The following is a 61,255-nucleotide window of genomic DNA, read 5'->3' as shown; positions in this document are numbered from 1 at the left end:
TGATCCGGGCACTGCCGAAGGGGGGGACGCGATTCCCTCCGGAACCCCGACCCGGAGCTCGGGAATTTTGTGGCGAGCAAAACCCTCTGGCACCAGTTGGAAAGGTCGGAGGTCAAGGGACCGGTTCCCGCTGGGAATTGGGAGAGGGGGCGGCATTCCCACCCCTCCTTTTCCCGGGAATTGCGGGGCAGCTCCCGAAAAGCCGCCGGAGGATCCCGCCGGGTTTTCCCGCCCGGAGGTACCGCCGCTGTTTCCCGATTCCGCCATGGAATTGTCTCCTCCTCCACGGGCATCTCCACCCCACCTCTGGCTCCTCCTCCTCCTTTTCCTCTTGTTTTCCTCCCCCCATTCCATTCTCCACATCCCTGTTTTCCTCCCCCCATTCCATTCTCCACATCCCTGTTTTTCCCTCCTCCTGCTCCTGTTTTCCGGGAGCCGGCGACTTTACAGCGGGAAAACGGGATTTCATCCCAGAGTTCTCCCACAGGGATGAGGTTTTTTTTGGGAAGTTCTTACAAAAAAAACCCCCCAAAACCCGCCCCCGTCTTTGGGAAGTCACGGAGCTTTCCTTGAAAAAGATTGGGGGTGATTCCAAGAAAAAAAAAACCTTTGGAGCCACAACTCACCCCCCCCAATCCCTGACCATTCCAAAGGGGGGGATCCTCCTCCCTGTTCCCAAAATTTGGAGGGCAAATTAAAAGGGGGGGAGAGATCCCGAATCCGGGGGTGGGAACGGGGGGGGGGAGGGACGCCAAGAGACGGGATGGGAGGAGAAGATTCCAGAGGGATTCCCGACTACAGCCACACACGACGCACATTCCCACCCCTCCCTGCCCACCCCCTCCGGCCCCCCGGGATTTTCCCTCCTCCTCCTCCTCCTCTTCCGGACCTGGATGCCGGGAAAACCCTCCCGAGGCAGGTGGAGAGATCCCAAATCCGGCCCCCACCATTCCCACCCCCAAAAAAAAAACCCCCTCCCCCTCTCTTTCCTTCACTTCCCAACCCTCCCCTCCATCACCCCGGAATGTCTTGGGATCGCCCGGCGGCTCCGTCCCGATTCCACACGGAAAAGCAGAGGGAACGTTCCCGCCCTTCCGCTCCGGCCGAGCCCGCGGGAGCCTCCGGAAAAATCCGCCCCCCGGAGCTGAGAGTCCGAGCAGAGCCTCTTTACCTGGAGGCCTCTTCCTTCAGCTCCTTGTTTTTCCGGACCTCCTCCGCGTGCTTGTCCTGCGGGAACGGAGCGGGAACGCTCGTCAGGGGGATCCCGGATAATCCCGAAGGGCGGGAAGCAACGGGGAGGTCCAGAGGGTCATCCCGCGGGTGGGTGACCTTGGGGATCATCCAGGGAATGCTGGAGTGCTCTGACCCCTTGGGATCACCTAAGGAATGCTGGAGTGCTTCCCTTGGGATCACCTAAGGAATGCTGGAGTCCTTTCCTAGGATAGCGGGAGGTGTCCCTGAACATGGAATGGGATGGATTTAAGGTCCCCTCCCACCCAAACCATTCCAGGATTCCGGGATAAAGGACACTCAGAATCCGTTTAGAGGGGTTTTTCTGGAATGTGGGGATGGAAAAGGCAGGAAAGGGGAAGGGAGACCCTGCCCTGAGTGCCGAGATTCCCAGGGAACCCCCTTGTTCCCGGAACTCCTTCCCAGGGAGGAGCTGGGCTGGGGCTGGATCCAATGGCAGGCTCTGGCTCCAGGCTGGGAGAGCTGGGAATGGCCAGGCTGGATTTGGGAAGGATCCCGGGAGAGCTTGGAGCACATTCCAGAGCCTGAAGGGGCTCCAGGAGAGCTGGAGAGGGGACTGGGGATCAGGGCCTGGAATGCCAGGCCCCAGGAATGGATCCCAGTGGGAAAGGGGAGATTTGGGGGGGAGATTGGGAAGGGATTCCTGGCTGGGAGGGTGGGGAGGGGCTGGGCTGGAATTCCCAGAGAAGCTGTGGCTGCCCCTGGATCCCTGGGAGCGTCCAAGGCCGGGTTGGATCCCCTGGGACAGCGGGAGGTGCCGGGGTCAGAACCGGATTCCCACCCAACCCATCCCGGCATTCCACGATTCCGAGCCACCCTCCCCCCCCCCTCCCTTCCCACGTCCCCGCTCCGTGTTTTCCCGCCTCCCACCTTCTCCTGGAGCCTCTCCAGCATGGCCGCCAGGTGGGCCTCGCGGTTCTCCTTGTTGGATTCCATCTTCTGCGCCAGCCGCTCCTTGGCCGTCTTGATGAAGTTGTTGTTCTCCTCGATGGCCTTCTGGATCACCTCCCGCTCGTGCTCCCGCTTCTCCGCCAGGTGCTTCCGCAGCTCCGCCTCCTGGTACTGCGCCGGGAAAAACGGGAGACGTCGGGGGAACGGCCGGGATCGCACCGGAATCGGGGATGTGGGGGAATCAACGGGGGTTGGAGGGGTTGGGGAGGTTGGGAATGTTGGGGAAGGTTGGAGGGGATGGGAATGTTGGGAAGGGTGGGGTGGTTGGGGAGGTTGGGGAGGTTGGGAATTTGGGGAACGTTGGGAAGGTTGGGAAGGTTGGAGGGGATGGGAATGTTGGGAAGGTTGGGGTGGTTGGGGAGGTTGGGAAGGTTGGGAATTTGAGGAGGTTGGGAAGGGTTGGGAAGGTTGGGAAGGGTTGGGAAGGCTGGGAAGGGTTGGGAAGGGTTGGGAAGGTTGGGAAGGTTGGGAATTTGAGGAGGTTGGGAAGGGTTGGGAAGGTTGGGAAGGGTTGGGAAGGCTGGGAAGGGTTGGGAAGGGTTGGGAAGGGTTGGGAAGGGTTGGGAATTTGAGGAGGTTGGGAATTTGGGGAGGTTGGGAAGGTTGGGAAGGTTGGGGTGGTTGGGATGGTTGAGGTGGTTGGGAAGGTTGGGGAGGTTGGGAATTTGGGAAGGTTGGGAAGGTTGGCAATTTGGGGAAGGTTGGGGATCATTGGGATTGTTGGGAAGTTTAGGAAGTTTGAGGTGGTTGGGAATGTTGGGGTGGTTGGGAAGGTGGGGATGGTTGGGAAGGCTGGGGTGGTTGGGATGGTTGGGATGGTTGGGAAGGTTGGGAAGGTTGGGAAGGTTGAAAAGGTTGGGAAGGTTGGGAAGGTTGGGAAGGTTGGGAAGGTTGGGAAGGTTGAAAAGGTTGGGAAGGTTGAAAAGGTTGGGAAGGTTGGGAAGGTTGGGAAGGTTGGGAAGGTTGGGAAGGTTGGGAAGGTTAGGAAGGTTGGGAAGGTTGGGAAGGTTGGGAAGGTTGGGAAGGTTGGGAAGGTTGAGGTGGTTGGGAAGGTCAGGAAGGTCGGGGAGGTCGGGGAGGTTGGGGAGGTTGGGGTGGTTGAGAATTTGGGGGAGGTTGGGAATGTGGGGGAAGTTTCAGTGGTTGGGGTAGTTGGGGTGGTTGGAAGGGTTGGGGTGGTTGGGAAGGTTGGGAAGGTTGGGAATTTGGGAAGGTTGTGAAGGTTGGAGGGGTTGGGAAGGTTGGGGAGGTTGGGAAGGTTGGGGTGGTTGAGGTCATTGGGAATTTGGGGACGTTTGGGACGATTGGGAAGGTTGGGAAGGTTGGGCAGGTTGGGGTGGTTGAGGTCATTGGGAATTTGGGGACGTTTGGGAAGGTTGGCGTGGTTGGGAAGGTTGAGCAGGTTGGGGCGATCGGGAAGTCGTGGAAGTTCGGGAAGCTGGGAGCGCTCATGCCGGTGGGGAATTCAGGCAACTTTGCCAAGGCCGGGCGTCGGAGCCTCCCGGTGCCCCCCCCCACCTTCCGGCGCTCCTCGGCCGCCTCCAGCTTCTTCTGGATCTCCTCCAGGGAGGGGTCCCGGCGGCGCGGCAGCGACGCGTTGAACTCGGGGACGCCGTCGAAGGAGGGCGGCTTCAGGATCACCTCGAAGGACTGGCCCGACGTGCGCTTGCTCAGCTCGATCACCTCCATGTCCGACAGCACCGACCACGCCAGCTCCACCGTGTCTGCCGGCAACGCGGGAATGTCGGCCGGGAACCGCCCGGAATGCCCGGGGAATGGGAGCTGAGCTCCTTTCCGGCTCCACGTCCCGCCCGGGTTATCGGGAGGAGCCTCCCAAGGATGGATGTTCCCAGCTCGGCCCCCTGGAGGGGTGTCCTGGAGTTCCCGCCCCAACCCACGATACTGGGGATGAACCACTGGGAAAATTTGGGAATATTGGGGTGAAACCCCTGGATATCAGGGAAGGGGGTGATCCATTGGGGTGGGAACTCCAGGATATCCATCCAGGGGATATTTGGGAAAACTGAGGGCTGGGCATCTCCCCAAGGATGGGGAGAGCTCAGCATTCCCAAATATTCCCAGCTCACCCCCCTGGATGGGTGTCCTGGAGTTCCCGCCCCAACCCACGACATGGGGGATGAACCACAGGGAAAATCTGGGAGAATTGGGGTGAAACTCCTGGATATCAGGGAAGGTGGTGATCCATTGGAGCCCTTCCCAAAAACCATCCCAGGGTCCCACACCCACCGGGCCACCACATTCCCTGATATCCATGGGTTTCATCCCAATTTTCCCAGTGGTTCATCCCCCATGTCGTGGGTTGGGGCGGGAACTCCAGGACACCCATCCAGGGGGGTGAGCTGGGAATATTTGGGAATGCTGAGGGCCCAGCCCCACTTTGGGAGCTGGGAATGGGAGCTGAGCCCCCTTCCGGCTCCACATCCCGCCCGGGTTATCAGGAGGAGCCTCCCAAGGCTGGACATTCCCATCCCAATGGATCACCACATTCCCTGATATCCATGACTTTCACCCAAGGCAGGGAATCCCCGGGGTCCCAAACCAGCAATGGGGCTGAGCTGGGAATATTTGGGAATGCTGAGCTCTCTCCACCCTTGGGGAGATGCCCAGCCCTCAGTTTTCCCAAACATTCCCATCCCAGCCCCCTGGACCCCTGGATAGGTGTCCTGGAGTTCCCACCCCAATGGATCACCACATTCCTTGATTTCCAGGAGTTTCACCCCAATTTTCCCAAATTTTCCCTGTGGTTCATCCCCGATGTCGTGGGTTGGGGCGGGAACTCCAGGGCACCCATCCAGGGGGGTGAGCTGGGAATATTTGGGAATGCTGAGCTCTCTCCATCCACGCCCAGCCCTCAGTTTTCCCAAATATCCCCTGGATGGGTGTCCTGGAGTTCCCACCCCAATGGATCACCCCCTTCCCTGATATCCAGGGGTTTCATCCCAATTTTCCCAGTGGTTCATCCCCCATGTCGTGGGTTGGGGCGGGAACTCCAGGACACCCATCCAGGGGGGTGAGCTGGGAATATTTGGGAATGCTGAGGGCCCAGCCCCACTTTGGGAGCTGGGAATGGGAGCTGAGCCCCCTTCCGGCTCCACATCCCGCCCGGGTTATCAGGAGGAGCCTCCCAAGGCTGGACATTCCCATCCCAATGGATCACCACATTCCCTGATATCCATGACTTTCACCCAAGGCAGGGAATCCCCGGGGTCCCAAACCAGCAATGGGGCTGAGCTGGGAATATTTGGGAATGCTGAGCTCTCTCCACCCTTGGGGAGATGCCCAGCCCTCAGTTTTCCCAAACATTCCCATCTCAGCCCCCTGGACCCCTGGATGGGTGTCCTGGAGTTCCCACCCCAATGGATCACCCCCTTCCCTGATATCCAGAAGTTTCATCCCAATTTTCCCAGATTTTCCCTGTGGTTCATCCCCGATGTCGTGGGTTGGGGCGGGAACTCCAGGACACCCATCCAGGAGGGTGAGCTGGGAATATTTGGGAATGCTGAGCTCTCCCCATCCACGGGGAGATGCCCAGCCCTCAGTTTTCCCAAATATCCCCATGGACCCTCACAGGACCCCAATGGATCACCACATTCCCTGATATCCAGGAGTTTCACCCCAATTTTCCCAAATTTTCCCAGTGGCTCATCCCCGATGTCGTGGGTTGGGGTGGAAACTCCAGGACACCCATCCAGGAGGGTGAGCTGGGAATATCTGGGAATGCTGAGCTCTCCCCATCCTTGGGGAGATGCCCAGCCCTCAGTTTTCCCAAATATCCCCATGGACCCTCACAGGGTGATCCCCAATGGATCACCACATTCCCTGATATCCAGGAGTTTCATCCCAATTTTCCCAGTGTTCAGCCCTATGTCGTGGGTTGGGGCGGGAACTCTGGGACACCCATCCAGGGGGGTGAGCCGGGAATATTTGGGAATGCTGAGCTCTCTCCATCCACGCCCAGCCCTCAGTTTTCCCAAATATCCCCTGGATGGGTATCCTGGAGTTCCCACCCCAATGGATCACCACATTCCTTGATTTCCAGGAGTTTCACCCCAACTTTCCCAAATTTTCCCAGTGGCTCATCCCTGATGTCGTGGGTTGGGGCGGGAACTCCAGGACACCCATCCAAGGATGTGAGCTGGGAATATTTGGGAATGCTGAGCTCTCCCCATCCACGGGGAGATGCCCAGCCCTCAGTTTTCCCAAATATCCCCATGGACCCTCAAAGGACCCCAATGGATCACCACATTCCCTCATATCCAGGAGTTTCATCCCAATTTTCCCAGATTTTCCCTGTGGTTCATCCCCGATGTCGTGGGTTGGGGCGGGAACTCCAGGACACCCATCCAAGGGGGTGAGCTGGGAATATTTGGGAATGCTGAGCTCTCCCCATCCTTGGGGAGATGCCCAGCCCTCAGTTTTCCCAAATATCCCCTGGATGGGTGTCCTGGAGTTCCCACCCCAATGGATCACCACATTCCCTGATATCCAGGACTTTCACCAAGGCAGGGAACCCCCTGGATCCCAAACCACCAGTGGGGCTGAGCTGGGAATATTTGGGAATGCTGAGGGCTCGGAATCTCCCCGCGGGTCTCCCGCTCTTCCCAAGGCCCCCCCAGATCCCAACCCACCCTCCTGCTTCCCGCCATTCCCAGGAAACCACGGAGCCGCCGGGTGGGGTTGGAGGGCGATCCCGATTATTCCACAGTTCCTGGAGCCCTTCCCGAATTCCTGGCTCCCCTTGGGAAGGGGTTTGGGAAGGGGGTCCCACCTTCGTACGTGTATCCCGGCTTGTTGAGCGGATCCGACAGGAAACAGGAGCAGAACAGGGAGACCAGGGGGAGCTCCTTCATCTTCTCCTTGTAGGCTGGGAAGAGACGGGATCGGGATCAGGGGGGCGGGATCGGGATCAGAGGGGCGGGATCGGGATCAGATGGACAGGATCGGGATCAGAGGGGCGGGATTGGGACCAGAGGGGCGGGATTGGGATCAGGGGGAAGGGATTGGGATCAGGGGGAAGGGATTGGGATCAGAGGGGGGGATCAGGATCAGGGGGGCGGGATTGGGATCAGAGGGATGGGAGACATTCCATGTGCCAAGGAAGGGGTGGGATCCGGATCAGAGGGATGGGGGACATTCCATGTGCCAGGGAAGGGGTGGGATCGGGATCAGAGGGGTGGGACTTGGATCAGAGGGGTGGGACTTGGATCAGAGGGACGGGATCGGGATCAGGGGGAAGGGATCGGGATCAGGGGGGCGGGATCGGGATCAGGGGGGCGGGATCGGGATCAGATGGACAGGATTGGGATCAGAGGGGCGGGATCAGCATCAGAGGGGCGGGATTGGGATCAGAGGGGCGGGATCGGGATCACAGGGGCGGGATTGGGATCAGAGGGGGGCGGGATTGGGGGAAGGGATTGGGATCAGAGGGGCGGGATCGGGATCAGGGAGAAGGGATCGGGATTAGAGGGTGGGATCGGGATCAGAGGGGCAGGAGTGGGATCAGAGAGGTGGGATCGGGATCAGAAGGGCGGGATCGAGATCAGAGGGGCGGCATCGAGATCAGAGGGGCGGGATCGGGATCAGAGGGGCGGGATCGGGATCAGAGGGGTGGGATCGGGATCAGAGGGGCGGGATCGGGATCAGGGGGAAGGGATCTGGATCAGAGGGGTGGGATCGGGATCAGAGGGGCGGGATCGGGATCAGGGGGAAGGGATCTGGATCAGAGGGGTGGGATCGGGATCAGAGGGGTGGGATCGGGATCAGAGGGGCGGGATTGGGATCAGAGGGGTGGGATCGGGATCAGAGGGGTGGGATCGGGATCAGAGGGGAAGGATTGGGATCAGAGGGGAAGGATTGGGATCAGAGGGGGGGATCAGGATCAAGGGGCGGGATTGGGATCAGAGGGATGGGAGACATTCCATGTGCCAAGGAAGGGGTGGGATCCGGATCAGAGGGATGGGGGACATTCCATGTGCCAGGGAAGGGGTGGGATTGGGATCAGAGGGGTGGGACTTGGATCAGAGGGATGGGACTTGGATCAGAGGGGCGGGATCGGGATCAGAGGGGTGGGATCGGGATCAGAGGGGTGGGACTTGGATCAGAGGGGCGGGATCGGGATCAGATGGACAGGATTGGGATCAGAGGGGCGGGATCGGGATCAGAGGGGCAGGATCGGGATCAGAGGGGCGGGATCGGGATCAGAGGGGCAGGATCGGGATCAGAGGGGCGGGATCGGGATCAGAGGGGCGGGATCGGGATCAGGGGGAAGGGATCTGGATCAGAGGGGCGGGATCGGGATGAGAGGGGTGGGATTGGGATCAGGGGGAAGGGATTGGGATCAGAGGGGTGGGATCGGGATCAGAGGGGAAGGGATTGGGATCAGAGGGGTGGGATCGGGATCAGGGGGGAGGGATTGGGATCAGAGGGGTGGGATCGGGATCAGAGGGGAAGGATTGGGATCAGAGGGGGGGATCAGGATCAGGGGGGCGGGATTGGGATCAGAGGGATGGGAGACATTCCATGTGCCAAGGAAGGGGTGGGATCCGGATCAGAGGGATGGGGGACATTCCATGTGCCAGGGAAGGGGTGGGATCGGGATCAGAGGGGTGGGATCGGGATCAGAGGGGCGGGATCGGGATCAGAGGGGCGGGATCGGGATCAGAGGGGCGGGATCGGGATCAGAGGGGAAGGATTGGGATCAGAGGGGGGGATCAGGATCAGGGGGGCGGGATTGGGATCAGGGGGGCGGGATTGGGATCAGAGGGGTGGGATTGTGCCAGGGAAGGATTGGGATGGGTGTCAGAGGGATGGGGGACATTCCAGGTGCCAGGGAAGGGGTGGGATCGGGATCGGGATCGGGGCTGGGAGCAATTCCAGGTGCCAGGGAATGCTCCGGTACCTGCCAGAGTCATGGCGGGACGATCCTTGGAATTCTGCAGGAAGAGGGATCCGGGAGCCTGCGGAGCAAAGGGGTTGGGGGGGGGTCAGTGGGGGTGTCCTGGGAATGGGGGCACTGGAATCCTGCCTGGAACCCTCGGGAAACGGCTCTGGGGGGGATGGGATGGGATGGGATGGGATGGGATGGGATGGGATGGGATGGGATGGGATGGGATGGATGGGATGGGATGGGATGGGATGGGATGGGATGGATGGGATGGGATGGGATGGGATGGGATGGGATGGGATGGGCACACACTGATGGGATGGGATGGGGTGGGATGGGCACACACTGATGGGATGGGATGGGATGGGATGGATGGGATGGGATTGGGATGGGATTGGGATGGGATGGGATTGGGATGGGCACACACTGATGGGATGGGATGGGATGGGATGGGATGGATGGGATGGGATTGGGATGGGATTGGGATGGGATGGGATTGGGATGGGCACACACTGATGGGATGGGATGGGATGGATGGGATTGATGGGATGGGATTGGGATGGGATTGGGATGGGATTGGGATGGGATTGGGATGGGCACACACTGATGGGATGGGATTGGGATGGGCACACACTGATGGGATGGGATGGATGGGATGGGATGGGATTGGGATGGGATTGGGATGGGATTGGGATGGGATTGGGATGGGCACACACTGATGGGATGGGATGGGATGGATGGGATGGATGGGATGGATGGGATGGATGGGATGGGATGGACACCCCATTGCTGCCCCCCCCACATCCCGAGTTTCCCAATCCTCCCCCCTCCCCTTTCCAAACCCCTCCGGAAGCACCGACACACCGGGATCCCCCAAATCCCACCGGGCCCTTCCCGGGGGTCTCCATGGCCGTGGATCCAAGGGGATCATCCCCAGGCCCTGCCCCCCACCCCCCCTGGGAACGAGGGATCAGGAAAACCGGGATAATCCGGGCTCTTCCCCGTTCCCGGGGTTTTCTGGGAGCGCCGGTGGCATCCAAAGGGTTTCCTGCCGGGAACGCCCTTCCCGGCTGCGCCAGAGCCGGAGCTGAGCCGGGTTTTTTTGGGGGATTATCCCCAGCTTTGCATTCCAAGGGGGAAAAAAAAAATCCCCTTCTTTCCAACAGGGACCCTCCGATCCCAGGGAAGGCACATTCCAGGCCCCAGGAATTCCAGCCTCTCCCTCTTTTCCTGCCGGGATTTGCCGGAGGGAATCACACAAACACCCCGCCCTGGAGCTGCCAGGGGAGCGGGAACGGGGATAAAAATGTGGGAATGCCGGCCCTGGAGATGATCCCTGGCTCCTGGTGTTCCCCCCCCTCCCCAAATCCTCCTTTTCCCGGGGATCTGGAGGCATTCCAGGCTTTCCCAGCCCCTCTCCCGTGGGATAAAAGCCTGGAAGCATCTGCCAGCCGCGGGATCCATCCCCATGGATACGGTTGGAGAGGGAGGAGATGGGGGTGGGAAGCCGGATCCTCGCTGGATCCAGAGGCTTTTCCAGGTGTTTGGAAGCTCTTCCAAGTGGGAATTGCCCTCCCTATCCCGCTGGGGGGAGGGGGGGGGGAGCAGGGTGGGGACCCCCAAAATGAAACCGCGCTCAAATCCTGGCATGGAGGGAACAATCCTGATCCCAGGGAGGTGATCCTGATCCCAGGGAGGGGATCCCGATCCCAGCGAGACCATCCTGATCCCAGAGAGACCATCCTGATCCCAGGGAGACCATCCTGATCCCAGGGAGGGGATCCTGATCCTGGTGAGCCCATCGTGATCCCAGTGAGACCATCCTGATCCCAGGGAGAGGATCCCGATCCTGGTGAGCCCATCGTGATCCCAGCCAGACAATCCTGATCCCAGAGAGACCATCCCGATCCCGGTGAGACCATCCCAATCCCAGCCAGACCATCCCTATCCCAGCGAGCCCATCCTAATCCTGGCGAGTCCATCCTGATCCCAGCCAGACAATCCCGATCCCAGTCAGACCATCCTGATCCCAGCCAGACAATCCCGATCCCAGCGAGGTGATCCCGATCCCAGAGAGACCATCCCGATCCCAGCCAGACAATCCCGATCCCAGAGAGACCATCCCGATCCCAGCCAGACAATCCCGATCCCAGCCAGACAATCCCGATCCCAGAGAGACCATCCCGATCCCAGCCAGACAATCTTGATCCCAGGGAGCCCATCCCGATCCCAACTAGACAATCCCGATCCCAGCCAGACAATCCCGATCCCAGCCACACAATCCCGATCCCAGCCACACAATCCCGATCCCAGCGAGACCATCCCGATCCTGGCCAGACCATCCCAATCCCGGCGAGGTGATCCCGATCCCAGCAAGTTGATCCCAATCCTGGTGAGCCCATCCTGATCCCAGCCAGACAATCCCGATCCCAGCCACACAATCCCGATCCCAGCCACACAATCCTGATCCCAGGGACCTGATCCTGATCCCAGTGAGACCATCCCAATCCCAGTGAGACCATCCCAATCCCAGTGAGACCATCCCAATCCCAGTGAGGCCATCCCAATCCCAGTGAGGCCATCCCAATCCCAGTGAGGCCATCCCAATCCCAGCCACACAATCCCGATCCCAGAGAAACCATCCTGATCCCGGTGAGACCATCCCGATCTCAGCCAGACCATCCCAATCTCAGCCAGACCATCCTGATCCCAGCGAGCCCATCCCAGTCCCGGTGAGCCCATCCCGATCCCGGTGAGCCCATCCCGATCCCGGTGAGCCCATCCCGATCCCGGTGAGCCCATCCCGATCCCGGTGAGCCCATCCCAATCCTAGCCAGACCATCCTGATCCCAGCCAGACAATCCAAATCCCAGAGAAGTTATCCTGATCCCAGCCAGACCATCCCGATCCCAGTGAGCTGATCCTGATCCTGGCGAGCCCATCCCGATCCCAGCCAGACCATCCTGATCCCAGCGAGCCCATTCCAATCCCGGTGAGCCCATCCCGATCCCGGTGAGCCCATCCCGATCCTAGCCAGACCATCCCGATCCCAGAGAAGTTATCCTGATCCCAGCCAGACCATCCCGATCCCAGGGAGGTGATCCCGATCCCAGCGAGACCATCCTGATCCCAGCCAGACCATCCTGATCCCAGCCAGACAACCCCAATCCTGGCCAGACCATCCCAATCCCAGCGAGGTGATCCCGATCCCAGTGAGCTGATCCTGATCCTGGCGAGCCCATCCCGATCCCAGCCAGACAATCCCGATCCCAGCCAGACAATCCCGATCCCAGCCAGACAATCCCGATCCCAGGGACCTGATCCTGATCCCAGGGAGCCCATCCTGACCCCAGCCAGACAATCCTGATCCCGGTGAGCCCATCCCGATCCCAGTGAGCCCATCCCGATCCCAGCCAGACAATCCCGATCCCAGCCAGACAATCCCAATCCCAGGGACCTGATCCTGATCCCAGGGAGCCCATCCCGATCCCAGCCAGACAATCCCGATCCCGGTGAGGCCATCCTGATCCCGGTGAGCCCATCCCGATCCCAGCCAGACCATCCTGATCCCAGACACACAATCCTGATCCCAGCGAGCCCATCCCGATCCCGGCGATCCCATCCCGCCCACGGCAGTGGGAATGGGGGGCCCGATCCACCCCCCAAAGGGCTGTGACCCCTTTTCCCACCCCGAGTCCCAGCGGGACACAGAGGAGATCCCACCCCCTACCCCCCACCCTCCATATTCCCTCTTTTTTCCCTGGAAAAAGCGAGGGAGGGATGGGACGGAGGGATGGGGGGCGGGGGGTTCCCAGGGAATGCTGAGGGTGCGGGATCCTGGGAATGCTGAGGGGGAGGGTCTCACCCCTGGAAAATGTGATCCCCAAAGATCCTGAGGGTGTGGGATCCCAGGAATGCTGAGGGGGAGGATCTTTTCCCTGGAAAATGGGGGTCTCCCGAGGATCCTGGGGGTGCGGGATCCCAGGAATGCTGAGGATCCTTTCCCTGGAAAATGGGGGTTCCCAGAAGATCCTGGGGGTGTGGGATCCCGGGAATGCTGAGGGGGAAAGTCCCTTCCCTGGAAAATGGAGGTCTCCTGAGGATCCCGGGGATGCAGGATCCTGGGAATGCTGAGGGGGAGGGTCTCACCCCTGGAAAATGGGATCCCCAAAGATCCTGGGGATGCGGGATCCCGGGAATGCTGAGGATCCTTTCCCTGGAAAATGGGGGTTCCCAGAAGATCCTGGGGGTGTGGGATCCCGGGAATGCTGAGGGGGAGGATCTTTTCCCTGGAAAATGGGGGTCTCCCGAGGATCCTGGGGATGCGGAATCCCAGGAATGCTGAGGGTCCCTTCCCTGGAAAATGGGAGCCCCAAAGATCCTGGAGGTGTGGGATCCCCGGAATGCTGAGGGGGAGGGTCCTTTCCCTGGAAAATGGGGGTCTCCTGAGGATCCTGCAGATGCAGAATCCCGGGAATGCTGAGGGGGAGGATCTTTTCCCTGGAAAATTAGGGTATCCTGAGGATCCTGGGGATGTGGAATCCCGGGAATGCCGAGGGTCCCTTCCCTGGAAAATGGGAGCCCCCTCAGGATCCTGGGGGTGCGGGATCCCGGGAATGCTGAGGATCCCTTCCTTGGAATATGGGCGTCACCAGAGGATCCTGGACGAGCAGGATCCCGGGAATGCTGAGGGTGTGGGATCCCGGGAATGCTGGGGGTCCCTTCCTTGGAATATGGGCGTCACCAGAGGATCCTGTGGATGCAGAATCCTGGAAATGCTGAGGGTGTGGGATCCCAGAAATGCTGAGGGTCCCTTCCCTGGAAAATGGGGGTTCACAGAGGATGCTGGGGGTGCGGGATCCCGGGAATGCTGAGGGGGAGGGTCCCTTCCCTGGAAAATGGGATCCCCAAAGATCCTGAGGGTGTGGGATCCCAGGAATGCTGAGGGGGAGGATCTTTTCCCTGGAAAATGGGGGTCTCCCGAGGATCCTGGGGGTGCGGGATCCCAGGAATGCTGAGGATCCTTTCCCTGGAAAATGGGGGTTCCCAGAAGATCCTGGGGGTGTGGGATCCCGGGAATGCTGAGGGGGAAAGTCCCTTCCCTGGAAAATGGAGGTCTCCTGAGGATCCCGGGGATGCAGGATCCTGGGAATGCTGAGGGGGAGGGTCTCACCCCTGGAAAATGGGAGTCTCCGGATGCGGAATCCCGGGAATGCTGAGGGGGAGGGTCCCTTCCCTGGAAAATGGGGGTTCCCAGAAGATCCTGGGGGTGTGGGATCCCGGGAATGCTGAGGGGGAGGATCTTTTCCCTGGAAAATGAGGGTATCCTGAGGATCCTGGGGATGCGGAATTCTGGGAATGCTGAGGGTCCCTTCCCTGGAAAATGGGAGCCCCCCGAGGATCCTGGGGGTGCGGGATCCCGGGAATGCTGAGGGGGAGGGTCCCTTCCCTGGAAAATGGGGGTCTCCTGAGGATCCTGGGGGTGTGGGATCCTGGGAATGCTGAGGGGGAGGATCTTTTCCCTGGAAAATGAGGATATCCTGAGGATCCTGGGGATGCGGAATTCTGGGAATGCTGAGGGTCCCTTCCCTGGAAAATGGGAGCCCCCCGAGGATCCTGGGGGTGCGGGATCCTGGGAATGCTGAGGATCCCTTCCCTGGAAAATGGGGGTCTCCTGAGGATCCTGGGGGTGTGGGATCCCGGGAATGCTGAGGGGGAGGATCTTTTCCCTGGAAAATGAGGATATCCTGAGGATCCTGGGGATGTGGAATCCCAGGAATGCTGAGGGTCCCTTCCCTGGAAAATGGGAGCCCCCCGAGGATCCTGGGGGTGTGGGATCCCGGGAATGCTGAGGGGGAGGGTCCCTTCCCGGGATAGAGATTTCCCGGGAATCCTGGGGGTGCTGAGCCCCATCCCCTCCCCCCCCAAAGGTGGGCGTGTCCCGCGACCCCCCAACCAATCAAACCCCGCCCTAATTAATCAAAAACCCCCCAATCAATCAAACATCCCCCCATCAATTAAACACCTCCAATAAATCAAACACAGTCCTAATTAACCAAACACCCCCCGATCAATTAAACACCCCCCAATAAATCAAACACTGCCCTAATTAACCAAACACCCCCTGATCAATTAAATATCCCTCCATCAATTAAACATAGCCCTAATTAATCAAACACCTCCTGATCAAACACCCCCCCGATCAATTAAACAGAGCCCTAATTAACCAAACACCCCCCGATCAATTAAACACCCCCCTGATAAATCAAACACCACCCTAATTAATCAAACACCCCTGATCAATTAAACACAGCCCTAATCAATCAAACACCCCTTTATCAAACACCTCCTAATCAATCAAACACCCCCTAATCAATCAGACACCCCCTAATCAATCAGACACCCCCTAATCAATCAAACACCCCTTTATCAAACACCTCCTAATCAATCAAACACCCCCTAATCAATCAGACACCCCCTAATCAATCAAACACCCCCTAATCAATCAAACACCCCCCAATCAACCAATCACCCCCAATCAATCAAACACTCTCTTATCAATCAAACACCCCCAATCAAACACGCCCTTATCAATCAAACACCCCCCAATCAATTAAACACCCCCCAATCAATTAAACACCCCCTAATGAATCAAACACCGCCCTAATGAGTTAATGCCCCGATCAATCAAACCCCCTGATCAATCAAACACCCCCCTGATCAATCAAACCACTCCTTAACCAACCAAAACCCCCCTGATCAATCAACCCCCCCGATCAATCAAACTCCTCTCTAATCAATCAAACCACTCCTTAATCAATCAAACCCCCCCGATCAATCAAATACCTCCCTAACCAATCCAATCCCTCCCTAATCAATCAAACACCCCCCAATCAATCAGACACCCCCCAATCAATCAGACACCCCCCAATCAATCAGACACCCCCTTATCAATGAAACCCCTCCCTTATCAATGGAACCCCTCCCTAATCACTCAAACACCCCCCTAATCAATCAAACACCCCTCTTATCAATGGAACCCCTCCCTCATTGATCAAACATCCCCTAATCGATCAAACCCCTCCCTAATCAATCAAACACCCCCCTAATCAATCAAATGCCCCCTTATCAATGGAACCCCTCCCTAATCAATCGAACCCCTCCCTAATCAATCGAACCTCTCCCTAATCAATCGAACCCCTCCCTAGTCAATCAAACACCCCCCCAATCAATGGAACCCCTCCCTAATCAATCCAACACCCCCCTAATCAATCCAACACCCCATTATCAGTGAAACCCCTCCCTAATCAATCCAACACCCCCTTCTTGATCAACCCCCCCTTACCGATCAAACCTCCCCCAATGATTCATCCCCCCAATCAATCAAACACCCCCTTATCAATAAAACCCCTCCCTAACCAATCCAACCCCTCCCTAATCAATTAAACACCCCCCTTATCGATCAAACACCCCCCCAATCAATCAAACAGCCCCCGATCAATCGAACCCCTCCCTAATCAATCAAACACCCCCCCAATCGATCGAACCCCTCCCTAATCAATGGAACCCCTCCCTAATCACTCAAACACCCCTCTAATCATTTAAACACCCCCCTTATCAATGGAACCCCTCCCTAATCGATCAAACATCCCCAATCGATCGAAACCCTCCCTAATCAATCAAACACCCCCCTGATAGGTCAAACCCCTCCCTAATCGATCAAACACACCCCTCATCAATGGAACCCCTCCCTAATCAATCAAACACCCCCTTACTGATCAGTCAAACCCTTCCCTAATCGATCAAACACACCCCAAATCAATCGAATCCCTCCCTAATCGATCCAACCCCTCCCTAATCAATCAAACACCCCCTTATTGATCAAACACCCCCAATCAAACCCCCCCTTACCGATCAAACCTCCCCCAATGATTCACCCCCCCAATCAAACACCCTCTTATCAATAAAACCCCTCCCTAATCAATTAAACACCCCCCTTATCGATCAAACACCCCCCCAATCAATGAAACAGCCCCCGATCAATCGACCCCCTCCCTAATCAATCAAACACCCCCGATCAATCAAACACCCCCTGATCAATCAATCAAACACCCCCCGATCAATCCAACCCCTCCCAATCAATCAATCAAACAGCCCCTGATCAATCGAACCCCTCCCTAATCAATCCAACAGCCCCCTTAAGAATCAAACGCCCCCCAATCAATGAAACCCCTCCCTAATCAATCCAACCCCTCCCTAATCGATCAAACACCCCCCTTATCAATGGAACCCCTCCCTATTCAATCAAATACCCCCCAAATCAATCAAACCCACCCTAATAGATCAAACACCCCCCTAATCGATCAAACACCCCCTCAATCGAGCCCCTCCCTAATCACTCAAACACCCCCCTAATCAATCAAACACCCCCCTAATCAATCAAACACACCCCCAATGAATCCAACCCCTCCCTAATCAATCAAACACCCCCCTACTCAATTAAACACCCCCCTTATCAATGGAACCCCTCCCTAATCAATCAAACAACCCCCTAATCAATCAAACACACCCCTTATCAATGGAACCCCTCCCTAATCGATCAAACACCCCCCTACTCAATCGAACACCCCCCTAATCAATGGAACCCCTCCCTAATCGATCCAACCCCTCCCTAATCAATCAAACACCCTCCAATAAATCAAACACCCCCCTACTCAATCAAACACCCCCCTAATCAATGGAACCCCTCCCTAATCAATCCAACCCCTCCCTAATCAATCAAACACCCCCCAATAAATCAAACACCCCCCTAATCAATCAAACACCCCCTAATCAATGAAACCCCTCCCTAATCAATCAAACACCCCCCAATAAATCAAACACCCCCCTAATCAATCAAACACCCCCTAATCAATGAAACACCCCCTAATCAATGAAACCCCTCCCTAATCAATCAAACATCCCCGATCAATCAGTCAAACGCCACACGATCAATCTAACCCCTCCCTAATCAATCAAACATCCCCGATCAATCAGTCAAACGCCACACGATCAATCTAACCCCTCCCTAATCAATCAAACATCCCCCCAATCAATAGAACCCCTCCCTGATCAAACACCCCCTTATCAATGGAACCCCTCCCTAATCAATCCAACACCCCCCTAATCAATCAAACACCCCCTTATCAATCCAACCCCTCCCTAATCAATCAAACGCCCCCCCAATGAATCAAACACCCCCCTAATCACTCAAACACACCCCCCTGATCAATCAAACCCCCCCCGATCGATCGATCGATCGATCCCCCTCACTCACGCTGTCCCCGCAGCTCGCGCTGCTCTCGCGGCTCCGCCCGCGCGCCTTTAACGCGGCCTCGGGGGGTCCGCGCCCCGCCGCCCCCATGACATCACCGCCGCCGCCTCCCATTGGCTGCGCCCCGCCAAGGCCCCGCCCGCCCATTGGCTGCGCCCCGACGAGGCCCCGCCCCTCCCGCCCCATTGGCTGCGCCCCATTGAGGTCCCGCCCCCTCCCGCCCCATTGGCTGCGCCCCGCGCCGCGGGCCCCGCCCGCTGACGTCACACCCCGGCCGCTATTTTTGGGGGTCGGGGGGGGGGGGGAAAAGAAAAATATAAAAAAAAATTAAAAAAAAGGGGAAAAAAAATTCGGAATAAAAAAAAAATAAAAAATCGGCGTTAAAAAAAAAATCGGGATTTAAAAAAAAAAGGGATTAAAAAATAAAAAAAAAAAGAGGAAAAAAATTTGGAATAAAAAAATAAAAAATCGGCGTTAAAAAAAAAAATCGGGATTAAAAAAAAAGGGATTAAAAAATAATAAAAAAAGAGGAAAAAAATTTGGAATTAAAAAAAAATCGGGTTTAAAAAAAAAAGGGATTAAAAAATAAATAAGAAAAAAAAAAAGGAGGATTCCGAGAATAAATCGGTGGGAAATCGTTAAAGGGGGAGGGGCGGGTTTGGGGGGTTTTTTTGGGGGTGTAGGGGGGTTTTGGGGGGTGTGGGGGAAGGGTCGAGCACGTGGTTGGGATGAGAGGTGGGATCTGAGGTGGGATCCGAGCGGGATCCAAAGCTGGGGAGGGACGGGGGGGACAAAGGGAGGGACCCCCCAAAAAAAAAGGGTTTGGGGGGGTTGGGGGGAGTCGGGGGGCCCCAAATCACCTCCTGCCCCCCCCCCCAGGGGATGGGGGGTCCCCGGAAATGGGGGGGGGGCAATGGGGTGTCCTATGGGGCAATGGGGTGTCCTATGGGGGCAATGGGGTGTCCTATGGGGCAATGGGGTGTCCTATGGGGGCAATGGGGTGTCCTATGGGGTAATGGGGTGTCCTATGGGGTAAAGGGGTGTCCTATGGGGCAATGGGGTGTCCTATGGGGTAATGGGGTGTCCTGGGGGGCAATGGGGTTTCCTATGGGGCAATGGGGTGTCCTGGGGGGTAATGGGGTGTCCTATGGGGGGGTAATGGGGTGTCCTATGGGGGCAATGGGGTGTCCTATGGGGGTAATGGGGTGTCCTGGGGGGGCAATGGGGTGTCCTGGGGGGGCAATGGGGTGTCCTGGGGGGGTAATGGGGTGTCCTATGGGGTAATGGGGTGTCCTGGGGGGGTAATGGGGTGTCCTGGGGGGTAATGGGGTGTCCTATGGGGTAATGGGGTGTCCTGGGGGGGTAATGGGGTGTCCTATGGGGTAATGGGGTGTCCTATGGGGCAATGGGGTGTCCTATGGGGTAATGGGGTGTCCTATGGGTCAATGGGGTGTCCTATGGGGCAATGGGGTGTCCTATGGGGTAATGGGGTGTCCTATGGGGCAATGGGGTGTCCTGGGGGGCAATGGGGTGTCCTATGGGGCAATGGGGTGTCCTGGGGGGCAATGGGGTGTCCTATGGGTAATGGGGTGTCCTGGGGGGCAATGGGGTGTCCTGGGGGGTAATGGGGTGTCCTATAGGGGCAATGGGGTGTCCTATGGGGCAATGGGGTGTCCTATGGGGTAATGGGGAGTCCTATGGGGCAATGGGGTGTCCTATGGGGGCAATGGGGTGTCCTATGGGGCAATGGGGTGTCCTATGGGGTAATGGGGTGTCCTGGGGGGTAATGGGGTGTCCTATGGGGCAATGGGGTGTCCTGGGGGGTAATGGGGTGTCCTATGGGGTAATGGGGTGTCCTGGGGGGTAATGGGGTGTCCTATGGGGGCAATGGGGTGTCCTATGGGGGTAATGGGGTGTCCTATGGGGGCAATGGAGTGTCCTGGGGGGGTAATGGGGTGTCCTATGGGGTAATGGGGTGTCCTATGGGGTAATGGGGTGTCCTGGGGGGCAATGGGGTGTCCTATGGGGTAATGGGGTGTCCTGGGGGGCAATGGGGTGTCCTATGGGTCAATGGGGTGTCCTATGGGGTAATGGTGTGTCCTATGGGGTAATGGGGTGTCCTATGGGGTAATGGGGTGTCCTGGGGGGTAATGGGGTGTCCTATGGGGCAATGGGGTGTCCTGGGGGGTAATGGGGTGTCCTATGGGGGCAATGGGGTGTCCTATGGGGTAATGGGGTGTCCTGGGGCGCAATGGGGTGTCCTATGGGGCAATGGGGTGTCCTATGGGGCAATGGGGTGTCCTATGGGGTAATGGGGAGTCCTATGGGGCAATGGGGTGTCCTGGGGGGTAATGGGGTGTCCTATGGGGGCAATGGGGTGTCCTATGGGGTAATGGGGTGTCCTATGGGGCAATGGGGTGTCCTGGGGGGCAATGGGGTGTCCTATGGGGTAATGGGGTGTCCTGGGGGGCAATGGGGTGTCCTGGGGGGTAATGGGGTGTCCTATAGGGGCAATGGGGTGTCCTATGGGGCAATGGGGTGTCCTATGGGGTAATGGGGAGTCCTATGGGGCAATGGGGTGTCCTATGGGGGCAATGGGGTGTCCTATGGGGCAATGGGGTGTCCTATGGGGTAATGGGGTGTCCTGGGGGGTAATGGGGTGTCCTATGGGGTAATGGGGTGTCCTGGGGGGTAATGGGGTGTCCTATGGGGCAATGGGGTGTCCTATGGGGGTAATGGGGTGTCCTATGGGGGTAATGGGGTGTCCTATGGGGTAATGGGGTGTCCTGGGGGGCAATGGGGTGTCCTATGGGGTAATGGGGTGTCCTATGGGGGCAATGGGGAGTTCTGGGGGGTAATGGGGTGTCCTATGGGGTAATGGGGTGTCCTATGGGGCAATGGGGTGTCCTATGGGGTAATGGGGTGTCCTATGGGGTAATGGGGTGTCCTATGGGGTAATGGGGTGTCCTGGGGGGTAATGGGGTGTCCTATGGGGTAATGGGGTGTCCTATGGGGTAATGGGGTGTCCTGGGGGGTAATGGGGTGTCCTTTCCATCCTGAGGCCAAATCCCAGATCCCAATGATCCTGATCCCAAACCAGGCAATGGGAGAGGCCAAATCCCAGATCCCAATGATCCCAATGATCCCAAACTGGGCAATGGGAGAGGCCAAATCCCAGATCCCAGTGATGCTGATCCCAAACTGGGCAATGGGAGAGGCCAAATCCCAGATCCCAATGATCCCAATGATCCCAAATTGGGCAATGGGAGAGGCCAAATCCCAGATCCCAGTGATGCTGATCCCAAAGTGAGCAATGGGAGAGGCCAAATCCCAGATCCCAATGATCCTAAATCCCAAAATGGGAAACGAGAGAGGCCAAATCCCAGATCCCAATGATCCTAAATCCCAAACTGAGCAATGGGAGAGGCCAAATCCCAGATCCCAATGATCCTGATCCCAAACTGGGAAACGAGAGAGGCCAAATCCCAGATCCCAATGATCCTGAGCCCAAACTTGGGAATGGGAGAGGCCAAATCCCAGATCCCAATGATCCTAAATCCCAAACTGGGCAATGGGAGAGGCCAAATCCCAGATCCCAATGATCCTGATCCCAAACTGAGCAGTGGGAGAGGCCAAATCCCAGATCCCAATGATCCTAAATCCCAAACTGGGCACTGGGAGAGGCCAAATCCCAGATCCCAATGATCCTAAATCCCAAAATGGGAAACGAGAGAGGCCAAATCCCAGATCCCAATGATCCTAAATCCCAAACTGAGCAATGGGAGAGGCCAAATCCCAGATCCCAATGATCCTGAGCCCAAACTGGGCAATGGGAGAGGCCAAATCCCAGATCCCAATGATCCTAAATCCCAAACCGGGCACTGGGAGAGGCCAAATCCCAGATCCCAATGATCCTAAATCCCAAACCAGGCAATGGGAGAGGCCAAATCCCAGATCCCAATGATCCTGATCCCAAACAAAATGGGAGAGGCCAAATCCCAGATCCCAATGATCCTGATCCCAAACAAAATGGGAGAGGCCAAATCCCAGATCCCAATGATCCTAAATCCCAAACCGGGCAATGGGAGAGGCCAAATCCCAGATCCCGATGATTTTCCAGCCCCAAACCTTGGAGCAGGAGCTCGGAGAGGCCGAATCCCAAATCCCAGAGCTCCTCCGTCCCGAAATGGGCAACAGGAGCGCGGCGAGGCCGAGCCCTAGATCCCGGAGCTATTTTGGGATGTTGGGACGAGGAGTGGCCCCCTGGGGAGCCTCTTTGGGGCCGTGTCCTTCCCAAAATCCCGCTCCCCTCCCCCGGCCCGGCCTAGTTGGGGCCCGGCTCCGATCCCACGGGATCTGGGCCGGTATTTTTAGGCTCCGGTGTCCGTCCTTGAGCGACGGGACGTGGATCCCTCTGGAAAAGGGGGGGGGGGGGGTTGGGAAAGCGGGAAGGACACGGGGAAGGACCCCCCTGGAAAAGGGGTCCCCAGGAATGTGTCATCCCTGGGAGGGTCCAATCCAGGGATTGGAGCGAGCTGGGATAGCGGGAGGTGTCCCTGAACATGGAATGGGATGGGATTTAAGGCCCCTTCCCACCCAAACCATTCCAGGATCCCAGGATAAAGGACACTCAGAATCCAGTCAGAGGGATTTCTATGGAATGTGGGGATGGAAAAGGCAGGAAAGGGGAAGGGAGACCCTGCCCTGAGTGCCGAGATTCCCAGGGAACCCCCTTGTTCCCTGAACTCCTTCCCAGGGAGGAGCTGGGCTGGGGATGGATCCAATGGCAGGCTCTGGCTCCAGGCTGGGAGAGCTGGGAATGGCCAGGCTGGATTTGGGAAGGATCCCGGGAGAGCTTGGAGCACATTCCAGAGGCTGAAGGGGCTCCAGGAGAGCTGGAGAGGGACTGGGGATCAGGGCCTGGAATGCCAGGCCCCAGGGAATGGATCCCAGTGGGAAAGGGGAGATTTGGGGGGAGATTGGGAAGGGATTCCTGGCTGGGAGGGTGGGGAGGGGCTGGGCTGGAATTCCCAGAGAAGCTGTGGCTGCCCCTGGATCCCTGGGAGTGTCCAAGGCCGGGCTGGATCCCCTGGGATAGCGGGAGGTGTCCCTGAACATGGAACGGGATGATCCCTAAAATTGAGCCCCCCTGGCCGGGCAGATCCCGGGAAAGGGGGGGGGACGCCCATGGAATGTGCGAGGGGCTGCCCGGGGATGGGATCCCGGACACCGGGACAGCGGGACAGGGGGACAAAGGGACAGCAGGACAGGGAGACAAAGGGACAAAGGGACAGCGGGACAGAGGGACAAAGGGACAGCAGGACAAAGGGACAGGGGGACAAAGGGACAAAGGGCCTTTGAGGTCCCCGCGTGGCCCCGGGTGGCACCGGGAGGGGGTTGGGGGGGCTCCGATCCAAGGCTCCTTTGAGCTTCCCGGTATTCGGGCGCAGGGAACGACCCCCCCCTCTCCTTGGATCCCTGAGCTGGGGGCACGGATTCACTGGAGCTGGGAATGGCATCGGGAACACCTCGGGAGGAATTCTCATGTCCCACTTCCCAGGGAATTCTCATCTCCCCCTTCCCAGGGAATTCCCATCTCCCCCTTCCCAGGGAATTCTCTCTCCCCTTTCCAGAGAATTCCCATCTCCCTCTCCCCAGGGAATTCTCATCTCTCCCTTCCCAGGGAATTCCCATGTCCCCTTCCCAGGGAATTCTGATCTCCACTTCCCAGGGAATTCCCATCTCCCCTTTCCAGGGAATTCTCATCTCCCCCTTCCCAGAGAATTCTCATCTCCCTCTCCCCAGGGAATTCCCATCTCCCCCTTCCCAGGGAATTCTGATCTTCCCTTACCAGGAAATTCCCATCTCCCCTTCCCAGGAAATTTTCACCTCCTACTTCCCAGGGAATTCTCATCCACCTTCTCAGGGAACTCTTATCTTCCCTTTCCCAGGGAATTCCCATCTCCCCTTCCCAGGGAATTATCATCTCTCCCTTCCCAGGGAATTCCCATCTCCCCTTCCCAGGGAATTCTGATCTCTTCCCTTCCCAGGAAATTCTGATCTCTCCCCTTCCCAGGGAATTCCGATCACCCCTTTCCCAGGGAATTCTCATCTCCTCCTTCCCAGGGAATTCTGATCTCCCCAGGGAATTCTCATTTCCCCTTCCCAGGGAATTCTCATCTCCCCCTTCCCAGGGAATTCTGATCTCCCCAGGGAATTCTCATTTCCCCTTCCCAGGGAATTCTCATCTCCCCCTTCCCAGGGAATTCCCATCTCCCCCTTCCCAGGGAATTCTCATCTCCCCTTCCCAGGGAATTCTCATCTCCCCCTCCCAGGGAATTCTGATCTCCCCCTTCCCAGGGAATTCTCTCTCCCCCTTCCCAGAGAATTCCCATGTCCCCTTCCCAGGAAATTCTCATCTCATCCTTCCCAGGGAATTCTCATCTCCCCCTCCCAGGGAATTCTGACCTCCTTTTCCCAGGGAATTCTGATCTCCTGGAGCGGGGTCTCGGTCCCTTCCCACCCCCCCCATTCCCTGCTCCGTGTCCCGGGAATGCCGCTGGATCATCCAGCGGTTCCCACCCAGCGCTGCCGGGACCGAAATCCCGGGAATCTCCCTGGGGGGGGTCCCGGATCCCCCCAAATCCCGCCGGGAATGCTCCGGGGGGTGGGGAGGGAGGGGGCGGGGAAAAGACGAGGTGGTGAGAGCGGATTGGTTAGAAATGACATCATCGGCCGGCGGCAGCCAATGGGAGGGGGCGGTTTGGGCGGGGGAGGAAATGAAGCCCCGCCCCCTCCCTCGATCCCATTCCAATCCCGGGAAAAGGGGGAGAACCGGGATGGGGGGTCCGGGATGGGCGTTCCCGGAGGGGGATCCCGGGATTTGGGAGTTCCGGGGGGGCTCTGGATGGGAGGGATGGGATGGGATGCAGGGAAGGGAAAACTGGGATGCAGGGAAGGGATAATTGGGATGCAGGGAATGGATGGGATGCTGGGAAGGAGGGATGGGATGCTGGGAAGGTGGGATGGGATGCAGGGAAGGAGGGATGGGATGCAGGGAATGTGGGATGGGATGCAGGGAATATGGGATGGGATGCAGGGAAGGGGTTATGGGACGCAGGGAAGGGATAATTGGGATGCAGGGAATGTGGGATGGGATGCAGGGAATGTGGGATGGGATGCAGGGAATATGGGATGGGATGCAGGGAAGGGGTTATGGGATGCAGGGAAGGAGGGATGGGATGCAGGGAATGTGGGATGGGATACAGGGAAGGGAAAATTGGGATGCAGGGAATGTGGGATGGGATACTGGGAATGTGGGATGGGATGCAGGGAATGTGGGATGGGATGCAGTGAAGGAGGGATGGGATGCAGTGAAGGGGCGATGGGATGCAGGGAAGGAGGGATGGGATGCAGGGAAGGGATTATTGGGATGCAGGGAATGTGGGATGGGATGCAGGGAATGGATAATTGGGATACAGGGAATGTGGGATGGGATGCAGGGAATGGATAATTGGGATACAGGGAATGTGGGATGGGATGCAGGGAAGGGATGGGATGCAAGGAATGTGGGATGGGATGCAGGGAAGGTGGGATGGGATGTAGGGAAGGGAAAATTGGGATGCAGGGAATGGATGGGATGCAGGGAATGTGGGATGGGATGCAGGGAATGGGAAATGGGATGCAGGGAAGGAGGGATGGGATGCAGGGAATGTGGGATGGGATGCAGGGAATGGATGGGATGCAGAGAAGGGGCGATGGGATGCAGGGAAGGGAAAATTGGGATGCAGGGAAGGAGGGATGGGATGCAGGGAAGGGATAATTGGGATGCAGGGAATGGGAAATGGGATGCAGGGAAGGAGGGATGGGATGCAGGGAATGGGAAATGGGATACAGGGAATGTGGGATGGGATGCAGGGAATGGGAAATGGGATAGAGGGAAGGTGGGATGGGATGCAGGGAAGGGATAATTGGGATACAGGGAATGTGGGATGGGATGCAGGGAAGGAGGGATGGGATGCAGGGAAAATGGGATGGGATGCAGGGAAGGGATGGGATGCAGGGAATGTGGGATGGGATGCAGGGAAGGTGGGATGGGATGCAGGGAAGGGATAATTGGGATGCAGGGAATGGGAAATGGGATGCAAGGAATGTGGGGTGGGATGCAGGGAATTGAAAAATTGGGATGCAGGGAAAATGGGATGGGATGCAGGGAATGTGGGATGGGATGCAGGAAATGTGGGATGGGATGCAGGGAAGGAGGGATGGGATGCAGGGAAGGGATAATTGGGATGCAAGGAATGTGGAATGGGATGCAGGGAAGGTGGGATGGGATGCAGGGAATGGGAAATGGGATAGAGGGAATGTGGGATGGGATGCAGGGAAGGAATAATTGGGATACAGGGAAGGTGGGATGGGATGCAGGGAAGGGATAATTGGGATGCAGGGAATGTGGGATGGGATGCAGGGAAGGAGTGATGGGATGCAGGGAAGGAGGGATGGGATGCAGGGAATGTGGGATGGGATGTGGGGAATGGAAAATTGGGATGCAGGGAATGTGGGATGGGATGCAGGGAAGGGATAATTGGGATGCAGGGAAGGAGGGATGGGATGCAGGGAAGGGATGGGATGCAGGGAATGTGGGATAATTGGGATACAGGGAATGTGGGATGGGATGCAGGGAAGGGGTTATGGGATGCAGGGAAGGGAAAATTGGGATGCAGGGAATGTGGGATGGGATGCAGGGAATGGGAAATGGGATGCAGGGAATGGGAAATGGGATAGAGGGAAGGTGGGATGGGATGCAGGGAAGGGATAATTGGGATGCAGGGAATGTGGGATGGGATGCAGGGAAGGGGTTATGGGATGCAGGGAAGGAGGGATGGGATGCAGGGAAGGGATAATTGGGATACAGGGAATGTGGGATGGGATGCAGGGAAGGGGTTATGGGATGCAGGGAAGGGGTTATGGGATGCAGGGAAGGAGGGATGCAATTCCAAGATCTCCCTGTTTTCTCCGTCCTCCGGCTCCGGTTTCCAAGGAGAATCCTGAGCATTGGGGGGGAAATCCATGGAAACCACTCAGTAACGGCAACATCCTGCCCATGGGGCTGGAAAAGGGCTGGAAGAGGGCAGGGAAAGAGCGGGAAAAGAGCAGGAAAAGGGCGGGAAAAGAGCAGGAAAAGGGTGGGAAAAGACTAGGAAAAGGGCAGGAAAAGAGCAGGGAAAGGGTGAGAAAAGAGCAGGAAAAGGGTGGGAAAAGGGCAGGAAAATGGGCATGAAAAGGGCAGGAAAAGAGCGGGAAAATGGCAGGAAAAGGGAAGGAAAAGGGCGGGAAATGGGCTGGAAAACACCAGGAAAAGGGGCTGGGAAAGAGTAGGAAAAGAGCAGGAAAAGGGCAGGGACAAGGGCAGGAAAAAGGCAGGGAAAGGAGCAGGAAAAGGGCAGGAAAAGGGTGGGAAATGGGCAAGAAAAGGGCAGGGAAAAGAGCAGGAAAAGGGCAGGAAAAAGGGCAGGAAATGGGTGGGAAAAGGGCAGAAAAACGGGGAGAAAAGGGTGGGAAAAGGGAAGGAAAAAGGCAGGAAAAGGGGAGGAAAAGAGCAGGAAAAGGGCAGGAATCCATGTGGGATTTTCCCCTTCCAGAATGCTGGGACAAGGAACACCATTCCCCGTTTTCCGCAGCAGGGATCCCTGGAAGCTGCAGGAGAAGCCCTGGGATGATTTAATTCCTGGTTTAATTCCCGGCTTTCCTCCCCCTGGAAGTGACATTCCTTCCGTTTGGAGCCTCCCCAGCCGCGATCCAGGAGGGAAACGGGGCGGGAAAGGCGGGATTTGGGAAGGGAATCACGGGAAAGGCGGGATTTGGGAAGGGAATCACGTCGGGAAAGGCGGGATGTGGGAAGGGAATCACGTCGGGAAGAGTTTTATTAAATGTTTATTAAATGTTTATTTAAGGATTAAAAAAAAATAGGAAGGAAACCCAAAAACATCCTTTTTTTTTTCCCTGATTATTTTTTTTTCTTTGCCCTCTGAGGAAAAAAAAGCTGGAAAAGCACCTGGAAAAGCCCGACTGGGATGGAGGGAGGTGGGAGAGACCCCTGAGCTGGGATATTCCAATGGGAGACACCCATGGAGTGGGATATTCCAATGGGAGACACCCATGGAGTGGGATATTCCAATGGGAGAGACCCCTGGGCTGGGATATTCCCATGGGAGACACCCCTGGAGTGGGATATTCCAATGGGAGAGACCCCTGGAGTGGGATATTCCCATGGGACAGACCCCAGGACTGGGATTCTCCTCCCCAGACTGGGATCTCCTCAAGGGTCTTCCCCATGGAATATCCCCATGGGATATCCCCACAGGAGAGACCCCTATCCCGGGATATCCCCACAGGAGAGACCCCTATCCCGGGAGACACCCCTGGAGTGGGATATTCCCATGGGAGGCACCCCTGGGCTGGGATCTCCACCTTGGACCGGGATCTCCTCAGGGGTCTCTCCCATGGAATACCCCCACGGGAACACCACTATCCTGGGATACTCCAACAGTAACACCCCCTATCCCGGGATATCCCCAGGGGAGACACCCCTAGCCTGGGATATCCCCACAGGAGAGACCCCTATCCCGGGATAGCCCTATGGGAGACACCCCTATCCTGGGATATCCCCACGGGAGAGACCCCTGGACTGGGATATTCCCATGGGAGACACCCCTGGGCTGGGATATTCCCATGGGAGACAACCCTAGCCTGAGATATTCCAATGGGAGACACCCCTGGACCAGGATCTCCTCCCTGGACTGGGATCTCCTCAGGGGTCTCTCCCATGGAATACCCCCACGGGAACACCACTATCCTGGGATACTCCAACAGTAACACCCCCTATCCCGGGATATCCCCAGGGGAGACACCCCTAGCCTGGGATATCCCCACAGGAGAGACCCCTATCCCGGGATAGCCCTATGGGAGACACCCCTATCCTGGGATATCCCCACGGGAGAGACCCCTGGACTGGGATATTCCATTGGGAGAGACCCCTGGACTGGGATATTCCCATGGGAGACACCCCTGGGCTGGGATATTCCAATGGGAGACACCCCTGGAGTGGGATATTCCAATGGGAGAGACCCCTGGGCTGGGATATTCCAATGGGAGACACCCCTGGAGTGGGATATTCCAATGGGAGAGACCCCTGGGCTGGGATATTCCAATGGGAGACACCCCTGGGCTGGGATATTCCCATGGAGAGACCCCTGGACCAGGATCTCCTCAGGGGTCTCTCCCATGGAATACTCCCATGGGAACACCCTTATCCTGGGATATCCCCATGGGAACACCCCTATCCTGGGATATCTCCACAGGAGTCACCCCTATCCTAGGATATCCCCATGGGAACACCCTTATCCTGGGACAGCCCCCTGGGAGACACCCCTATCCCGGGATATCCCATGGGAGACACCCCTAGGCTGGGATATTCCCATGGGAGAGACCCTTGGACCAGGATCTCCTCAGGGGGTCTCTCCCATGGGATATCCCCATGGGAACACCTCTATCCCGGGAAATCCCCATGGGAACACCCCTAATCCCAGGATATCCCCATGGGAACACCCCTCAGTCGGGAATATCCTCGTGGACGCGCACCCGGAGCGGGCAGATCCGCAGCGCCTCCGCCTGGGAATCCCCTCGGGATCCTCCATCCCCCCCCACGTAGAAATAGGGGAACACGGCGCCTCCGAACTTCTTGTGGAAGGTGTAGATGTGCCGGCGCGGGTCGGATATCCACAGGGGGCTCTCCCGTGGGATATTCCCATGGGAGAGACTCCCAGACTGGGATATCCTCATGGGAGAGACCCCTGAGCTGGGATATTCCTGTGGGAGAGACTCCAGGACCAGGATCTCCTCCCCGGACCGGGATCTCCTCAGGGGTCTCTCCCATGGGATATCCCCACAGGAGACAACCCTAGGCTGGGATATCCCCACGGGAGAGACAACCCTATCCTGGGATATCCCCACGGGAGAGACCCCTATCCCGGGATATTCCCATGGGAGACACCCCTGGGCTGGGATATTCCCATGGGAGACAACCCTAGCCTGAGATATTCCAATGGGAGACACCCTAAGACCAGGATCTCCTCCCTGGACTGGGATCTCCTCAGGGGTCTCTCCCATGGGATATCACCATGGGAACACCCCTATCCCAGGGTATTCCAACAGTAACACCCCTATCCTGGGATATCCCCAGGGGAGACACCCCTAGCCTGGGATATCCCCAAGGGAGACACCCCTGGAGTGGGATATTCCCAAGGGAGAGACCCCTGGATTGGGATATTCCCATGGGACAGACCCTAGGACTGGGATTCTCCTCCCCAGACTGGGATCTCCTCAAGGGTCTTCCCCATGGAATATCCCCATGGGATATCCCCACAGGAGAGACCCCTATCCCGGGATATCCCCACGGGAGAGATCCCTATCCCGGGATATCCCCACGGGAGAGATCCCTATCCCGGGATATCCCCACGGGAGAGATCCCTATCCCGGGAGACACCCCTGGAGTGGGATATTCCCATGGGATATCCCCTGGGCTGGGATATCCACCTTGGACCAGGATCTCCTCAGGGGTCTCTCCCATGGAATACCCCCACGGGAACACCACTATCCTGGGATACTCCAACAGTAACACCCCCTATCCCGGGATATCCCCAGGGGAGACACCCCTAGCCTGGGATATCCCCACAGGAGAGACCCCTATCCCGGGATAGCCCTATGGGAGACACCCCTATCCTGGGATATCCCCACGGGAGAGACCCCTGGACTGGGATATTCCCATGGACAGACCCCTGGACCAGGATCTCCTCAGGGGTCTCTCCCATGGAATACTCCCATGGGAACACCCCTATCCTGGGATATCCCCATGGGAACACCCCTATCCTGGGATAGCTCCACAGGAGTCACCCCTATCCTAGGATATCCCCATGGGAACACCCTTATCCTGGGACAGCCCCCTGGGAGACACCCCTATCCCGGGATATCCCATGGGAGACACCCCTAGGCTGGGATATTCCCATGGGAGAGACCCTTGGACCAGGATCTCCTCAGGGGGTCTCTCCCATGGGATATCCCCATGGGAACACCTCTATCCCGGGAAATCCCCATGGGAACACCCCTAATCCCAGGATATCCCCATGGGAACACCCCTCAGTCGGGAATATCCTCGTGGACGCGCACCCGGAGCGGGCAGATCCGCAGCGCCTCCGCCTGGGAATCCCCTCGGGCTGCCCCGTCCCCCCCCACGTAGAAATAGGGGAACACGGCGCCTCCGAACTTCTCGTGGAAGGTGTAGATGTGGCGCCGCGGGTCGGATATCCACAGGGGGCTCTCCCGTGGGATATTCCCATGGGAGAGACTCCCAGACTGGGATATCCTCATGGGAGAGACCCCTGGGCTGGGATATTCCTGTGGGAGAGACTCCAGGACCAGGATCTCCTCCCCGGACCGGGATCTCCTCCCGGGTCTCTCCCATGGGATATCCCCATGGGAACACCCCTATCCCAGGATACTCCAATAGTAACACCCCTATCCCGGGATATCCCCACAGGAGACAGCCCTATCCAGGGATATTCCCATGGAGAGACCCCTGGGCTTGGATATTCCAATGGGAGACACCCCTGGACCAGGATCTCCTCCCTGGATCGGGATCTTCTCAGGGGTCTCTCCCATGAGATATCCCATGGGAACACCCCTATCCCAGGATACTCCAACACTAACACCCCTATCCCAGGATATTCCAATAGTAACACCCCTATCCCGGGATATCCCCAGGGGAGACACCCCTGGACCCTTAAGTGGGAACACCCCTCAGTCGGGAATATCCTCGTGGACGCGCACCCGGAGCGGGCAGATCCGCAGCGCCTCCGCCTGGGAATCCCCTCGGGCTGCCCCGTCCCCCCCCACGTAGAAATAGGGGAACACGGCGCCTCCGAACTTCTCGTGGAAGGTGTAGATGTGGCGCCGCGGGTCGGATATCCACAGGGGGCTCTCCCGTGGGATATTCCCATGGGAGAGACTCCCAGACTGGGATATCCTCATGGGAGAGACCCCTGAGCCGGGATATTCCTGTGGGAGAGACTCCAGGACCAGGATCTCCTCCCCGGACCGGGATCTCCTCAGGGGTCTCTCCCATGGGATATCCCCACAGGAGACGACCCTAGGCTGGGATATTCCCATGGGAGAGAGCCCTGGACTGGGATATTCCAATGGGAGAGAGCCCTGGATTGGGATATTCCAATGGGAGAGAGCCCTGGGCCTGGATATTCCCACGGGAGAGACCCCTAGCCCGGAATATTCCCATGGGAGACACCCCTGGGCTGGGATCTCCACCTTGGACCGGGATCTCCTCAGGGGTCTCTCCCATGGAATACTCCCATGGGAACACCACTATCCCGGGATACTCCAACAGTAACACCCCCTATCCCGGAATATCCCCACAGGAGACACCCCTGGACCCTTAATTGGGAATATCCTTAATTGGGAATATCGTTAATTGGGAACTCCCTTTAGTCGGGAATATCCTCGTGGACGCGCACCCGGAGCGGGCAGATCCGCAGCGCCTCCGCCTGGGAATCCCCTCGGGCTGCCCCGTCCCCCCCCACGTAGAAATATGGGAACACGGCGCCTCCGAACTTCTCGTGGAAGGTGTAGATGTGGCGCCGCGGGTCGGCGGCGTAGAAGGACAGCTCGCCCTCGTCGCAGTCCAGCTCCACCCGCAGCCTCCGGACGGCCGCTCCCGGCGCTCCCGCCTCCGAGCGGGCGGCGTTGGAGGCGCGGCACTCGTCCTTCCCGGGGAGCCGGTACAGGAACCAGAAGCCGGAGCGGGAATCGTGGTGGAAGCTCCAGCGGGTCCCCTCCCGGGGCCGGGCCACCCCGACCCGCCAGTTGTCGATCCCGCCCAGATCCACCTCCCAGGCGTGGAAGCCGCTGGAGAAGCCGCGGGATCCCAGGACGCAGGGGGCCGAGGTGAAGCGCTCCGGGTTTTCCACGGAGAGCTGGAAGCCGCGGTTGGAGACGCTGGAGAGGTCGTCGGAGACGCTGAGCCAGCCGGCGGCGGAGCCGGGGTCGAAGGAGAACGGGACTGGGATGGGGGGAGAGAAAACCGGGAATGAGGGGAGGGATGGGATGGGGGGGGGCAGAGGGAATTGCGGGGATGGGGGTTGGGAAGGGGAATAATTGGGATGGGGGAGAGGAGAGGGAATAGTTGGGATGTGGGGTGGGAGAGGGAATAGCTGGGATGGGAGAGAACAGAGGGAATAGCTGGGATGTGGGTTGGGAAGGGGAATAATTGGGATGTAGGAGAGGAGAGGGAATAGTTGGGATGTGGGAGAGCAGAGGGAATAGCTGGGATGTGGGTTGGGAAGGGGAATAATTGGGATGTGGGAGAGGAGGGGGAATAATTGGGATGTGGGATGGGAGGGGGAATAATTGGGATGTGGGATGGGAGAGGGAATAATTGGGATGTGGGATGGGAAGAGGAGTAAATTGGGACATGGGATAGGAGGGGGAATAGTTGGGATGTGGGTTGGGAAGGGGAATAAGTTGGGATGTGGGATAGGAAAGGGTTGGGGTTGGGAAGAAGAATAAATTGGGATGCGAGAGAGGAGGGGGAATGGTTGGGATGTGGGATATGAAAGGGAATAGTTGGGATGTGGGATGGGAGAGGGAATAGTTGGGATGTGGGATGGGAGAGGGAATAGTTGGGATGTGGGATGGGAGAGGGAATAACTGGGATGTGGGAGAGGAGGTGGGAATAGTTGGGATGTGGGAGAGGCTTGGGAACAGTTGGGATGTGGGATAGGAGGGGGAATAATTGGGATGTGGGAGAGGAGAGGGAATAGCTGGGATGTGGGTTGGGAAGGGGAATAACTGGGATGTGGAATGGGAGAGGGAATAGTTGGGATGTGGGAGAGGAGGGGGAATAGTTGGGATGTGGGATAGGAGGGGGGATTGCTGGGATGTGGGTTGGGAAGAGGGAATAGTTGGGACATGGGTTAGGACATGGAATAAGTTGGGATGTGGGATAGGAGAGGGAACTGGGTTAGGAAGGGGAATAAGCTGGGACATGGGTTGGGAAGGGGGAATAAGTTGGGAAGTGGGATGGGAGAGGGAATATTTGGGATGTGGGATAGGAGGGGGAATAGTTGGGATGGGGGAGAGGAGGGGGAATAATTTGGAATGTGGGAGAGGAGGAGGAATAGTTGGGATGTGGGTTGGGAAGAGGAATAATTGGGATGTGGGAGAGGAGGGGGAATAATTTGGAAAGTGGGATGGGAGAGGGAATAGTTGGGATGTGGGTTGGGAAGGGGAACAATTGGGATGTGGGAGAGGAGGGGGAATAGTTGGGATGTGGGATGGGAGGGGGAATAGTTGGGATTGGGGAGAGGCTTGGGAATAGTTGGGATGTGGGATAGCCTTGGGAAGAGCCAGGATGTGGGAGAGGAGGGGGAATAAGTTGGGATGTGGGTTGGGAAGACGAACAATTGGGATGTGGGTTGGAAGGGGAATAGTTGGGATGTGGGATAGGAGGGGGAACAGGATTAAGAGGGGGAATAAGCTGGGATGTGGGATGGGAGGAGGAATAATTGGGATGTGGGATGGGAGGAGGAATAATTGGGATGTGGGCTGTGAAGGGGAATAGTTGGGATGTGGGCTGGGAAGAGGAACAATTGGGATGTGGGAGAGGAGGGGGAATAGTTGGGATGTGGGTTGGGAGAGGGAATAATTGGGATGAGAGAGAGGCTTGGGAACAGCCAGGATGAGGGAGAGCCTCAGGAAGAACTGGGGTGTGGAAGAGGCTCAGGAATAGTTGGGATGTGGGTTGGGAAGAGGAATAGCTGGGCTGCGGGATAAGAGAGGGAACAGATGGGATGTGGAGAGAGGAGAGGGAATAGTTGGGATGGGAGAGAGGAGAGGGAATAGTTGGGATGGGGGAGAGGAGGGGGAGTTGGGATGAGGGGGAAGCTTGGGAAGAGCTGGGTTGCGGGACAGCCTTGGGAAGAGCCGGCATGTGGGAGAGCCTTGGGAAGAGCCTTGGGAAGAGCTGGGATGTGGGATAGCTTTGGAAAGAGCCTTGGGAAGAGCTGGGATGTGAGAGAACCTTGGGAAGAGCCTCGGGAAGAGCCTTGGGAAGAGCCTTGGGAAGAGCCGGGATGTGGGAGAGGCTTGGGAAGAGCCAGAATATGGGATAGCCTTGGGAAGAGCCTTGGGAAGAGCCGGGATGTGGGATAGCCTTGGGAAGAGCCTTGGGAAGAGCTGGGATGTGGGAGAGGATTTGGAAGAGCCTTGGGAAGAGCTGGGATGTGGGAGAGCCTTGGGAAGAGCCTTGGGAAGAGCCTTGAGAAAAGCTGGGATGTGAGAGAGCTTTGAGAAGAGCCTTGGGAAGAGCCAGAATATGGGATAGCCTTGGGAAGAGCCTTGGGAAGAGCTGGGATGTGGGATAGCCTTGGGAAGAGCCAGAATATGGGATAGCCTCAGGAAGAGCCTTGGGAAGAGCCGGGATGTGGGAGAGCCTTGGGAAGGACCTTGGAAAGAGCCTTGGGAAGAGCTGGGATGTGGGAGAGGATTGGGAAGGGCCTTGGGAAGCGCTGGGATGTGAGAGAGCTTTGAGAAGAGCCTTGGGAAGAGCTGGGATGTGGGACAGCCTTGGGAAGAGCCTTGGGAAGAGCCTTGGGATGTGAGAGAGCCTTGGGAAGAGCCTTGGGAAGAGCCGGGATGTGGGAAAGGATTGGGAAGAGCCTCAGGAAAGAGCCGGAATGTGGGAGAGCCTTGGAAAGGGCCTTGGGAAGAGCTGGGATGTGGGAGAGGATTGGGAAGAGCTGGGATGCGGGAGAGGATTGGGAAGAGCCTTGGGATGTGGGATAGCCTTGGGAAGAGCCAGAATATGGGATAGCCTCGGGAAGAGCCTTGGGAAGAGCTGGGATGTGGGAGAGGCTTGGGAAGGACCTTGGGAAAGAGCTGGGATGTGGGAGAGGCTTGGGAAGAGCCTTGGGAAGAGCCGGGATGTGGGAGAGGCTTGGGAAGAGCCTTGGGAAGAGCTGGGATGCGGGATATCCTCGGGAAGAGCCCCGGGAAGCTCCGTGTCCCGTTCCCTCACCGGCGGTGACGCTTCCCAGCATCTTCTTCCAGACGTTGAACTGCAGCGACCCCAAATACTTGGGAACGTCCAGGAGCAATCCCGTGGGAACGGCCTCCGGCTCCTCCGCCGTCCACGCGATCCTGGGGGGAGGCACCTCGGCGTGGAGCTCCCAGCATTCCCAAAAATCCCCAGGAGGGGGCACAAGGGGGCTCAGCCATCCCAAAAATCCCCAGGGATGGGACAAGGGGCTCAGCAATCCCAAAAATCCCTGTGGGAGCTCAACTATCCCAAAAATCCCCAGGGAGTGGACAAGGGGGGCTCAGCCATCCCAAAAATCCCCAGGGATGCTCAGCCATCCCAAAAAATCCCAGGGATGCTCAGCCATCCCAAAAACTCCTATGGGAGCTCAGCCATCCCAAAAATCCCCAGGAAGGGACACAGGGAAGCACAACCATCCCAAAAATCCCCCAGGGGTGTTCAGCCATCCCAAAAATCCACAGGGATGGGACAACGGGGGCTCAGTCATCCCAAAAACCCCCATGGGAGCTCAGCCATCCCAAAAATCCCCAGGAGGGGACACGGGGGGGCTCAGCCATCCCAAAAATCCCCAGGAAGGGACACAAGGGAGACTCAACAATCTCAAAAATCCCCAGGGATGCTCAGCCATCCCAAAAATCCCCAGGGAAGGGACACAGGGAGGCTCAGTCATCCCAGAAAAACCCAGGGAGAGACACAGGGAGATTCAACCATCCCAAAAACCCCCAGGGATGCTCAGCCATCCCAAAAATCCCCAGGAAGGGACACAGGGAGGCTCAGCCATCCCAAAAATCCCCAGGGGTGCTCAGCCATCCCAAAAATTCCACAGGGATGGAACATGGAGGCACAACCATCCCAAAAACTCCTGTGGGAGCTCAGCCATCCCAAAAATCCACAGGGATGGTACAGAGGGGCTCAGCCATCCCCAAAATCCCCTGGAAGGGACACAGGAAGACTCAGCCATCCCAAAAATCCCCAGGGAAGGGACAGGGGGGCTCAGCAATCCCAAAAAAACCCAGGGAGAGGCACAGGGAGATTCAACCATCCCAAAAATCCCCAGGGATGCTCAGCCATCCCAAAAATCCCCAGGGATGGGACACAGGGAGACTCAATCATCCCAAAAATCCTCAGGAAGAGACACAGATGGACTCAACCATCCCAAAAAAACCCCAAGGATGGGACAGGGGTCTCAGCCATCCCAAAAAACCCCATGGATGCTCAGCCATCCCCAAAATCCCCAAGGATGGGACAAGAGGGACTCAGCCATCCCTAAAATCTCCAGGGAGAGACACAGGGAGACTCAACTATCCCAAAAATCCCCAGGAAGGGACACAAGGGAGACTCAACAATCTCAAAAATCCCCAGGGATGCTCAGCCATCCCAAAAATCCCCAGGGAAGGGACACAGGGAGGCTCAGCCATCCCAAAAATCCCCAGGGGTGCTCAGCCATCCCAAAAATTCCACAGGGATGGAACATGGAGGCACAACCATCCCAAAAACTCCTGTGGGAGCTCAGCCATCCCAAAAATCCACAGGGATGGTACAGAGGGGCTCAGCCATCCCCAAAATCCCCTGGAAGGGACACAGGGAGACTCAGCCATCCCAAAAATCCCCATGGATGGGACAAGGGGCTGAGCAATCCCAAAAATCCCCAGGGAGGGACACAAGGGAGACTCAACCAACCCAAAAATCCCCAGGGGTGCTCAGCCATCCCAAAAATCTCCAGGAAAGGGACACAAGGGGGGCTCAGCCATCCCAAAAATTCTGCCCAGGACAGGCTCCACCCCCAGAATTCCCGGCAGGATCGGGCCCTACCTGCGCTTCCGGTTCTTGTGGCTCTGGAAGAGAAAAGGGGGAGAGGCCAGGAATCAGATCCTGCTTTTCCTGGGAATCAGATCCTGCTTTTCCTGGGAATCAGATCCTGCTTTTCCTGGGAATCAGATCCCGCTTTTCCTGGGAATCAGATCCCGCTTTTCCTGGGAATCATATCCCACTTTTCCTGGGAATCATATCCCGCCTTTCCCGGGAATCAGATCCCGCCTTTCCTGGGAATCAGATCCCGCTTTTCCCAGGAATCAGATCCCGCCTCTCCCGGGAATCAGATCCTGCTTTTCCTGGGAATCGGATCCCACTTTTCCCAGGAATCAGATCCCGCCTTTCCCAGGACTCAGATCCTGCCTTTCCTGGGAATCAGATCCCACCTCACCCGGGAATCAGATCCCACCTTTCCTGGGAATCAGATCCCGCCTCTCCCGGAAATTGGATCCCGCTTTTCCCGGGAATCAGATCCCGCCTTTCCTAGGAATCAGGTCCTGCTTTTCCCGGGAATCAGATCCCACCTTTCCTGGGAATCAGATCCCGCCTCTCCCAGGAATCAGATCCCGCCTTTCCTGGGAATCAGATCCCACCTTTCCCGGGAATCAGATCCCACCTTTCCTGGGAATCAGATCCTGCCTCTCCCGGAAATTGGATCCCGCTTTTCCCGGGAATCAGATCCCGCCTTTCCTAGGAATCAGGTCCTGCTTTTCCCGGGAATCAGATCCCGCCTTTCCTGGGAATCAGATCCCGCCTCTCCCGGGAATCAGATCCCGCCTCTCCCGGGAATCAGATCCCGCCTTTCCTGGGAATCAGATCCCACCTTTCCCAGGAATCAGATCCCACTTTTCCCAGGAATCAGATCCCGCTTTTCCCAGGAATCAGATCCCACTTTTCCCGGGAATCAGATCCCGCCTTTCCCGGGAATCAGATCCTGCCTTTCCCAGGAATCAGATCCTGCTTTTCCTGGGAATCAGATCCCACCTTTCCCAGGAATCAGATCCCACCTTTCCCAGGAATCAGATCCCACTTTTCCCAGGAATCAGATCCCGCCTTTCCTGGGAATCAGATCCCACCTCTCCCGGGAATCAGATCCCGCCTTTCCTGGGAATCAGATCCCGCTTTTCCCAGGAATCAGATCCCACTTTTCCCAAGAATCAGATTCTGCTTTTCCTGGGAATCAGATCCCGCCTTTCCTGGGAATCAGATCCCGCTTTTCCTGGGAATCAGCTCCCGCCTTTCCCGGGAATTCCCTCCCAGTTACCATGAGGAACGTGTGGTCGTCCTGCTTGAGATCCGCCTGGAGCTGCCGCGCCTCCCCCAGCAGGGCCTGGTTCTCCCGCTCCAGCTGCTCCACCTGCACGGAATTCCGGGATTTCCGGGTTGGGAAAGAGCTCCGGGATCATGGATCCAACCCCGGATCCAATCCTGGATCTGACCCCGCCGTGGTTCCGATGCCACATCCAAGCTCATCCCAAAAAACCTCCAGGGATGGAGAATCCGCCTCTTCCCTCCCTGGGCAGCCCATTCCAAGGGCTGATCCCGATCCATGGAAAGAACAAATTGGGAGGCAGGAAAGGAGGAGGAATAGTTGGGATGTGGGTTAGGAGAGGGAATAAAATGGAATATGGGATAGAAGGAGGAATAGCTGGGATGTGGGTTGGGAAGGGAAATAATTGGGATGTGGGAAAGGAAGAGGAATAGCTGGGATGTGGGTTGGGAAGAGGAATAAATTGGGATGTGGGATGGGAAGGGAATAAATTGGGATATGGGTTGGGAAGGGGAATAACTGGGATGTGGGAGAGGAGGGGGAATAATTTGGAATGTGGGTTAGGAGGGGAAATAAGTTGGGATGTGGGAGAGGAGAGGGAATAATTGGGATGTGGGATAGGAGGAGGAATAGCTGGGATGTGGGTTGGAAAGAGAAATAATTGGGATGTGGGATAGGAGGAGGAATAATTCAGGATGTAGGCTGGGAAGGGGAATAGTTGGGATGTGGGAGAGGAGGAGAAGTTGGGAGGTGGGTTGTGAAGAGGAATAAATTGGGATGTGGGACAGGAGGGGGAATAATTGGGATGTGGGATAGGAGGGGGAATTCCCATCCTTCCCGATATCCCACCTGCCCCTCCCCTGGCCCAGCTGGAGGCCGTTCCCTCTCCTCCTGTCCCTCGTTCCCTGGGAATTGGGGATCCCCCCAGCTCCCCCCTCCTGTCAGGGAGTTGTGGGGCAGGAAAAGCTCCCTCCCGATCCCTCTTTTCCCCGGGATGAGCCCCTTCCCAGCTCCCTCAGCCTCTCCTCACGGGAATTGTGCTCCGGTCCCTCCCCTGGCCCTGCTCCAGCCCCTCCACGTCCTTCTGGAATTCCAGAGCCGGTCCCACCTTCTCCTGGATCAGCTCCTGCTTCTGCTGGATCTCCTCCTGCAGCTGGGCCAGCAGAGCCTTCTCCTCGTTCCACAGGAACTCATGGAGCTTCCGGAATTCCCGCTTCACCTGCCGCTCCAGCCGCTCCGCTTCCGTCTGGGACAGGAGGGAATGTGCCAACGGCATCCCATCCCGGATCCATGGCCTTTCTTCTCATCCCATCCCATCCCGGATCCATGGCCTTTCTTCCCATCTCATCCCATCCCGGATCCATGGCCTTTCTTCCCATCTCATCCCATCCCGGATCCATGGCCTTTCTTCCCATCCCATCCCATCCTGGATCTGTGTCCTTCCTTCCCCTGGCATCCCATCCAGGATCCGTGTCCTTCCTTCCCATCCCATCCCATCCCAGATCCGTGTCCTTCCTTTCCCCGGCATCCCATCCTGGATCTGTGCCCTTCCTTCCCATCCCATCCCATCCCGGATCCGTGTCCTTCCTTCCCATCCCATCCCATCCCAGATCCGTGTCCTTCCTTTCCCCGGCATCCCATCCTGGATCTGTGCCCTTCCTTCCCATCCCATCCCATCCCGGATCCGTGTCCTTCCTTCCCATCCCATCCCATCCCGGATCCGTGTCCTTCCTTCCCATCCCACCCCATCCTGGATCCGTGTCCTTCCTCCCTCCCTCTGGAATCCCTTTCCCGGCTCCAGGATGGGATCCACGCCCCACCCAGGCCATTCCAGCCCGAGCTGTGCCGGGATCATCCCCCATTCCCAGCAGGATCAACCCCCATTCCCGGCGGGATCAACCCCCATTCCCGGCGGGATCAACCCCCATTCCCGGCGGGATCGACCCCCATTCCCAGCAGGATCGACCCCCATTCCCGGCGGGATCAGCCCCCATTCCTGGCGGGATCCACCCCCATTCCCGGTGGGATCCACCCCCATTCCCGGCGGGATCAACCCCCATTCCCGGCGGGATCACCCGCCATTCCCGGCGGGATCAACCCCCATTCCCAGCAGGATCAACCCCCATTCCCAGCAGGATCGACCCCCATTCCCAGCAGGATCGACCCCCATTCCCGGCGGGATCAGCCCCCATTCCTGGCGGGATCCACCCCCATTCCCGGCGGGATCCACCCCCATTCCCGGCGGGATCCACCCCCATTCCCGGCGGGATTGACCCCCATTCCCGGCGGGATCGCCCACCTTGTTGTGCTTGGCGATGGATTTGTAGGAGCGCCGCACGACCCCGAAATCCTTGGCTTTCTCCCGCAGGGACGATTCCATGTTCACCAGCTTGGCCTGGGGGGGGGGGGGGAGAGGAGACGCCCTCAGATTCCCAGGATTTCCAAAAGGTGGGAAAACAAAGCCCAGAGCGGGGAGGAGGAGGAGGAGCTTCGCTCCGTAGGGAATCCTCCTCCCTGTTTTTAGGGATGTGCCGCCAAATCCCAGCCCCATCCCGCTCTCGGGAAGCGCTGGCAGCCGCTCGAGCCCCGCGGTTATCCCGGATTTATCCCGGTTATCCCACCGCTTTGGGATCCTGGCTCATCCCCGGGGGCTGACTCAGGCAGCCAACGGCTCTTTTCCCGCCTGGAAAACGCTTGGAAAAGTGCAATTCCTGGCGCAATTCCCGGCTCCTCCTCCTCGTGGAGCTCATCCCGCCCCAGATCCCTCCTCCCTCCTCCTCCTCCAGGGAATTGGGCAATCCCGGAATTCCCAAAGCCGCTCCCGAGCCTCGGGCGCTGCCGGGAGAACCGGCGAGGCCGGATGGATCCACCTTGGGATGGAGGAGCTTGGAATTGCAAGGCTGGGACACTCTCTGGGATCCCATCCCGGATCCGTGTCCTTCCTCCCTCCCTCCCTCTGGAATCCCTTTCCTGGCTCCAGGATGGGATCAATGCCCCACCCAGGGCATTCCTGCCCCCGCTGTGTCGGGATCAATCCCACTTCCAGGCGGGAGTTGCCCTCCTGGATCCGTGTCCTTCCTCCCATGTCATCCCATCCCGGATCCGTGTCCTTCCTCCCATGTCATCCCATCCTGGATCCGTGTCCTTCCTCCCCATCCCATCCCATCCCGGATCCGTGTCCTCCCTGCTCTGGGAGCGTCCCCTTTCCCACAGGAATCCCGGGAATGGGATGGCACCAGGAATTTAAAGGCCGGGAGAGCCTCAGTGGGGACATTCCTGCCGGGAATCCACCCTCTGCTTCCTCCCAAATCCACAAACCCACAAATCCAGGGCAGGACCCGGACAAGCTCCGCCCTTCCAAACATCGGGATGCGTCTCCACGCCATCCACCCTTTTCCCTTTGGAATTCTGGCTCATCCCCGGGGGCTGACTCAGGCAGCCAACGGCTCTTTTCCCGCCTGGAAAACGCTGGGAAAAGTGCAATTCCTGGCGCAATTCCCGGCTCCTCCTCCTCGTGGAGCTCATCCCGCCCCACATCCCTCCTCCCTCCTCCTCCTCCAGGGAATTGGGCAATCCTGGAATTCTCAAAGCCTCTCCCGAGCCTCGGGCGCCGCCGGGAGAACCGGCGAGGCCGGATGGATCCACCTTGGGATGGAGGAGTGTGGAATTGCAAGGCTGGGACACTCTTTGGGATCCCATCCCGGATCCGTGTCCTTCCTCCCTCCCTCCCTCTGGAATCCCTTTCCCGGCTCCAGGATGGGATCAATGCCCCACCCAGGCCATTCCTGCCCCCGCTGTGTCGGGATCAATCCCACTTCCAGGCGGGAATTGTCCTCCTGGATCCGTGTCCTTCCTCCCCATCCAATCCCGGATCCGTGTCCTTCCTCCCACCAACATCCCATCCCGGATCCATGTCTTCCCTCCCTGCTCTGGGAGCGTCCCCTTTCCCACAGGAATCCTGGGAATGGGATGGCACCAGGAATTTAGGCAGTGGGGACATTCCCACCGGGAATCCACCCTCTGCTTCCTCCCAAACCCACAAACCCACAAATCCAGGGCAGGACCCGGAGGAGCTCCGCCCTTCCAAACATCGGGATGCGTCTCCACGCCATCCACCCTTTTCCCTTTGGAATTCTGGCTCATCCCCGGGGGCTGACTCAGGCAGCCAACGGCTCTTTTCCCGCCTGGAAAACGCGCGTCCTGGCGCAATTCCCAGCCTGGCTCCTCCTCCCCACATCCCTCCTCCCTCCTCGTCTCGGCCAATTGGGCAATCCCCAAAATCCCAAATCCCCAATCCCCAAGTCTCGGGCGCCGCCGGGAGAACCGGCACGGCCGGAATCCCAAATCTCGGGGCCGCCCCATCTCCCGCTTTTCCCGGCGCTCTCCTCACCCTGAAATCCGGCTCCTCCTCCCCACGGAGCTCGTCCCGCCCCACATCCCCCATCCCTCCCCGTCCGGGCGAATTGGGCGACCCCTGAATCCCAAACCCCCAAATCTCGGGCGCCGCCGGATCCCAACCATCGGGATGCGGGTCCCAACCATCGGGATGCAGGATCCCAAAAATCGTAACGCCGGTTCCCAACCCTCGGGATGCCAGATCCCAACCATCGGGATGCCGGTTCCCAACCATCGGGATGCCGGATCCCAACCCTCGGGGCCGCAGGATCCCAACCCTCGGGGCCGCCGGATCCCAACCCCCCGTCCCGCCGCCTCTCCCGCTTTTCCCGGCTCTCTCCTCACCCTGAAATCCGCCGCCGCCTCCCGCACGGGCCGCACCTTGTGCCCCTCGTGGCCCGCGGAGCTGCGGCAGGAGCCGCACGCCAGCTCCTTGTCCTCCAGGCAGAAGAACTTCGCCTCCTCGCCGTGCAGCGGGCACAGCGCTGCCCTCTTCGCCTTCCTCCCCTCCTCCTCCTCCCCCTCCCGCTCCTCCTCCTTGAGGATCATCCCCACCAGGTTGTTGAGGGTGTGGTTGAGGCGCAGCTCGTCGCGGGCCGAGGTCTCCTTGCAGACGGGGCAGGAGCGGAGCCGCTGCTCCCAGGAGCGCCGGACGCAGCCCCGGCAGAAGTTGTGGCCGCAGCCGAGGGTCACGGCCTCGCGGAAGGGCTCGTAGCAGATGGGGCACAGCAGCTCCTCCTTCAGCGCGGCCCCCGAGGCCGAGGAAGCCCCCCCCGAGGGGCCGCGGGAGGGGTGGGGGTCATCCCGCGTGTCCTCCATGGAGCTGCCGGGGGGGGAGAAGGGAGGGATGGGGTTTGCGGGACCGGCAGCTTCTCTCTCTCTCTCTCGGTTGCCGGTGCGGGTGTTCTGATGCAAGCGGAGCTGCTTCGCTGCCCCGCTGACTCAGCCCGGAGGTCCCGCCCGCCGCTGGGGAACCGCCCCGGCAACGCCATCCCCGGGGGGGTCCGGGATCCGGGAGGGGAAGGCGGCAAAGGCCACGGGAACCCCTCCCCCGGCCTCGGCCCCTGAAGTCGGGCATCGGACCTGGACACTCACCCCTCGTGTCCGGACCCCCCGATTGCAGCCTCAGTCCCTGGTCCCCGACCCCCTGTCCGGGGATCTCCCCCAGTGACCGGTCCCGGACCCCCAAACCCGGGGGCTGGACCTGGACACTCACCCCGCGTCTCGACCCCCCCGGGCAGCCCCGGTGGTCGGTCTCGGACCCCCAAAGCCGGGCACCGGACCTGGACACTCACCCCGGGTGTCCGGACCCTCCTGGGTACCCCCGGTGCTCGGTCCCGGACCCCCAAAGCCGGGCACCGGACCTGGACACTCACCCCGAGTGTCCGGACCCCCCCGGGCAGCCCCGGTGTTCGGTCCCAGCTCCCAAACCCGGGAGCTGGACTGGACACTCACCCCCCATGTCCGGACACACCCTGGACCTCCAAACCCGGGCACCGGACATGGACACTCACCCCGAGTGTCCGGACCCCCCCTGGGCACCCCAGTGCCTGGTCCCGGACCCCCTGTCCAAGGATCACCCCCAGTGACCGGTCCCGGACCCCCAAACCCGGTGGCCGGACCTGGACACTCACCCCGCGTGTCCAGACCCCCCCTGAGTACCCCCACTGGCTGGTCCCGGACCCCCAAACACGGGTCTCAGACCCCCCCGGTACCCGGTCTCGGACTCCCCTGTCCGGGCTCTGACACAGTGACCGGTCCCGGGCCCCCAAACCCGGCCCCAGACCCCCCTGGGCACTCCCAATGTCCAGTCCCGAACGTCCATGTCTGGGGATTTCCCCACTGACCGGTTCCGGACCCCCAAACCCGGGTCCCAGACCCCCCTGGGCACCCCCAGTGTCCAGTCCCGGATCCCCCTGTCCGGGGATCTCCCCCACTGACCGCTCCCGGCCCCCCAAACCCGGGTCTCAGACCCCCCCGGTACCCGGTCCCGGACCCCCCTGTCCGGGCTCTGACACAGTGACCGTCCCGGACCCCCAAACCCGGGTTCCAGACCCCCCTGGGCGGTCCCGGATCCCCAAACCCGGGTCCCAGACCCCCCCTGGGCACCCACAGTGCCCGGTCCCAGACCCCCTGTCCGGGCTCTGACCCACTGACCGGTCCCGGACCCCCAAACCCGGGTCCCAGACCCCCCTGGGCACCCCCGGTGGCCAGTCCCGGACCCCTTGTCCGGGGATCTCCCCCACTGACCGCTCCCGGACCCCCAGACCCCCCTGAGCACCGCCGGTGCCCGGTCCCAGCCCCCTCCTCCCGGGGCCGCTCCGGTTCCCGCTCCCCCATTCCCAGTTCCCGCTCCCCCATTCCCAGTTCCCCCGCACTCCCGCCATTCCCAGTTCCCCCTCTCCCAGTTCCCGCTCCCCCATTCCTCCTCCCAGTCCCCCCATTCCCAGTTCCCCCATTCCTCCTCCCAGTCCCCCCATTCCCAGTTCCCGCTCCCCATTCCCAGTCCCCCCCACTCCCGGTTCCCGCTCCCCTTTTCCTGGTCCCCCCCCTTCCCAGTGCCCTCTCCTCCACTCCCGGTGCTCGTTCCCCCATTCCCGGCCCCCCCATTCCCAGTTCCCGCTCCCCATTCCCAGTCCCCCCCACTCCCGGTGCCCGCTCCCCCATTCCCACTCCCCGTTCCTTCATTCCCGGTGCCCGCTCTCCTACCCCGCTGCCCCCCCCAATTCCCAGTCCCCCCCACTCCCGGTGTTCGTTCCTCTATTCCCGGTGCTCATTCCCTCATTCCCAGTTCCCGCTCCCCATTCCCAGTCCCCCCCACTCCCGGTTCCCGCTCCCTTTTCCCGGTCCCCCCCCTTCCCAGTGCCCTCTCCTCCACTCCCGGTGCTCGTTCCCCCATTCCCGGCCCCCCCCCTTCCCAGTTCCCGCTCCCCATTCCCGGTGCCCCGCTCCCTTATTCCCGGCGCCCCCATTCCCGGCTCCCACTCCGATCCCACGTGGCAGCCGCCATTCCCATTCCCTTCCCAAACTTTCCCTTCCCAAACCTTCCCTTCCCAAACCTTCCCGTTCCCATTCCTGTCTCTTCCCGGGGCCGGGGCCGCTCCGGGAGGGGGGTCGGGAATTGGGGTCTCACCTGGCGGGGGGGTCGGGAATTGGGGTCTCACCTGGTGGGGGGGTCGGGAATGGGGGTCTCACCTGGTGGGGGGGGTCGGGAATGGGGGTCTCACCTGGTGGGGGGGTCGGGAATTGGGGTCTCACCTGGTGGGGGGGGCTCAGACAGGGGGTCTCACCTGTTGGGGGGGGCTCAGACAGGGGGAGTCTCACCTGGTGGGGGGGGGTCGGGAATGGGGGTCTCACCTGGTGGGGGGGTCTGGAATGGGGGTCTCACCTGGTTGGGGGATCGGACAGGGGGGTCTCACCTGGTGGGGGGGGTCTGGAATGGGGGTCTCACCTGGCGGGGGGGTCGGGAATGGGGGTCTCACCTGGTGGGGGGGTCGGGAATTGGGGTCTCACCTGGTGGGAGGGTCGGGAATTGGGGTCTCACCTGGTGGGGGGGGCTCAGACAGGGGGGATCTCACCTGGTGGGGGGGTCGGGAATGGGGGTCTCACCTGGTGGGGGTTCGGGAATGGGGGGTCTCACCTGGTGGGGGGGTCGGGCAGGGGGGTCTCACCTGGTGGGGGTTCGGGAATGGGGGTCTCACCTGGTGGGGGGGTCGGGAATGAGGGTCTCACCTGGTGGGGGGGTCGGGCAGGGGGGGTCTCACCTGGTGGGGGGGTCGGGAATGGGGGTCTCACCTGTCGGGGGGGGCTCAGACAGGGGGGTCTCACCTGGTGGGAGGGGCTCGATGGTCTCACCTGGTGGGGGGGTCGGGCAGGGGGGTCTCACCTGTCGGGGGGGTCTCGGCAGCTCCTGCAGCAGCAGCGGCGCCTCAGGGGGCAGTGGGGGGGGCTGCGCTCGGGCTCCCGCGACATTCCAGCCTTTCCCTCAGAATTCCAGCCTTTCCCGCCGCTCCCGGCGCGGGCGGGGCCGGGATGAGACGGACGGGGCGGGTCCCGACCCGGGCACGGCCCCCCCGGGGCGGGATTTGGGGCTCTCCTGACCCCCCTCCCTCCTCCCACTGCTCCCCTCCCTCGGGAAGCGGCTCGGTCCCTTCCTTGGGAATGCGGCTCCCAATAATTTCCAGGAGTGGGAATCTCGGTGGTCCCGAGCTGTGCTCCCTCCTGGCATCGTGCCCATCCCTGCTTTTCTTGGCATCATTCCCATCCCTGCTTTTCTTAGCATCCTGCCCATCCCTGCTTTTCCTGGCACTGTGCCCATCTCTCCTTCTCCTGGCATCGTGCCCATTCCCATTTTTCCTGCCATCCTGCCCATCCCTGCTTTTCCTGGCATCATATCCATTCCTTCTTCTCCTGGTATCCTGCCCATCCCTGCTTTTCCTGGCATTCTTCCCATCCCTGCTTTTCCTGGCATTGTGCCCATCCCTGCTTTTCCTGCCGTCGTGTCCATTCCTTCTTCTCCTGGTATCCTGCCCATCCCTGCTTTTCCTGCCATCGTGTCCATTCCCACTTTTCCTGCCCATTCCTGCTTTTCCTGCCATCATTCCCATCCCTGCTTTTCCTGGCATTGTACCCATCCCTGCTTTTCCAGCCCATTCCTGCTTTTCCTGGCATTGTACCCATCCCTGCTTTTCCGGCCTATCCCTGCTTTTCCTGCCCATTCCTGCTTTTCCTGCCATCGTGCCCATCCCTCCTTTTCCTGCCCATTCCTGCTTTTCCTGCCCATTCCTGCTTTTCCTGCCATCGTGCCCATCCCTCCTTTTCCTGCCCATCCCTGCTTTTCCTGCCCATCCCTGCTTTTCCTGCCATCATTCCCATCCCTGCTTTTCCTGCTCATCCCTGCTTTTCCTGCCCATCCCTGCTTTTCCTGCCATCATTCCCATCCCTGGTTTTCCTGCCCATTCCCGCTTTTCCTGGCAGTCCTGCCCATCCCTGCTTTTCCCGCCCCCCCCAACCCCCTTCCCCTGCTTCCCACCCTCTCCATCCTTCCCATTTTATTCCCACTTTATTCCCATTTCATTCCCATGTTATTCCCATTCCAGCCCCGTGGATCCCACGGATCCCAAAGCTGCTCCAATCCCCCCCCCCCCGGGAACCAGGAGAGATCCAAACGTTTTCCAAGGACAAAGAGCCGGGAAAACAAGGGCTGTTTGTGTCCCCTGGGATGAGGAAAGGCCGGATCCGTGTTTTCCTCGGGCCGGGAGTCTCCAAGGTCAAAGATAAAAGCAGCTGGGAAGGAGCTGAGGGAGGCAGGGATGGGATTCCAACCCCCCCTCAGAGGGAATTCCACACCTGGAAGTGCTCTGGGAAAGGCGGGATTGAGGGACAGAGTGTGGGAGCAGCGGGATCCGGGAGGGAAAGGGAATTTGGAGACGGGATTTGGGAAGAGGCAGAGGGGGGAAAGGGCTCAGGGAAGCAAAGGGAAAAGCGGGGAGTGAAATCATGGAATTATGGGGTTGGTTAGGGCTTGGAAAATCCCTCCGGGATCACGGAATCCAACCATTCCCAGCACTTCCAAGGCCAGCACGGATCCGTGTCCCCGAGGGCCACATCCACAGGGATTGGAGATCCCTCCAGGGATGGGGACTCCAGCATTTCCAGGGCCTGACAGCCCTTTCCATGTGGGAATTGTTCCCAAAATCCCACCTGAGCCTCCCCTGGCCCAGCTGGAGGCCGTTCCCTCTCCTCCTGTCCCTCGTTCCCTGGGAATTGGGGACCTCCTGGAACTTCCTTCCCGGGAATTGTGGAGAGCTGGGACAGCGCCAGGATGGTACAGGATCCTTAGGGATGGGTCAGGTTGGAAAATCCCTCCGGGATCACGGAGTCCAACCATTCCCAGCACTGCCAAGGCCAGCACAGATCCGTGTCCCCAAGGGCCACATCCACAGGGATCTGAAATCCCTCCGGGAATGGTGACTCCAGCCCTGCCCTGGGAAGTTCATTCCAGGGCCTGACAGCCCTTTCCATGTGGGAATTGTTCCCAATATCCCAGCTCCAGGCCTGGGGGGGCTCCAGGGGGTTGGGGGGACCCAGGGACAGGAGGTGACACTTGGCCTTGGTGCCCCTCAGCCCGCGGGGCTCGGCAGGGAAAGGTGGGAGATTGGGAAGGGATTCCTGGCTGGGAGGGTGGGGAGGGGCTGGGCTGGAATTCCCAGAGAAGCTGTGGCTGCCCCTGGATCCCTGGGAGTGTTCAAGGAAAAGTTGGAGCCACCTGGGATAGCGGGAGGTGTCCCTGAACATGGAATGGGATGAGCCTTAAAATCCCTTCCAGGATTCCAGGATAAAGGACACTCAGAATCCATTCAGAGGGATTTTTCTGGAATGTGGGGATGGAAAAGGCAGGAAAGGGGAAGGGAGACCCTGCCCTGAGGGCCGAGATTCCCAGGGAACCCCCTTGTTCCCGGAACTCCTTCCCAGGGAGGAGCTGGGCTGGGGCTGGATCCAATGGCAGGCTCTGGCTCCAGGCTGGGAGAGCTGGGAATGGCCAGGCTGGATTTGGGAAGGATCCCGGGAGAGCTTGGAGCACATTCCAGAGCCTGAAGGGGCTCCAGGAGAGCTGGAGAGGGACTGGGGATCAGGGCCTGGAATGCCGGGCCCCAGGGAATGGATCCCAGTGGGAAAGGGGTGGGAGATTGGGATGGAATTCCTGGCTGGGAGGGGCTGGGCTGGAATTCCCAGAGAAGCTGTGGCTGCCCCTGGATCCCTGGGAGTGTCCCAGGCCGGGCTGGATTCCTTGGAAAAGCAGGAGGTGTCCAAGTTGGAATGGGATGATCCTTAAAATCCCTTCCCACCCCCCCATCCCAGTATCCCGGGACGATTCCCTCCAAATCCAGCGGATCCCTGCGGTGCCAACATCGACATTTATTGGGATCGGGAACGACGACGACGACGACGCAGCTGGAAAAAAAACAACTCCGAGACTTCCCAGAATTCCCTTCCCTGCCTTCGGGAATGCCGGGATCGCCCCGGGAACATCCCGGCGCTCCGGGATGGACGTGGGAACGAGCGCGTGCCCCCGGGAATTCCAGGAATTCCGGGATAACTTTGGCATCTCGAGGCCGGGATCTAAAACTAAATTAGGCGACAACACCGGGAAAACAAACAAAAAAAAAAAAGGTGGAATTCCGGGTGGAATTCCGGGTGGAATTCGGAGCCTCTGGAAACCAGGAAGTGTTGGGGGGGGAAGGGGAGGTTTCCATGGAAAAACACCGGGAATGGCGGGATCTGGGGCTGCTCCAGAGGGGGAGAACCCCCGGGGGTTGTGTCCCAAGAGGGGTTTTTGGGAATGCCGGGATGATCCCGCGGCTCTTCCCGAGGAATTCTGGGAGGCGGTTTTTCCACGGATGCGCAAATCGGGCGGGAATTTTTTCCCGCTGGGGATTTTTTTTTAAGGATTTCGGGGCTTTTTCCAGGGAAAACCACCTTTGTTTTCCTGCCGAGGCCGGAATTTCCACCCCTCGGAGGGATCGGGAAGGAGGAGGAGCCGGGAAAAGCGGGAGCCGGGAAAAGCAGGAATTAGGGAAGAGCCTTGGGCACAAATCCAGCCCGGGAACCGGAATCCATCCCGCTTTTCCCGGGTTTTTAAGCTCTGTCCTTCCCTAAACTGGGATTAAAGCCCAGGTGGCGATCCCGAATCCATGGAAATCCAAATCCATGGAAAAAAACACCCACCAAAACAGGGATTGGGAATGTGCAATTTCCTCACCATTCCCGACCCAAAATCCCTCTTTTCCCAGTGGTTTCCTGGGATTTCCTCACCATTCCCGACCCAAAATCCCTCTTTTCCTGCCAGTTTCCCGGGATTTCCTCGTGATTCCCGACCCAAATCCCTCTTTTCCCGGCAGTTTCCTGGGATTTCCTCGCCATTCCCGACCCAAATCCCTCTTTTCCTGACGGTTTCCCAGGATTTCCTCACCATTCCTGACCCAAATTCCCTCTTTTCCCGGTGGTTTCCTGGGATTTCCTCGCCATTCCCGACCCAAAATCCCTCTTTTCCTGCCAGTTTCCCGGGATTTCCTCACCATTCCTGACCCCAAATCCCTCTTTTCCTGGCGGTTTCCCAGGATTTCCTCGCCATTCCCGACCCAAAATCCCTCTTTTCCCACCGGTTTCCCGGGATTTCCTCGCCGTTCCTGACCCAAATCCCTCTTTTCCCGGCGATTTCCCGGGATTTCCTCACCATTCCCAACCCTCAGTCGGACTTTTCCCGAGCGGTTCCGCTCCCAAAACCACCATAAATTCGGGAATCTTTGGGAAAAACTGTGGAAAACTCATCCCAAAACCAGGAAAACTGGGAGTGGGATAGCGTTGGATATGTGGATATTCCCTGGAATGTCGCCATTCCCGGGATTCGCAGGATTCCTTGGGAAATCCTCATGATTCCCGACCCAAAATCCCTCTTTTCCTGGCAGTTTCCCAGGATTTCCTCGCCATTCACGGCCCAAAATAACTCTTTTCCCGTTGATTTCTCGGGATTTCCTCATGATTCCCGACCCAAATTCCCTCTTTTCCCAGCAGTTTCCCAGGATTTTCTCGTGATTCCCAACCCAAAATCCCTCTTTTCCTGCCGGTTTCCCAGGATTTCCTCGCCATTCCAGACCCAAAATCCCTCTTTTCCCGGTAGTTTCCTGGGATTTCCTCGCCATTCCCGACCCAAAATCCCTCTTTTCCCAGCAGTTTCCCAGGATTTTCTCGTGATTCCCAACCCAAAATCCCTCTTTTTCCAGCGGTTTCCCGGGATTTCCTTGTGATTCCAGACCCAAAATCCCTCTTTTCCCAGCGATTTCCCGGGATTTCCTCACCATTCCTGACCCAAATCCTTCTTTTCCCAGTGGTTTCACGGGATTTCCTCATGATTCCCGACCCAAAATCCCTCTTTTCCCACTGGTTTCACAGGATTTCCTCGTGATTCCCGACCCAAATCCCTCTTTTCCCAGTGGTTTCCTGGGATTTCCTCGTGATTCCCGACCCAAAATCCCTCTTTTCCTGTCGGTTTCCCGGGATTTCCTTGCAATTCCTGACCCAGCTGCTCCCAAAATTCCCTCTTTTCCCGTCGTTTTCCCAGGATTTCCTCACCATTCCCAATGATTCCTGGGATTTTCCGGGGCGTGGGAGATGCACATTCCCAAGAAAACCCATCCTGCCTTTCCCAAACCTCATCCCTCTGGAATGATGGGATTTTCCGGGGAGAGGGGGGGGAGATGCACATTCCCACCAATCCAGGGAGGGATTCCCAACCAACAACCTCCCCAAACCTCCTTTTCCCACAAGGAATTCCGGGATCACGGACGCCGGGACAGCCCGGAGCGTCCGGATCCCGCTTTTCCCGCCCCGGGAAGGGCGGGAATCCGTTCCCGGGAGATCCTTGGGAAGGAGGCGGCTCTTCCCGGCCACATTCCAGGCACATTCCCATCAGTAGACGCAGAGATCCGGGAATTTCATCTCGTACACCGGGATCGAGTGGCTCTGGGATTGCCCGTAGGCGGCCGAGACGGTGCCAGAGGGGCTCGGAGGAGGCCTGGAAAATTGGGAATGTATCCCACTCCAGCCCAGCTGATTCCATCTTTATCCCATCCCATCTTTATCCCATCCCATCCCATCCCATCTTATTTCTTCCCAATCCATCCCATCCCATCCCATCTTTATCCCATCCCATCCCACATTCCCATCCCACATTCCCATCCCATCCCATCCCATTCCACATTCCCATCCCACATTCCCATCCCACATTCCCATCCCATCCATCCCATCTCCAGCATTCCCATCCATCCCATCTCCAGCATTCCCATCCCATCCCATCCCAAATCCAGCTGGGAATTTCCTCCTCTATCCCAAATCCAGCTGGGAATTTTCTCAACCCAAATCCAACCAGGAATCTCCTCCATCCCAAATCCAGCTGGGAATTTCCCCCCCATCCCAAATCCAGATGGGAATTCACCCCCAATCCCAAATCCAGATGGGAATTCCATCTCCATCCCAAATCTATCCAGGAATTCTCTCCCTATCCCAAATCCAGCTGGGAATTCCCCTCCATTCCAAATCCAGCTGGGAATTTCCCCCCTCATCCCAAATCTATCCAGGAATTCAGTCCCCATCCCAAATCCAACTGGGAATTCCCCCCTCATCCCAAATCCATCCAGGAATTCTCTCCCCTATCCCAAATCCAGCCAGGAATTCCCTCCCCATCCCAAATCCATATGGGAATTCCCTCCCCATCCCAAATCCAGCTGGGAATTCCCTCCCCCATCCCAAATCCAGATGGGAATTCCATCTCCATCCCAAATCCAGCCAGGAATTTCCCCCTATCCCAAATCCAAGCAGGAATCTCCTCCATCCCAAATCCTGCCAGGAATTCCCCCCTCATCCCAAATCCATCCAGGAATTCTCTCCCTATCCCAAATCCAGCTGGGAATCTTCTCCATCTCCATCCCAAATCCATCTGGGATTTCCCCCCTATCCCAAATCCAGCTGGGAATTCTCTCCCTATCCCAAATCCAGCTGGGAATTCTCTCCCCATCCCAAATCCATCTGGGAATCCCCCCCCCTCCCAAATCCAGATGGGAATTTCATCTCCATCCCAAATCCAACTGGGAATTCCCTCCCCATCCCAAATCCAGCTGGAAATTCCCCTCCATTCCAAATCCAGCCGGGAATTCCCTCCCCATCCCAAATCCAGCTGGGAATTCCATCTCCATCCCAAATCCAACTGGGAATTTGCCCCTCAACCCAAATCCAAGCAGGAATCTCCTCCATCCCAAATCCTGCCAGGAATTCCCCTCTCATCCCAAATCCATCCAGGAATTCTCTCCCTATCCCAAATCCAGCTGGGAATCTTCTCCATCTCCATCCCAAATCCAGCTGGGATTTCCCCCCTATCCCAAATCCATCCGGGAATCCCTCCCCATCCCAAATCCACATGGGAATTCTCCCCTTATCCCAAATCCAAATGGGAATCCCCCCATCCCAAATCCAGATGGGAATTCAGTCCCCATCCCAAATCCATCTGGGAATTTCCCCCCATCCCAAATCCAGCCGGGAATTCTCTCCCCATCCCAAATCCATCCCGGAATCCATCCCGAATCCCTCCGGGAATCCCAGACCCACCGGATGGTGATCTCGAAGATCTGGTTGAGTTTGCTCTGGAGCAGCGTCGCCTGGAAAAAACCGGGATACACGGAAAACCCGAGATAACCGGGATCGCTGCCGGAATTCCGGCCGGGAATTCCCAACCCCCCCGGGAACTCACCCTGGCCCCGCAGTGGGCGGCGATTTCCTCGAACGGAGCCTTCTGGAATTTTTCCACCACCTGGCGCCGGCGTTCCCGCTCCTGCTCCTCCACGGCCACGCTGTCTGCTGGAACGGCGGGAAAACACGGAGCGGGAGGAGCCCAGAACGGTCCGGGGTCCAACCCGGAGGTGGGAATGGAGGAGGGAGAGGGGAAGGGGCTGGAAAACTGGGAATGGTTGAGGGAGCTGGGAAGGGGCTGGAAATCCTGGAATAAGGGAGCTGGGAAGGGGCTGGAAATCCGGGAATGGTTGAAGGGGGATGGGAAGGGGCTGGAGAACAGGGAATATCTGAGGGAGCTGGGAAGGGGCTGGAAAACTGGGAATAAGGAAGCTGGGAAGGGGCTGGAAATCTGGGAATGGCTGAGGGAGATGGGAAGGGGCTGGAAATCTGGGAATAAGGGAGCTGGGAAGGGGCTGGAGAACTGGGAATGGTTGAGGGAGTTGGGAAGGGGCTGGAAATCTGGGAATAAGGGAGCTGGGAAGGGGCTGGAAATCTGGGAATGGCTGAGGGAGATGGGAAGGGGCTGGAGAACAGGGAATAAGGGAGCTGGGAAGGGGCTGGAGAACCTGGAATGGCCGAGGGAGCTGGGAAGGGACTGGAGAACAGGGAATATCTGAGGGAGATGGGAAGGGGCTGGAAAACTGGGAATGGCTGAGGGAGCTGGGAAGGGGCTGGAGAACCGGGATCCCGGGAGCTGGGATTTTCCAGCCTCAGTTATTCCCGGATTTTCCCTCCTTACCGATGGCTTTCTTCAGCGTCTCGTAGGTGATTTCCTCGGCCGGAGCTCTCTGGGAAAAACCGGGAAAAGGGAGGGAATGAGGATCCAGGAAAAGCGGGAGAGGAGCCGGGAATATCCCAGGACATCATTCCGGGATCACAGGGGTTCCTTCCAACCCAAATTATCCCGGAATTCTGGGATTTCCCACCCCAAACACCACATTCCTGGCGTGTGGATCCTCTGGGATCCTGGGAAAACCAAGATTCCCTGTTGGAAGTTGTCCCTGCCCATGGAATTTGATGATCCTTAGGATCCCTTCCAACAAAGCTATCCTGGAATTCCGGGATTTTCCAGCCCCTCCTCACTTCTGGGAATGAGTTCCGGATCCCAGTGGAGAAAAGGTGGGATTTGATGATCCCACCAATCTTTGGAAGAGGGTTTTTTTGGGATTTGGGGGAATTTTTCCAGAGGGAAAGGGAAGTTGATCCCAAAAATCTGCCTCTTTCCCTGCTCAGCTGCTCCAAAAAATGGGAAAAAATTCCCTCCTGTCCTTCCCAACTTCCAGAAAATCCTGGATTTTTAAGGAATTAAGGGAAAATCAACCCTTTCCCAGCCTTGGGAATGGGAGGGATTTTTCCAGAGGGAAAGGGAAGTTGATCCCAAAAATCTGCCTCTTTCCCTGCTCAGCTGCTCCAAAAAATGGGAAAAAATTCCCTCCTGTCCTTCCCAGAATTGGGAAAATCAGGATTATTCCAGAGAGAACTAATGGAAAATGATCCCTTTCCCAGCCTTGGGAATGGGAGGGATTTTTCCAGAGGGAAAGGACTCTGCTTTTCCCGAAGAATTCCATGGATTCATTAATGAAGTGAGGGTGGGTGGGACATTCCCAGGGAAGCTGTTCCCAAGGGATGATCCCGAGGTACCTGTTCCCGCTCGGGGCTGTTCCGGGATTCCACCTCCACCTGCAGGGAAATGGTCTCTCCGATGCTTTTCCTCTTGGATAAGCGATCCTCGTCTGGGAGGGAGGGACGGGAAGGGCTGGAGAAGGGATCCCATCCCTGCCCTCCCATCCCAACTTTATCCCGTCCCATCTTTATCCCATCCCATCCCAATTTCCCTCTCCCTTTCATCCCATCCCATCCCATCCCACCCCATCCCATCCCATGTTCCCATCCCATCCCACCCCATCCCACCCCATCCCATCCCATCTTTATCCCATCTTTATCCCATCCCATCCATCCCATCCCATCCCATCCATCCCATCCCAACTTTACTCCATCCCATCCCATCTTTATCCCATCCCATCCCATTCTATCCCCATTCCACCCCATCCCATCCATCCCATCCCATCCCATCCCATCTTTATCCCATCCCATCTTTATCCCATCCCATCCCATCCCATCCCATCCCACATTCCCATCCCACATTCCCATCCCATATTCCCTTCCCATCCCATCCCATCCCATCCCATCCCACCCCATCCCATCCCATCCCATCCCATCCCATCCCATCCATCCCATCCCATCCCATCCATCCCATCCCAACTTTACTCCATCCCATCCCATCTTTATCCCATCCCATCCCATTCTATCCCCATTCCACCCCATCCCATCCATCCCATCCCATCCCATCCCATCTTTATCCCATCCCATCCCATCCCATCCCATCCCACATTCCCATCCCACATTCCCATCCCATATTCCCTTCCCATCCCATCCCATCCCATCCCATCCCACCCCATCCCATCCCATCCCATCCCATCCCATCCCATCTATTCCCATCCCATCCCATCCCATCCCATCCCATCCCATCCCATCCCTATCCCAGTCCATCCCATCCCATCCACCCCATCCCATCCCATCCCATCCCATCCCATCCCTATCCCAGTCCATCCCATTCCACCTGCATCCTCATGCTCATTCCAGCTGCATCCCATCCCATCCCATGGGATAAAGATGGAATGGGATAAAGATGGGATGGGATGGGGTGGGAATATAGGATGGATGGGATGGGATGGGATAAAGATGGAATGGGATGGGATGGATGGGAATGTAGGATGGGATGGGACGGGATGGGACGGGATAAAGATGGGATGGGATGGGATGGATGGGATGGATGGGATGGGATAAAAATGGGATGGGATGGGATAAAGATGGAATGGGATGGGTGGGATGGGATGGGATGGGATGGGATGGGATGGATGGGATGGATGGGATGGGATGGGACGGGATGGGATGGGATGGGATGGGATGGGATGGGATGGGATAAAGATGGGATGGGATAACCCCGGATCACCCCACCCCACCCCGTACCCGTGAGCTGCGGGACGTAGGGAATGCTGAGCCGCTCCAGGTTGTATCCGCTCCCTCCCAGCGCTTCGCTGATCTTGCTCTGCCAGAAGAAAAACCTCCGGCCCCAGCTGATCCAGGTTTTTACTCAGCCTACGGAAAAGCGGGAAAAAAAAAACCCCTCATGGAATGTCTTCCCACCTGGAATGTCTTCCCCTCCCCACAAGGAGCAGGGAATTCATCCCGGTCCTTCCCAAATCCCACCCCGTTGTCCGAACGCTCCCTCCCCCTTGAGCTCTGGGAAGTTTGGGAATGAGAATTCCATGGGGGGAGATGCTCCGGTGCCCGACCGTCCCCTGGATGGAGCTTTTCCTAAAAATCCAGGGAAAGGAGACAAGCACGGGAAGGGGAAGGGATGGTGAGAATGGAATCCTGGAATGGGTTGGGTGGGAAGGGACCTTAAGGATCATCCCGGTCCAACCCCGGCACCTCCCGCTATTCCAGGGAATCCAACCCGGCCTTGGACACTCCCAGGGATCCAGGGGCAGCCACAGCTTCTCTGGGAATTCCAGCCCAGCCCTTCTCTGGGAATTCCATCCCAATCTCCCACCCCTTTCCCACTGGGATCCATTCCCTGGGGCCTGGCATTCCAGGCCCTGATCCCCAGTCCCTCTCCAGCTCTCCTGGAGCCCCTTCAGGCTCTGGAATGTGCTCCAAGCTCTCCCGGGATCCTTCCCAAATCCAGCCTGGCCATTCCCAGCTCTCCCAGCCTGGAGCCAGAGCCTGCCATTGGATCCAGCCCCAGCCCAGCTCCTCCCTGGGAAGGAGTTCCGGGAACAAGGGGGTTCCCTGGGAATCTCGGCACTCAGGGCAGGGTCTCCCTTCCCCTTTCCTGCCTTTTCCATCCCCACATTCCAGAAAAATCCCTCTGACTGGATCCTGAGTGTCCTTTATCCTGGAATCCTGAATGGTTTGGGTGGGAAGGGATTTTAAGGCTCATCCCATTCCATGTTCAAGGACACCTCCCGCTATCCCAGGGAATCCAGCCCGGCCTTGGACACTCCCAGGGCTCCAGGGGCAGCCCCAGTTTCCCTGGGAATTCCCTGGGATCAGCAGGAATTGTGTCCGGGCTCTCACCGGGGGCTCTCCCGAACACGTCCTCGGGCAGCAGGAACGGAGCCTCCTTCTGCCGGCTCTGGATCACCTGGGGGGACACGGATCGGGATGAGATCCCAACCCCCGGGAACGCCCGGAGAGCCCCGGGAGCGCAATTCCAGGAGGATTTGTCTTTAAAGTCTCAGATAAAGAAATACAATATATAATATATATTATATATAACATATAATATTTTATTACATTACATGTCATATTATATTTTATTTTATTACATTTTATCATATTTTATTATATTACATTTTATATTAAATTATATTTTATTATATTCCATTTTATATATTACATTATATTCCATTTTATATTATATTATATTCCATTTTATATTATATTACATTATATTATGTTATATTATTTTATATTATGTATTATATTTTATTACATTACATGTCATATTGTATTTTATTTTATTACATTTTACATATTATATTACATTACATTTTATATTTTATCATATTTTATTATATTACATTTTATATTAAATTATATTTTATTATATTCCATTTTATATATTATATTATATTACATTTTATATTATATTATATTCCATTTTATCTTATGTTATATTATTTTATATTATGTATTATATTTTATTACATTACATGATATATTATATTTTATTTTATTACATTTTATATATTATATTACATTACATTTTATATTTTATCATATTTTATTATATTCCATTTTATATTATATTACATTATATTATGTTATATTATTTTATATTATGTATTATATTTTATTACATTACACGATATATTATATTTTATTTTATTACATTTTATATACTATATTACATTATGTTTTATATTATATCATTTTATTATATTCCATTTTATCTTATATTATATTACATTATATTATGTTATATTATTTTATATTATGTATTATATTTTATTACATTACATGATATTTTATATTTTATTTATTACATTTTATATATTATACTACATTACACTTTATATTTTATCATATTTTATTATATTACATTTTATATTAAATTATATTTTATTATATTCCATTTTATATATTATATTATATTCCATTTTATATTATATTATATTCCATTTTATCTTATATTACATTATATTATGTTATATTATTTATATTATGTATTATATTTTATTACATTACATGATATATTATATTTTATTTTATTACATTTTATATACTATATTACATCACACTTTATATTTTATCATATTTCATTATATTACATTTTATATTATATTATATTTTATTATATTCCATTTTATATATTACATTATATTACATTTTATATTATATTATATTCCATTTTATCTTATATTATATTACATTACATTATGTTATATTATTTTATATTATGTATTATATTTTATTACATTACATGATATATTATATTTTATTTTATTACATTTTATATATTATATTACATTATGTTTTATATTATATCATTTTATTATATTACATTTTATATTATATTATATTACATTACATTATATTGTTATATTATATTATTTTATATTATATATTATATTACATTACATTTTTCATTATATTATACATTCTATTATATCTTACTGCATTACATTTTATATTCCTATTTTATTATGTTACATTTTATATATTACCTTGTATTCCATTTTATATTATATTGTTTTATTATATTCCATTTTATATTACCTTTTA

The 61,255-nt window shown here is 57.1% G+C and overlaps 3 protein-coding genes across 9 annotated transcripts; all 3 read right to left on the bottom strand.

Annotated features, from left to right (window-relative positions):
* Positions 1–964: 964 nt before the first annotated feature.
* Positions 965–18,484, bottom strand: STMN4 (stathmin 4). The gene is made up of 6 exons (XM_064643390.1): positions 18,423–18,484; positions 9,122–9,179; positions 6,992–7,087; positions 3,721–3,926; positions 2,122–2,313; positions 965–1,227 (listed from the first exon to the last, which is right to left on the bottom strand). Exons 2-6 carry the CDS (start codon positions 9,132–9,134, stop codon positions 1,168–1,170), a joined length of 567 nt encoding a protein of 188 aa, XP_064499460.1. The 5' UTR covers positions 9,135–9,179; positions 18,423–18,484; the 3' UTR covers positions 965–1,167.
* A 9,960-nt stretch (positions 18,485–28,444) lies between these two features.
* TRIM35 (tripartite motif containing 35) lies at positions 28,445–48,138 on the bottom strand. 7 transcript variants are annotated; one of them, XM_064643387.1, is made up of 11 exons: positions 47,946–48,138; positions 44,405–44,882; positions 41,964–42,059; positions 40,773–40,910; positions 39,659–39,751; positions 38,395–38,417; positions 36,562–36,683; positions 32,854–33,546; positions 31,072–32,248; positions 30,411–30,671; positions 28,445–30,028 (listed from the first exon to the last, which is right to left on the bottom strand). In XM_064643387.1, exons 1-8 carry the CDS (start codon positions 48,029–48,031, stop codon positions 32,972–32,974), a joined length of 1,611 nt encoding a protein of 536 aa, XP_064499457.1. In that variant the 5' UTR covers positions 48,032–48,138; the 3' UTR covers positions 28,445–30,028; positions 30,411–30,671; positions 31,072–32,248; positions 32,854–32,971. The 7 variants fall into 7 exon arrangements, with proteins under 7 accessions (XP_064499457.1, XP_064499452.1, XP_064499453.1 ...); XM_064643382.1 differs by having other exon boundaries at positions 28,445–29,965; positions 30,441–30,671; positions 31,072–33,546; XM_064643383.1 differs by lacking the exon at positions 30,411–30,671 and having other exon boundaries at positions 28,445–29,909; positions 31,014–33,546.
* A 2,903-nt stretch (positions 48,139–51,041) lies between these two features.
* Positions 51,042–59,695, bottom strand: LOC135407986 (collagen alpha-1(III) chain-like; the record flags this gene model as incomplete). Its single annotated transcript, XM_064643380.1, has 8 exons — positions 51,042–52,306; positions 52,610–53,633; positions 55,220–55,269; positions 55,362–55,468; positions 56,142–56,190; positions 57,044–57,135; positions 58,433–58,561; positions 59,546–59,695. Coding segments are annotated over 7 exons (1,258 nt in total), but the record flags the coding sequence as incomplete, so codon positions are not given.
* Positions 59,696–61,255: the final 1,560 nt, after the last annotated feature.

Source organism: Pseudopipra pipra, unplaced genomic scaffold, assembly GCF_036250125.1.
Source record: "Pseudopipra pipra isolate bDixPip1 unplaced genomic scaffold, bDixPip1.hap1 HAP1_SCAFFOLD_119, whole genome shotgun sequence".
Classification (NCBI taxonomy): domain Eukaryota; kingdom Metazoa; phylum Chordata; class Aves; order Passeriformes; family Pipridae; genus Pseudopipra; species Pseudopipra pipra.
The sequence above is the reverse complement of the archived record's forward strand: the minus strand, read 5'-3'. Positions and strand labels throughout refer to the sequence as shown.

Bases quoted from the DNA above. Each gene is read 5' to 3' on its own strand.
- STMN4 (XM_064643390.1), bottom strand. The intron at 3,927-6,991 runs GTGGGACCCCCT...CGTTGCCGGCAG, and splicing joins GCCGGGATACACGTACGAAG to ACACGGTGGAGCTGGCGTGG. The intron at 2,314-3,720 runs GTGGGGGGGGGC...TTCCCGGCGCAG, and splicing joins CGGCCGAGGAGCGCCGGAAG to TACCAGGAGGCGGAGCTGCG.
- TRIM35 (XM_064643383.1), bottom strand. From the start codon at position 48,031: ATGTCGCGGGAGCCCGAGCGCAGCCCCCCCCACTGCCCCCTGAGGCGC. The intron at 39,752-40,772 runs GTGGGACCGGCT...AATTCCGTGCAG, and splicing joins AGGAGCTGATCCAGGAGAAG to GTGGAGCAGCTGGAGCGGGA. The intron at 36,684-38,394 runs GTAGGGCCCGAT...GCCTCCCCCCAG, and splicing joins CACAAGAACCGGAAGCGCAG to GATCGCGTGGACGGCGGAGG.